General features: G+C 35.0%; 3 protein-coding genes and 2 pseudogenes across 3 annotated transcripts; all 5 read right to left on the bottom strand.

Moving 5' to 3' along the window:
- Window positions 1-14,295: 14,295 nt before the first annotated feature.
- Window positions 14,296-15,251, bottom strand: LOC142855770 (taste receptor type 2 member 117-like; annotated as a pseudogene).
- Window positions 15,252-27,561: 12,310 nt separating this feature from the next.
- LOC142855769 (taste receptor type 2 member 125-like) lies at window positions 27,562-28,500 on the bottom strand. The gene has a single exon (XM_075982180.1). The coding sequence runs from the start codon at window positions 28,498-28,500 to the stop codon at window positions 27,562-27,564; it is 939 nt and encodes a 312-aa protein (XP_075838295.1).
- Window positions 28,501-39,028: 10,528 nt separating this feature from the next.
- LOC142855768 (taste receptor type 2 member 125-like) lies at window positions 39,029-39,967 on the bottom strand. The gene has a single exon (XM_075982179.1). The coding sequence runs from the start codon at window positions 39,965-39,967 to the stop codon at window positions 39,029-39,031; it is 939 nt and encodes a 312-aa protein (XP_075838294.1).
- A 6,960-nt stretch (window positions 39,968-46,927) lies between these two features.
- Window positions 46,928-47,866, bottom strand: LOC142855767 (taste receptor type 2 member 125-like; annotated as a pseudogene).
- Window positions 47,867-65,985: 18,119 nt separating this feature from the next.
- On the bottom strand, window positions 65,986-66,924 carry LOC142855766 (taste receptor type 2 member 125-like). The gene has a single exon (XM_075982178.1). It carries the CDS (start codon window positions 66,922-66,924, stop codon window positions 65,986-65,988), a length of 939 nt encoding a protein of 312 aa, XP_075838293.1.
- Between the last annotated feature and the right edge of the window lie 5,165 nt (window positions 66,925-72,089).

Below are 72,089 nucleotides of genomic sequence, written 5' to 3'. Positions count from 1 at the left end.
AAATGATTACAGATAAGCAATAAAGACATATTCGGACAAAACAAATCTCTAAAAGGTCACCCTGTATTTAATAAATGTGTGTAGACTTGAGAGAGGAAGGAAAAAAAGAATAACAGAAATAGATTAAAAGAAAATTTAAACTGAGGTCCTTAAAGAAGAAATAAAGTAACAAAAATTGTAATAAGTCATATAAAAATGTAAAATACACAGAGAGTCTAGACTACATATACTATTGTGTTTTCTTTAATTTTTTACTGTTAATTAGCTAAATACATAAACATATTTGATTGTGGTGGCTGCTAAGTTAAACCAAAATATGTATTTTAAAGGTAACTTGACTTCAAAATTTGGGTTCAAGGCCTTATTGCCTTGGAAAAGTCCTTCTTTATTTGTTTCCACAGAAGATGAAAGGCTGTGGATTCTTCTCAGGTTAACACAGTTTGATCAAGAAAGACAACCCTGAAGGTCTTTAATTGGAATAATGGTCCAGGTTTTCCAACATCCATAGCAGCTTCAAGGCTACTGGCTGAAATGGACAAACTGATGTGGGTTTCCCCTCTGTATGATATGAATATGTTTTATTACCACTGGTTAATATACCTAGGTGAGAAAATTAAACTGAATGTATGGGGAAAAAGGCAGAATCAGGCAGATGCCATTTAGCTGCCCAAGAAGCAAGATGTTAGGTAACAAACACATAAAACCTAAGTCAGGACTTTTTCTCAAGGATTCCTATTACCAATTCCCCCAATCAGCAGGAAGTAGCATAGAAAACTATGTACAAATTCCCAAAATATTGTTTATAAAGGCTTGTTTTTACTTAAAGGGGGTAGGTTATAGCTGGATAATAGTCATAACCAAACTCTTTCTAAAGAAAAAAGGGGGATATGATATAGAAATGATAATGGTAAATTACTGAATCTACTTTGATTCAAAAAACCACTGTTAATCTCAAATTACTTTACATTGATGTGTATTTTGGTTTATTGATACACATTTGAGGTCAATTTCATTATACTATATGCATATTTCTATTTTTGTTTTAAGTACTTTGTTTATGCAGTTTATTTAAAATTTTAATTTACAGTTAATAAATACAAATTAATAGTCATCTGTGATAGTCAAACTTACAGTCATATTAGTTAGGTTTTTAAGTATACAAATATATTTCACATAGATAGGCAATCTTCAAACACTTCAAAGACCTACAGATTACAGCATTTAAAATGTTTTAAAAAACTTAGACTTTTCTGACAGTGAGACACAGCTGCTCCTTGCAGCAGCAATTACTTTAAGTGGATGATGGGCATCCAAAAACCTACTTATGGAGTTTGCTTTCAATGTGGCAAGACTATCTATTTGTAAAAGAAACTGTTCTTTCCTGGATTGTTTGACAATATGTTGTATAAACTGAACTTGCAGGACTCATATAAAAATGATTGATGAACTTGCCAAAGAAGGTAAGACAGTCTTTCAGAAGAATCTTATAGATATTCTGCAGGAGAAAAAAAAATGAGTGACAAATTTGCCATAATATGTGAGACAGTCCTTCTGTTTTCTTGCTTCACTGAGAAATCTGCCAGAGACTCTAAGCCTATAAGCTGAAGATGAATGCTCTAACATTATAGAACAACTTTGGGTGATTGTCCAGGAAACAAGATAAATCAGTCATTTCTAGAATTTTAAAAGTTGCTTACAATTCACTCTTATTACTTAAGTAATATTGGTTCCATCTCGAGTCTTTGATGTTGTTGAAGACTAGATAGTTATAATTATAGTTTCCTCAGTTATGATAACAGATAAGTTATAGATAAAACTTTAGATTCACAAAGATAGGATAGATGATAGAATATCTAGTTTAATTTTCCAAATACAAATAGACTAAGTATTATAACTGTAATTCTTGACTGATAGCTGTTTTGTGATATGAAATTTACAATTTTAAAGTTAAAGACATCCTCTATAATTAGATAGAAATGGGGAGATGTGGGATGCCCTTCTGTATGCTGTGGATACGTCTTAATGCCATTGGTTAATAAAGAAGCTAATTTGGCCAATAAGCAAGGCAGGAAAGAGCCAGGCAAGAAATACAAATGAGTTACAGGGAAAAAGAAATGGAGCTGGGAGATGCCATCCAAATTCACTGAGAACAACATAAGTCATGGGGCATGTGACAATATATAGATTAATAGAGATGGGTTAACTTAAATAAATGTAAGTGCTAAGTAGTAGTAAGCCTAAGCCATCAGTCAAACAGTTTGCAATTCCTATTAAGGCTTGGAGTGGTTATTCAGGGAACTGGCAGGCAGGAAAGAAACCTCCAGTTATATTTCAACTATTATTCAAGTTAACTAATCTCTTTCTTGCAAGATAATTTGTCATTTATAATTATGTCAAAAGTTCTCCTCACTCCACTATAACTTAAAATATCATGATAAAACAGATAGTAATAAATTCATTACAATTATATGTTTTCATATGTCATTTTAATGAACATGGATTAATCACATACTACTTGAAAATGTAATATTTACTAGGATTGGAAAGATTAAGTTCTTATGATATCATAGCATAAAACATTCATGGAAAGAATATGAATCCACTGTAAAGAGAAATAGAAAAGAAGTCCCACCTCTATCCAAGAAGCTATTTGCAATTTCATACATGAAGGTAAAGGGAAAATCTCATTTTCTCCAGTGGAATGCCCCTAGTTGTATCAACCACACTCCAAGGCAAGCCTCATGCTCAGGAATATTTGTCCAACACAAAATGAAATCCACCTTTTTTTGTGTGTGTGGATGCTGTTTTGTTTTATCTTGGCATGTTTTGGTCTTACTTTTTTTGTTATTGTAGTTCTTTTAAGTTTCGCTTTTGTTTGTTTTTTTCTGTTTGTTTATGTTGGATTGTTTTAATTTGGTTTTGAGAGAGAAATAACAAATGAAAAAACTTGAAGTTTTGTGGACAGGGAGGTGGGAATATCTTCTAAAATTAAGTGAGGAGAAAATGTGATCAAAATACAATGTTTGAAAGAATCTTAAATAAAAATGAAGTTAATATGAATTTTAAGGAAGCTAAACAATTTCAGACAGATTTCAACTTCTAAAAGTGTTTCCTTAATTCAAAAAATTTAAAGGAACAATATTTTTATATATAGCATGTTTTATATAGAGAAACTTGTAAAAATAACAAAGTCAAGACAACATCATGTTTATTCTCAGTCATCAAATGGTTTAACCTTCTCTGAGATTTTCATCTATTTAAATTGAATCTGGTATGAGTCATTACAGATGATGTCTATCATATATCAAGTCTATTCTAAATATTTTGTTATTGTTCCAGAATACCACACACATGTCTTATTATAATAATTTCTTTTATAAAAGAAGTAAGATAAGAAATCAACATGATATAATAACTACATAATAACTACCTCAAATGCATATTTTCTTTAAAATTTAAGATTTAAGAGTCTTGTAATGTTGTAAGGTCTGATAATTATATATGAACCTAAAATTATAGACAAGTGTGCCATAGCTTAAAATGCTTAATATACTGAGGTAAGATAATGCTTTTATATATTGCATAAACATGTATCATGCATACTTCAAATTGAAAAAAATGAGAAAGAACATGAATATACTTGCCTTTCTACTTCAGAAAAAAATTCCTGTATAAAAATTTACATTTTATATGACTAGAGAGTTTTTTGCATGAAAATAGGCAAATGCTATTGCAACAATTTTTAGTTTCATAAACTTAAGAAACACCTGCTCACATGCAAAATTTTTAATGTAACTGGCATAATTAAAATCCAGTGTAAATATCTTTAGAAATTAGTCAAATAACAGCATTTTCGATATACAATGGCCGGAGTTCTAAGGAGACAGAAATACCTTTAGTTTGGTTTCTGTAAAAATTATACCACACCTTGTGCCTGTTAGAGATCAAAGAATGAAAACAATTTCATTATTTCAGACACTGGCTTGCCTCTTTCATAACTAACAGAGTGCTTCTCTGGCTGCCAACTTCTAAACTAGAATAAATCCATGGGTTAAAGGATGAATAATTCTAGTACATAGGTTCATTTAGATGCCATGAGGCCTCCTGGCAGATACTCTTCAGATAAGACTCAAGACAGACACATTTAAGAAGATAGAACCCACAATTTTAAGATATTTCTATGGACCTTGGTGCTTCAATCTGATCATGGGATCTAGATGTTTCTCCTAGCTATAGAACACTGATCAAGGACATTGTATTTGTCAACTCTATAAAGATGCATTTGGTCACAGTTTCTTTGTTTGTGTGTTTGTTTGTTTTTCTATGTTATGTTTTCAGAGAAAGGGTGTCTCTGTGTAACACTGGCTGTCCTGGAACTCACTCTGTAAACCAGGCAGGCCTCAAACTCACAGAGATTTACCTGTCAAAGGTATGTGTTATCAATGCTCAGATTGATCACAGTTTCAAATCTGTGTCTTAATTTCTACAAAACAGCTCTGTAATTAATTTTTTCACCCTAAAGCAGAAAAGCTTGTTAGCACATTGCTGGAAAAGCTCAATTTGCATAGAAAACATCATCCTCAAACAGCTCTGAAGTTCTATGCACAGATTACCTCATGGGTGGAATTTTCAGCAACAGGTGTTGTAAGAAAAGTTGATTTCTCATTTGCTAGCTTGCAAATGAAGAGATATTCTTTTCCATGGTTTTGTAAATTGTAACCTTGTCTAGTATCTGCTTATCGAGTGTGGATTTCATTTAGCATTTGAAATCTGAAATGTGGAACATGTAGAAAATGTCAAACTCTGCTTTCTGAAATTGACTTAAATGGTTTATTTTCACTAAATATGTGGAGAGGATTATAGGAAAATACCTGTTGAGTTTTCTTACAGTATCTTTCTAAATTTGTTCAGAACCTTCCATAATTAAGATAATAAGCCATAAGTACAAATAAGCACATCCTACCTCCTGGACCTCTTGCATATTTGGCTTCCTATAAGTTCTATGAAAATACAGACATGAATTGTTCCCTTGTATTTTTCATAATGGTCCTCAGAGAATTATTTCTTAATTGTGATTGGGTTTCTTACACCATAATACATATCTCTCACACTTATTTTGCTCAAATTAGAAATGTTTTTATTACCATATTTCAAACACCATTCTAAATTGTCTTGTCTACTGAATAACTTTAATTGTATTTGCCAATATTATCAATATTCAGTACTTACTCTATTGAATAAATTTGCTACTCATTTCTGTTTTCATCAATGGAGAGGGTCTATTAACCACATTACAAAACAGGCCCTATATCTGGGCTTAATTGGCCAACACAAAACAGGCTTCATGTTTTATGTGTGGTTTTTTGTTTTTTATTTTATTTTATCTGGTATTTTTGTCTTATTGGATTTTTTTGTCTATCCATTTAATGTCTTTTATTTTAAAAGAAAGAACATAAATTTTGAGTTTAGGGAGTTAGAGATTACCTGGAAGTAGTTGGGGAGGAAAATATGATCAAATATATTGTATAAAAACATTGAAGTAAAGAAATACATAAAAAAATCTGTAGACTTAATCCTAAAAAAAAAAAAGAATGTACACTTAATGAGGTAACACAGACCCATACAAACAAATGCTTTTTTTTTCTGTCATATGTGGGTCATAGCTTCATTTTTTAAGATTTCTGTGATTGCCAGGTGTGATGGTGCATGTATTTAATTCCAGCACTTGAGAGGCAGAAGCCAGCAGATTTCTGGTCAGCCTGATCTACATTGTGACAGAGTGAGTTCCCAGAAACCTAGCGCTATACAGAGAAGCCCTTTCTCAAATAAACAAAAAAGGAAAAGGCATTGTCTGTTCAAATTGAAATGAGTGCCTGCAGAGACCACATATCATTAAGATCATGAGAGGTTCCCTGCATGTGAAAAGTCCAAGGCCCTCCCCCTACCTCCAGGCCTAGAAAGCTGTGCATCCAAATAGACTAGGGTCCCAAAAAGCCAGTATGTGCAGTAAAACCAATTTTCAGTGCCTTTATCAATGGCTACTCAGTCAGTCCCCATTGTCAGCCACAATCAGAGAGTCCAGTTTGATCACATGCTCATTCAGTCCCGGTCCAGTATTTGGTGAGCTTCTATTAGAACAGGCACACTGCCTTAGTGGGTGGACCTACCCCTTGCAGTCCTGAGTTCCTTGCTCATCTTCTCCCTCCTTCTGCCCTTCAACTGGACCTTGGGAGCTCAGTCCTCACTCTGATGAGGGTCTCTGTCTCTATCTCCATCCATCGCTGGACGAAGATTCCATGGTGAAAATTATCTGCTATCAACTGTGATTGGGAATGTCTTTCTTTTTTATTCTTTTTAATTAATTAATTTATTTTACATTACAACTGCACTTTTCTCTCCTTACTCTTCTCCCATTCTCTCTCATGGATATCTACAGAGCATGGCATATCATGGTACATTAAGAATCAGGACCTCTACTTATAATAAGGCTTGGGAAGGTAACCCAGTATTAAGAATAGGTTCTCCAAAAACAGTAAAAGTGTTAGGGACAGTCCCTGCTCCTACTGTTAGGAGTCACACAAGTAGACCAAGATACACAACTGTCACATATATTTAGAGGGTGTATGTAGGTCCCATGCAGGCTCCTGGTTGTTGGTTCAGATTCTGTGAGGTCCTATGTGCCCAGGTTAGTTGCTTCTATTGGTTTTTTGGTGATATCATTGACTCCTCTGGCTCATGCAATCTCTTATCCCTCTCTTCACCAGGGTTCCCTGAGCTTGGCCTAGTATCAGTGAGTTCTGCATCTGTTTCCATCAATTACTGGATGGAACCTCTCTGACGAAAATTTTGGTAGGCATCAATCTATGAGTATTAATAGAATATCATTAGGTATCATTATGTTGACATATTTTTCTCCAGCTATGTTTGGTTTTATCATAGGTCTCTGCACCATGCAGGCTTTGGGTCTTGGTACTCCAGGCAGTGTCAAGGGTGGACTCACTTTCATGGTATGAGTATCAGACTGGACAAGTCATTGGTTGTCCACTCTCACATTCTCTACACCATCATTATTACCCCAGCATATCCCACAGGCAGGAAATCTGTAGGTGGAAGATTATGTGGTTGGGTTTGTTTCAGAATCCCTCCACTGAAGTCTTTCCAGATCATAGAAGATGGCCAACTCAGGTTATTTATTCACTGTTACTAGAAATCTTAGCTGAAGTCATCATTGTAGATTTCTGAGATTTTCCCTTGCAGCAGGTTTCTACCTGACCCCAAAATGCCCCCCTTTCCAGTCATCTCTTTCAGTTATCCCTACTTTATTCACTTCCAACCAAGCCCTTCATGTTTCCCTCTCCACTCATTCCAAGTCCACATACAAAATTGGAGAAGATATAAGAAGATTGAATGATCTGCCATGCTCATGGATTGGTAGGATTAACATAGTAAAAATATCCATCTTACCAAAAGCTATGTAAAGATTTAATGTAATCCCCATAAAATTCCAACACAATTCTTTACAAATGTTGGAAGGGTAATATTCAGCTTCATTGAAAAAAAATAAACAAGGATAGTTAAAACAATTCTGTATAATAAAAGAACTTCTGGAGGTATCACCATGCGTGATTTCAAGCTCTACTACAGAGCTATATTAATAAAACATTTAATTAGCATAAAAACAGGGAGGAGAGTCAAGAGAATTGAACTGAGAACCCAGACATAAAGCCACATAAATATGGACACCTGATTTTTGATGAAAAGGCCAAAATTAAAGAATGAAAAATGAAAGCATCTATAACAAATGGTTCTTCTATAACTACATTCCAGCACATCGAAGAATGCAAATAGGTTCATATCTATCAAACTGAAAAATCTCAAGTATAAGTGGATCACAGAGCTCAACATAAATCCAGTTACACTGAACTTGTTAGAAGAAAAAGTGGGAAAGAGCCTGAACACATTGGCCAGGAGACAACTTCCTGGATAGTACACCGTTAGGACAGACACTAAGATCATAAGTAATAGATGGGACCTCATTAAACTGAAAAACTTGTGTAAGGTAATTGACACTCTTAGGGACAGAATGACAGCCTTTAGAATGAGAAATTATTTTCAAAAACCCCACATCAGAGGGCTGATTTTCAAAATATATAAAGAACTCAAAATGTTAGACATCACAAAACCACAAATAATACAATTAAAAAATGGTGTATATATCTAAACAGAATTCTCAACAGAAGAATCTCAAATGGCTGAGAAACACTTAAAGAATAGTTCACCATCCTTATCCATCAGGGAAATTGTACACCCTTCAGAATGACTAAGACAAACAAATGACAGTTTATGCTGGAGAGAATATGGAGCAATGTTGTGGGACAAGTGTCTGTATTGATTGGTTAGTAGTCAGGCAGGAAGTATAGGTGGAACAACCAGACAGGAAGTAGAGATGGGTCAATGAGAACAGGAGAATTCTAGGAAGAAGGAAGTCCTAGTCTGCAGTCCTGACCCACCATAGAAGAAGCAGAATGTGACTGCCTCACTGAATAAGGAACCGAGCCATGTGGCTAGCATAGATGAGAATAATGGGCTAATATAAGTTATAAGAGTTAATAAGAAGCCTGGACTAATGGGCCAAATAGTTTATAACTAACATAGACCTCTGTGTGATTTCTTTGGGAACTTAACTATTGTGGGAACCAGGCACTACAGAAACTTCTGACAACATAGCAAGAGGAATGCTCCTCCACTGCTGGTAGGAGTGCAAATTTATATAGCCAGTTTGGATGTCAATATGGCAGTTTCTTTGAAAATTGGTAATTAGTCTACCTCAAGACCCAGATATATCATTCTTGGGCAAATTTCCAAAAGATGCTCAGTCATACCATAAGGACACTTATGTTCATAGCAGCTTGATTCACAATAGCCAGAACTTGGAAGCAACCTAAATTTCCCTAACTCATTGAATAAATAAAGAAAATGTGGTGCATTTACACAAAGGAGTATTACTCAGTTATGAGAAACAATGACATTATGAAATTTGCAGGCAAATGGATGAAACTAGAAAAAACTCACCCCAAGTGAGGTAACCTAGATCCAGAAAGACAAAAATGGTATGTACTCACTAATAAGTGACTATTATCTATAAAGAATAGCCCTGTCATAATCCACAGATGTAAAGATGTTAGGTAACAAGGAAGGCTCTAGGTGGGATGCTTGGATATCCCTGAGAATAGATGGCAATGTCTTATTATGTTTTGTTTGAATTTGTATGAGAGTTCCCTCTACTGAAGGTTGTTACTCTCACTTTCCACCAGAATCCTCAAGTTTATATCTTGTAACAGCCACATGAAAAGTAGCTTTATACATGTGAGAACTCAGAAGGAAGGAGTTGGGGGGTACTGTTGGGGATGTAGATTAGAAGTAAAGATTTGTATAAAGTGCATGCTCAAGGCCCTAGGATTGGGAAAAATAAAAGTAATAAAGGATATATATATATATATGACTGCTTAAATATCTCAATCTCTTTGTTTTGTGCCTGAATATAGGAGATGCCTAGTTGCCTAGTTTTTATTTTATAGCTTCTATTTCTCATTGAAATGTCTTAAAAGGTACAATAAATAGGTATTAACTTTAATATTTTAGATTAATGAGTAAATTTGCAAAGCTAACAAAGTATATTACAAAGGTAAAAGAGCAATTTGACAATATTTCTTTATGAAAAATTTTCTGAACAGAGTTTTATAGTCATAATATAATTCAAAATCTTATGTGGTGAATATGTAACTGAATGGAACACAGGGTATCTGACTACTTTGCATTGTTTGTGTATGATATTTTGAAACTAAATATTTGAAACTATTTTATAAATTTACTTAATTTTATTGCTTATGTTTCTGCCACACAAAACATATTAAAAGCATCTGAGCAGAATAGAAGCTGATATTTGTCGTTCATTGATCACTAATATTTTGTGAGTGCTGCTCTTTTGATATTCTACTGTTTAACTGTGGCATGATACAGGTACATAATAGCATAAAGAGTTAGAAAACAACAATATCATCATGGTGAGGTGTTGAAGGAGCTGCGGGCCGTGTTCCTGCCACCTGGCTCCTGGGTGCCAGCTAGCTTATGCCCCGAAATAATTACACGAAAACTGTATTCTTTTAAACACTGCCTGGCCCATTTCTTTGAGCCTCTTATTGGCTAGGTCTTACGTATTGATCTAACCCATTTTTAATATTCTGTGTAGCACCACGAGCTGGCTTACCAGGAAAGATCTTAACCTGAGTCTGTCTGGAGTGGGAGAATCATGGCGACTGACTGACTCGGCTTCTTTCTCCCAGCATTCTGTCTGTCTATTTCACCTACCTAATTTTCTGTCCTATAAGGGCCAAGGCAGTCTCTTTATTTAACCAATGAGATTAACACAAAACAGAAGGTTCTCCCCCATCATTTCCCCTTTTTCCCTTTAAATAAAAAAGAAAGGCTTTCACTTTAACATAGTAAAATTACATATAACAAAATAGTTATCAAGCAAGAATTACAGATACAATATTTATATCTATTTTATCTTTTATCATAACTAAGGAAAACTATAACTAACCATTCTTCAACTCCATCAAAGACTACAGAAGGATATAATATTACCTAAGTAAACAAGAAGTAAGAAACTTCAAACTCTAGAAATGACAGAGACATCTCACTGCCTGGACAGTCACCCAAAGTTCTTCTGTACCGTTGGGGCATCCATCTGCAGCCTTCAGGCCCAGAGTATCCAGCAGACATTTTCATGAAGCAAGAAATTCCAAAGACAGTTCAGTCACTATCTGATGTGTCCTGCAGAATGTCTCGCCGACTCTTTCATGAATCAGGAACCACGAAAGACCATCTGACCTTTCAGCAATCCCCTTTCTGGGAGTTCTCTGTGTCCAATTTATGCATCAGTCCAGGCAAGAGCAGTTTCTTGCCCAAATGGCTATCAAGCTCCATAAGGAGCCTCTTCGATGCCCGTCTTCCTCTCGAAGTAGATTGGTGCTGTCAGGAGCAGACGTGTCTCATTGTCATGAAAAGTCCTAAGTTATTAAATCATTTAAAATGCCATATTCTGTAGTCTTTGAAAGATATGAAGAATGTCTAACTGAAATATATCTCTATATATTCAGAAAATCTAACTCACATGACTACATGCATGACTATTATTTATGATTATCCATCAACAATCTATATTTTCTAATTATACATTACATTTTAAAAATGAACTACACAATCACAATACCTTAATCAAGATCAGAAATACATATACATATAACAAAATTGACCTTAAAATCCATACCAATGCAAATTATTCATATCTATATCATATCCCCCTTTAAATGTAAAGGAACTTTTATAAGCAATATTTGGGAACATGGGCACAATGTTTTCTCTCCTAACTGCTTCCTGCTGAATGGGGGCACTGTTATTCAGATCTTTCATGGTGTAACCTGTGTGTCAGGTTCATCTCAGTCTGCTGTTGAGTGAAGTAATTTTTTGAAGGTGTTTATGGTGACCTTTCAGGAGGGTGTGGTCTATCATATCATATTGGGATAGAAGCAATCCATAGGGTCTCATCCTCTGTGAAAATAAAAGAAGACCCTTTCCAAAGCATCATATTCTTAGACCCAAATTCTGAAGTCATAACCTCATGATATCCATTCTGGTTCCATTTGGCAGCCCATATAATGAAATTTCTCTCTGTACTTAGCTCCTTCACAGTCAAAAATTTTAAAGAAAATACAATGTACATAATCCAGACTCTCTGTGAATTTTCCATTTTATGTGGCTTATTTTTCTTTATTTCTTTTAGTCTATCTATCTGTACTCTGTCTCTTTAAAGACTTTACCCCCCTTTTTTATAAGGGCATTAACTTTATTCTCTCTATATATATTTTTTTCTCTCTCCTCTCTCAAGCCTACGTACACTCATCCAACATTGTGATCCATTTAGTGGTCTGAATCTGTCCTATTGTGAATCTGTAATTTTTTTTTTTTTTTTTTTTTTTTTTTTTTTTTTTTTTTTACTATACAGGAGCAGTTCTTAAAATGCTAAGCACTTCTTAAAAACTGTTTGCACCATGTAGGGGTAATTCAGTACTGCCTGTTTACTGCCAGTCTTAACCTTAACTGTGCTGTTGTTATGGTAATTACGATCGTTTGTTCCTGAGGTCAGCACAGTTCAGCATGGAGCAGCCACTCCTGCCTCAGATACATTGGGTGCCCCTAAGCTGCACACAGTTCCAGGCACACAGCAAGTCCACATTGGAGCCACACTCAGCAGTTTAACTCCGAGACTGAGCGTGTGGCACAGAAACTCTTTTCATCCAAGTAACAGCCAAATCTGACACACAGAGCACTGCACAGTCTGAAAACACGTCTCTGTATGGTGGCAGGAATCTGCCATGCTCTTCTGCCTGCCTAAGCCTGATTCTGCCATCTGCCCAGGTGCAGGCGGGTAGCGCTGAGCCATTGGCATGGTCTCAGAGCACTCTCCTTCCAATCCCAAGCGGGAACACAAACATCCAGTACCATAAAAGCCATTGAAATGCTTTAAAGCCAGAGTTTGCACTGGTGGCATAGTCCCAGGAAGCCGCGCTTTAAAATGACGCAGCTTTTTTTTTTTTTTTCTGCTGCTGTTGCCAAATCAAGAAATCTCTCTATGGCACACCACCAACAAACAGTAAAAATCTTTGTTAAACTGTTTTTTCTCTGTTTAAAATTAAGCTCTCTCAGGTTTTACGTGGAGTTCATTACCACGCTGGGTGCCACACTGTACTGATGAGCTGCGGGCTACATTCCTGGCTAGCTTTATCAGAAATAATTACACGGAAACTGTATTCTTTTAAACACTGCTTGGCCCATTAGTTTTAACCTCTTATTTGCTAGGTCTTACATATTGATCTAACCCATTTTTAATATTCTGTGTAGCACCACGAGCTGGCTTACCAGGAATGATCTTAACTTGCGTCTATCTGGAGTGGGAGAATCATGGTGACTGACTGACTTTACTTCTTTCTCCCAACATTCTTTCTGTCTACTCCACCTACCTAATTTTCTGTCCTATCAGGGCCAAGGCAGTCTCTTTATTTAACTAGTGAAATTAACACAAAATAGAAGACTCTTCCCCATCAGTGAGGATTTTTTTGTTGTGTTTTGTTTGTTTGTTTGTTTGTTTGTTTGTTTGTTTTTGAGACAGGGTTTCTTTGTATAACAGCTTTAGCTGTCCTGGAGCTAGCTCTTGTAGACCAGGTTAGCCTCATACTGACAGAGATCTAATGGCCTCTGCCTCCCAAGTGCTGGGATTAAAAGCATGCACCACCACTGCCCAGCTTTGACATGGTGTTTTATAAAACTATCATATATCTTGGTTTGTTGTGATAATGCATTAAATATGTATATTCAAGTAACACTATATGTACTGAGCAAGTTCAGCTTGTGTACATATATACACACACACACACACACATACATATATACACAAAAACATTATGCATGTTACAACACTTAATGAAAAAGAGGGCATGAATTTGAATGAGAGCAAGAAGGGTTATATGAAAGATGAGGGAAGGAAGAAATGGAAGGGAAATGATACAGTTTTATTATAATCTAAAATTATTTAAAATTACAAGACAAAGTATATGATGTTCCTTCAATAATATAGGAAATTATACAATAATATTTGCAAGTGGAAATTCCATTATTAATAAAAATAATGGGAGCATTTTCATAATTGTGGATGCTGACACTAGCAATAAAAATACAATAATTTTAATAAAACAGCCTTATAATTCTAAATAATTAGTAAAATGTAATTTATAATTATAGCTTAATATGGAACAAAGCATCTTTATTGCTCTTTAATTATTAGTCTACATATGATTCATTTATCCTCAGAACTTTTATCTATGTATTCTATATTACCAAATTATATTTATGTGACTATAATTTTAAACTTTTTGGTGATTAATATTAACACATATATAATATGAGCTAATAATTTAAAAATCTCTGAAATAAATGACTGATACAAAAATTATATATTGCTATGGTTATATTTCAGTGACTCATATTCATGTCCTTTTAAGATAAATATATTAAAAAATACTTTTTATATAATGTTCTAAATTTCTAATATTTTTCCATAGTTCCTATTGCAAAATAGCTTTTATAAAATTTATGAAGTCAAACAAAGGAAACCAAAAATGGATAAGATAGAAATTTTTGTTGGTTAATCTTCTTCTAGAATGTAAAACATAATATTCAAAGTTTTAGGGACCTGGGGTCCCCATATTGTTGGGTCTGCATATCAGCCACCAGAATACAGAGAGAAAGTCTTGTCTCAGTTTTATATCTCCCAGAATCAGGACATAAGAATGGACTGAAGGAAAAGCTAGGAAAAACACTTGACAAAACGAAGTGAAAAGATCTTTCTTCGGTAACTCATATTTCCAAAGTTGTATTAAAAGAAACAAAACAAAAATGGTGTATAGCAGGAGAAAGGCAATCACCATTCGCAAGGCTTTGATGTGGGCTGTAGTTCTGGCATCTCTGCATCCTTGGACATTCTGCATCTTCTTGTGATGTGTCCACAGGGAGAAGATGAGCAGGAGGAAAGATAATAGGGACAAACCAAAGGGGACAAACAGGAAAATAGTGTCAAGAATTAACATGTGCTTACTTAATTCTTCAGGGTAATGAGAACTGAAGCTCATGTTTCCTTGAGATTCATTTATCCACACATCAATATTCAAGTTGACCAGAAAAATATGTAAAGACAAGAGGACCAGGGACACCAGCCATATTACTGAAACTGTCTTTTTCACTCTCCACTTTAAATGAAGAAAAAACAAGTTAGAAAAATTGGCTATTTTGAGAAAATAAAAGACACAGAGGCATGTAGCAAGCCAGATGCTGAAATGGTTGGTTATAATCCACAGATGGTGAATGACTGTTGTTGCCCTTGCAGTCATTAAATCTGGGTTCAGTACCGTGATAAATAAAGCTGTGTACGATAACCAGAGCAGACAAATTCTGGAGGTCGCCAAAGCAATGAGGATTTGATTAACTAATGAGATCTTCTTTCTCTTGACCAAGTTCATGCAGTTCAGCAGTACTAAGAATCCATTTCCTAAATTTCCAATTATTACTTCCATGGTTAAGATTATCACAAATGTGTTTTGAAAGATATCATATATTGTTTGCCAAAAATTCCCCATTTTTCATATATGTTTAGTTTTGTTGACTCATTCATTTGAAATGCTAAATCTATTTGAAGATTTTTGAGAACTTCTGAGTTTATTCTCATAACATATTTACTCTTAACTCTTCCACACACACTAGCAGAGGTGCAAACATGGAAGTTTGCCAGTGACAGAGTCTGAAGCTCTTCCCGGAAAATGTGTCTCCTCACACAGATCAGGCAAGTCAGACCAGAACTGCTTTCCGCACACACAGCTCCAGCAGAATCTGTCGTATTTTCTAGTCAATGAAACAGAAAATATTGAAATCTGAAAGGGTAATGTATAAATTAAAAATTAAAAACATTAAACTTTTGTTTTTTCTATATTTACCTTAGTCTACATATTTGTTCTAATTGAATTAGGATCAAGAAGCTTTAAAAATGTCTTAGTATATAAAAGATCACAAACACTAGAAATATGTCTATGGAAATTATTTTGAGCTAGAAGGCATATACACAGTTCAAAAGTGCAGATCATTACAGAGACCTAGCCTCATGATGTCCATAATTCTCATATTTTTATCTAGAAAATAATGTGGATATTTTTATTCTTCAAATATAAGTACTGAGAAAATATTTTCTCATCAGTTCACTTTTCATAAGGTAGAAATAGATAGATACATTTGCACAAATACCCATAAATGTGTATTTAAGATCCAAATCACTTATTTATTTTTCAATAATTTATTCATTTTGTCAATATTATTGTATATTACTTAATATTGAGTTTTGTAAAAGTTTTCCAGGCCATTTTCCATCATAATTGATCAAGAATTAAAGTCAAATATAGAGCAAATTCAGGATAACTATACCCATGCATGTAAAGTAGAAAACACTTAATCTTTTGTGAATAGTCACAGAGGAGGGTTAGCTCATACACACAGCAAGATGCCTCTTTATTCAGTCTCTTTGTTGTCCTGCAAGGCTGAGGACACAGCATAAAAAAATTAAAATTATAGCCACCTACACTCAATTCTCTAAAATACCTACTTTGTCAATATCACTAATTGTCACCAAGGCACATGAAGAATATCATACAGCCTGATAGAAATGAAGAATGACTATCACAGTATAGTTCATCACACATCAATAACTTAAGAATTATAAAAGGCTCATTTAAATTCAAGAATAATTGCTAAATATAGCAGGGAAACATAAATCATAATCCTAAGGGATGGCAAATAAAGACAAGTACTGTTTAAATGAGTAGAGATAATAATTTCAGTCAATAAAGCAGTACTGAGCAAATAAAATGAACCTTATTTATTTGAAAACTTTCACAATTATCCAGTTGTTTAGTGGTGAGACCTATGAATAAGGCCTGATAATCCAGAATGGGACATTTAAGAGAAAACATTTTAAGAACATAAAAACACACATACCTTCAATGTAGAGTCACAAAAATCTCTGTGACCTAGGCACTTCCTGGTAGCAAACTGAACTCAAGTATGAAGAGAAACAAATAGAAACAGGATAAGGGTGGGGCTTTGTGGGATTGGTGCTGATAGTGAGATTTCGTGAGCTTTCACAAAAGATCCAGCACTTGGTTCTTCAGCAAGAATTATACCCCCTTGCAAGGAGCTTTTCAGAGTCTCAGCATGCAGCTTCCATTCTGGATTGGAAAAGATTTTGGTTCTGAATATAAAACAAACAGCTCCTGGGGAAAATCTTTTCAGATAATGATTTCATGGCATGTTGCATGATTCTAACATTTCATATACTTTGGGAGAGGGGAAAAATCAGTGTCCTGAGGGGAATGCAACCCATCCATTGCAAAGTCAGTGTTATACGTCCGTTTTGTCAAAACTTTGTATATTTTATTCTAATTCTTTATTTATGAGCAGGTTTATTCACTGACTACACCAAATTGAATGTTGTCAAAATGAGATAAATCGAATACTCTTGGGGGGACACTCAATCACACTGCGAACACTGATTTAGCAATTACATTAATTAAACAAAATTAACGTTGGTTGAGTTTCCAGCTAGTTGACAGCAAACAATCATAAAGCTTCAGAGGACATCTGGAAGAGATAGAGAGAGGTGCACTAGAAGTAGTAGGGAGGGCTTCTGAGTAGTGCTTGTTTGTGTGAGCAGTACAGGGAGATGCCAACAAGAAGAAAGGGTTAGTTAGTTAGTTAGTTAGTTAGTTAGTTAGTTAGTTATTACTTAGCCTCTGTGCTAGAAGTTTATCACCCCAGATTTTGAATCTAGAGTTTTATTTTAAGCAGAACAATAGAGATGTAGCTAAAACTAATTTTAGTGGCATGGGCAGAGACAGTTCCTGCCAGAACAGAATTCCTAGCAGGCTGCCAGAGAAGCAGGCCGGGAACTGCCGGAGTCATAATTGCTGGCTGAAAAGGCAATAAATTGAGGCACAGCCACTGTACTAAAGTTAAAACAGCAAACCATTATTTTGTTTTCTATTTCTATGTACATAAAAAAATTATGTCTATTTTAGTAATTCTAGTATATATTTCTATAAAATTAAAAATTTCATATTAAAATCTAGATTAAGTTATGAATGAACAATTTTCTGATTTTGAGGAAATGAAGAAAATACATTACCACCAGGTGGTGATGCCACATGATTTTAATCCCAGGAATTGGGAGGCAGAGGCAGGTGGATCTCTGTGTGTTCAAGGCCAGCCTAGTCTACAGTACAAGTGCCAGAACAGGTTTCAAAGCTACCCAGAGAAACCCTCAAAGAAAAGAAAACATATTACCAGAACTTCATTTTTCCCTTTAACATTAGTATTATCAATTTAAAATAGACTTTTGACAATAGAATTTAAAGGTTCATATTTCATGTGACATAAATAATCAGAAAAATAGATCTAAATACTCAACTTTGTTCAACTTTTTTGTGTTTCAGTGTTGTGTGTACATACATGATTTCAGGGTTGACCATTAGTATTTGATAAAAAGTTAGTTGCCTCAACCCTGGGACAGAATAATTCTCCATCTCTTAACAGTCATTAGATACTCAAAGTTCTTTATCTAGGTGTTGACCATGTGAGAGTTCCTTCTGTCATTCTTCAAGCCTTGCTCAGATAACCATATTGTTGAAATTTCATGCATACAGTTTCCATAACATATATAGGAGACACAATCTCACAGCAGACTTGCTGGCCCTCTGGCACTTAAAATCTTTCTGCCCCATCTTCTTTGTAGTGTTTAATCTTAGGTTTAGAAACTGTCTTGTAAATGTTCTCTTTGTACAGATGCATTGGCCATTTCTTTAAAGAATATAAAATTAAATTAAAGTGCTAAAAACCAAAGAATCGTCAATAATTAAAATCAGTCTCATTTCACAAGCAACTCATCAGAGACAAGGATTTTGGTGAATGTTTAAACCAAGATGCAGGGCATATTGGTGTTAATACCTCGTGAATAAAGTGGCCATTTTTTTGGTATAGAGTTTTCACTGTAGCTGATTCCCCTTCTGTTAAAAATTTGAGATTTATCTCCCACAGCTCAGCACTATTTCAGCTATATGTGAAGACAGCCACACACTCAAAAAACCTGCTTTCCATTACCAGGTTTTTGTTCCTCTCCCCTATGTAAACATAGAGATCTGCCTTCTGCAATTATCTTTATTGACAGGTATTTGGTCAGTGTTTTTGAGTCTAGGCAAAAGCATTCCATTTAAGACGTGTCCACATATCCAAGAACAAAGAACTGATATACAAGGACATAAACTGATGGCTTTAGTTCAGGAGATTTACTCTTATATCTTACTCTCAGGAAAAATAATTAACCATCTACTCACAAACCTTAACTGGTGTCTCTGACAGGCATCAAGCTTAAGAGTTTGCTAACATTGAAGCTTGCTAAAATTTGACAAAAATTCTAATTGACCAAGGGCCATAAACTTCCCTTGTCTGTTTCCCTGGTCACTTGTGCCTGCAACGTTTTTGGGTCTTTATATCTTGGTAAGAAAAAGATAGAAGAAGCATGAACAAACAAAAGCACAAAAAGAAGTTAGAGACAAAGCATCCCAGAATTTACCAGAGATAGGAAAAAGAAAAAGAATATAGCAGAGAATTGAAATTGGAGTTAGAGTTGAGACCGAAAATTAGAGCTAACACACAAGAAAAGGAAGACCAAATCACAACATCATTAGTGTCAGATCATTTTCTCCCCAGCCAAGGACACCTTTGTATCTGAGAAAGAAATAAAATAATCAGAGAATCAAACAAGATAAAGAATCTCTTTAAACTCATGGCCTGGTAATCTTGCACAGTAATTGATTTATAAAGCCAGTCATCACTAAAGAACATGTGTGCCTCTGCATGAGATACAGGCAGACAGTAATATGTACAAATTAACATGTGTCCTTACATTCCTTGAGTGTATCTAATTATCTTTGTCAAGATTTTACATGATGGTTACGGGCTTCAAACCCTCAGACCCTGAATTTTCTATGACCCCTTGCCTGCTGGAGTAAAGAACTTGTTTTCTTATGCTGGCAGCTGCTCTGAGCATGAGACCCTTGTGAGTTCCTGATAACATGGAAGTGGCCTTGCAGCTAAAAAAATCCCGACAACTAAGGCATAGCCATTAGTCATGGAACTCTGTGGTGAGCATCCTACTGTTGAATAAAGAGTTCAATGATGTGGAACTGTTGGTTCTACTTTGAGGAAACCCCGGACAGTGGGAAAAAGAGGACAAAAAGGAGTCTGACACAAAACTGATCCCTATTTCTGTCTTAGAGGCAGCTGATATCGGTCTGGTTGCCCCTTAGATTCTCATGCACTCGGCTCAGGGTGAAGTAGATACTAACAGAACCATATAGCAGAACACTTTCTTATCTTTTCTGGCCTCAATTTCTATATGTCTTTTTCAATTCTACACTGGACTTGCTTCTCAGGCAAAAATTGCCACTTTAAACCTAGATACTGGCTCAAGTTTCACAGCCCCAGTCAGTTGCACTTTGAACTACAGAACTGTTATTTACTCACTATTCTGTAATTTTATAATATGATCATAAATAAGTTTATATAAAACATACTAAAACTTTTGCATCAAATTATTATTTTAGAAATTAGCTGGATGTTGACTAAGCTTCAGAAAGTTGAATATTGCTTTTGCTCATAAAATAATCAATACAAAATATCACCATAATAGTATTGATAATCATGTGTGTATGTTTGCACATATTTAAGCTTCATATAATTTTCTGTATCGAGATTATTCTGAGTTGGATAACCCAAATCCAGAAAGACAAACATTATAGGTTCTCATTCATATTTTGATCCTAGCATTGAATAGTCACATTTATGTGTTTAATTCAGAATCCAAGAAACTATAAACAGACCTCTAGTGAGGAAAGGAAAAAATATCTTATGGGGGTGGGTAATAGGAGAGCCAATGTGGAATGAATGAAAAAAGAAAAATAATTGGGATTGAGTTTTAAGTCAGAAGAAGAATGGGGAAGTAGAGAAGTGGAGCAGATAAAAGGATGGGACAAAAACCACTAGGGATGTTTAAAAAAGCTATATACAGACATATTTTCTAAATTTCTTACACACACACAATCATATATACTCATATAAAGTAATTAATCATTGCTACCCTACACAGGTGATAATGTTCCTCTCAGGAGCTTTCGACTGACACAAAAAAATACAAGCACTGGATGTGGGATACTTCTCCTTGAGTAGTTGCTCACAGGTGTCCTGAAGATGCCCAAAACATTACAGATTATTACTGTTCTTCTTGGTTGTCCACTAAAGCTTTATGGTGAGACTCGGTTGCTGATAACATTGTACTCATTGGTCATAGATATGGAAATATCAACTTGGTATTGCCTTAAGTTTCCTCCCTGCTGAATAGCTGTCATAGTACCAGAAGGTGATTCACATACAGCTGAAGTGATTCACATGTTGTTTGATGAGGGAGAAATAGGGAGATGCCTTACCAAGTCTTTCCCAGTCAACAGTCTTAGCTAGCTGGGAACCCTGAAAGTACAATAATGGCTGATGTGGTCAGAGACGCACAAGAATGTGCTAAGGACACACATGTTTTGAGGTTAACAAATTATTTTATGATTGGATTTAAGACCTCCTCCCTAGGAGGAAATACAAGTCTGGTACTACAAATCTGGCCAAGAACCCATAGATGGGGAGTTTATAGACTCCAAGTGTGAACCCATAATACCTGGGTGCCCTCTTAATTCATATCTGAATTCATGCCTGTAAAGTACTGCAATACGCAGACCTCATTAGAGAAATTTCTTTGGATAGCAAATAACTTAAATAGTCACCGCTGGTCAAAGAGCCAACAGTAACTAGGGAATACTCATCAAAGCATAGGGTATCTGTTTCACTCCCTTCCCAAAGATCAGAGACCCCTTACATAAGAGGGCTTTAAAAGACAATTAGAATTAGAAGTTGTGGAGGACTAAAGCAAAACTATCCTCTGGACATAACAGAACTGCTGCACTCATAAACTCACATTGGCTTAGGTTGGCTGAACAAGACCTGTGCCAGATTAGGTCAGTAAACAGTCTAGCAACGAATGATAAGATCACGAGTAATGAGTCCCAACCACTAACTGTGCAACTATGAATAGTTAATAGCTTATGGGAAAGGGAGAGAGACTTCCTAAGGGTGTGACTCCAGGAAGGTCAACAATGCTCTAGAGGATGACCCCAAACTCAGATGTATATATACAGCACAAATTGTTATTAGTGGATTATTAAAAGGGCTAAAATAACTCTCACTTGTTGATATGACTAAGATGGATTTACTTAGCAAATAAAATGAGAAAGGTCTTCGTGAGAAACTTGGTGCTGTGTCTTGTCATCATTTACTACAGAATTAAACCTGTAATATTTATATAAGGAGGGCATTAATACCATAAATCAGGTCAGTATGAAATAGAAAACTATGAAGTTTCATGAGGTAAATTCAGTAATAACTGCGCTATTATAAAATTCATGGTTTATCTTTTTTTTTTTTTTTTTTGGATTTTTCGAGACAGGGTTTCTCCGTAGCTTTTTGGTTCCTGTCCTGGAACTAGCTCTTGTAGACCAGGCTGGCCTTGAACTCACAGAGATCCGCCTGCCTCTGCCTCCTGAATACTGGGATTAAAGGCATGCATCACCACCGCCCTGCTTCATGGTTTATCTTTTAAAGCCACTTTTTTTTTCAAAATTTTAGGCATGAATGATCTGACTTTTATTTCCTATAGCAAGAAAAAGAAACAAATGTACCAAGTGGCTAGAAGCATCACTAGAACACACTCCTTTCTCTCAACCTTAGGTAAGAAAAATAGGATAATGAATATTTTAAGTAAATAGACTATCATGACCAAAGATAATACCTTGACCCTTTGAATAAACCTGGAATAAAATGCCTTATCATTACCCGGACAATAGGAATAGGATTTCCTCCATGCCCAGTCCTTCAACCTGAAAAAATTTCAGTCAGGTATCAATGTAACCTACCCAAATAAAACCAACTCAAAAGAAGAGTAAAGTAAAAAGTGTGTTTATACATTTATTCTCTCTATGGTGATATACTTTATAAGGGCACTTTACACTGCTATATCATATAGTTTAACAAATACATTCTTAATCCTCTCCTTTGTTACCACCTTTGCTATTCTGCAGGGAATCTCACTACTACTCTGTGTGTGTGTTTGTGTGTGCATGTGCACCAGTGTATGTGTGCCAGTAGTATTATAAATATTGTAGGCTAGAGAGTATGACTACAAAATTGTATAGATAAAGCATACATATATAATATTGTATCTATAAAATATAGGACCTATATGAGATGAAGAATATCTTTGGTTTTGTGTCTGGCTTATTTCACTTGATATATAATCTTTATTCGAATCCACTTTCCTGCAAGTGGCATATTTTAGTACCTTTATATTTCTGATTAAAATTCACACACACACACACACACTCATTTTTCTTTCATCTTTTTACAGACATCTAGGTTTATTCTACCATCTGGCTATTATGCTCAACATTGAAATAAGCAGAGACATATGATTGCATTTGTTGTACAAACATTTAGTTTTTAATGTAACCACTGTAGATCACTGTAATATATCCAACTTTTGAAAAATAAATTCCAAAAAAATTCTTCCATTCCTTGGGTTGTCATGTTATTATACAGTAGCAAACTTAAGACTGGGAAAGAAGAAGCAGGAAAACACATTGACCAAAGCAATTATTTCTTAATGTTCTTACCTCAACACTTATGTACTAATGGATTCTGAAACACTTTATCTTTTAAAATCTGCGGAAAATGTCAAGTAGGAAAGTATCACAGTATTCTAAAGATTGGGGTCAGTGGAAGATGTTCTATAAAATACTCTTATTCCCAAAGTACCGAAAATAAATCCATGAATTTATTTCATGTCCTTGACTAAACAAGAGTCTTTTCTTGTAAGTTGGATTGATTTGGCAGTAGGCAAATGAACATATATATTTTCCATTGTTGTGAATTTTGTTTGTTTAGTATTTGCATAACTCAAATTTCTCAAGCTTATACCTGTCAGCTAGTAAATTTTAAAACTTAATTTATGCAGCATGTAAAAAATGTCTGCAGCTGTAAGTTAACTTGAGACCACCAAGAATGAGCTGAATGTCTCTACATTACCAAGAATTAATTTTGCCATAAATATTGGATCCAGGTAGAAAAGTTTGGAGGAACTTCTCTGCAATGTTTTTCTTTCAAAACTTTCTTTTTTGTTTGTTCATTTATATTTTGTTGTGTGTTTTTGTGTTTATTTTATTATCTGGAAGACATGAAGTAAGATAATCATTTATGCAATTAGCTGCTGAAAAGTAGCCTTGGATAGCTTTATTACTCATAGACATAGAAATATACACATACTATATACTATTAAGAGACACAAATCAATTCTGCTAAACTTTCTACAACTACCTTGGAGAACTTATTAAGTCTTAACCTCTTTCCTTTGGTGTACAAGCCTTCTAGTTTACAAAATTGATAAAAAAATAACTTCTGATGTGACTATGTGTTTAATTATTTGTTATTTACTAAATATATCCAGGAATTTTAAATATAACCATGAAATCTATTATGATTTATTGGAATATTAGGAATGATTAATCTACCTTCAAAAATGAACATTATCTACAGAAGAAAAGAGTATGTGTCAACATATTTCTGCTTTAAGTTTGTGCCCATCAATACATTTAATGACTTTTTTAATAACATATAATGTTTGATGATTTTTCTAGGTACTTTCAGATTTGTGAATCTATTGTGAAAACATCCAGTTTTATATGAAATAACCTAATTATCCTTTGCTAGCACATAGAAGTGCTGTTAACTGCTTCCTGCTTTTGGGGGGACAATGTATTTTCTTTTGGAGGGTTCACAGAGACCTTTCAGGGGATCTTGGTCCATCAAATCACATTAGTCTAGACAGAATCCACAGATTGTCATCCTCTGTGGAAACAAAAGCAGAACCTCTTTTCTAAAGCAATATATACTTAGATCCAAATTTTGAAGTCAAGATACCTTAAAAATATATGTATATTGATTTAGCTCAACAACCTGTACAATATCTATCTGTACTTAGCTCATTCACAGTCAAAAATTTCAAAGAAAACAATAATATACATAATTCAGTCTCTGCATATAGTCCATCTTTATGTGGCTTATTTTTCTTACTCTATTACTTTTTTGACAAATTTAATATTTATTTTCTTTCTTTATTTCATTAATCTATGTTGTATATTCTTTATATTACTTTTACTGTCTCTTTACTGTTTTTCTTCTCTCTCCCAAGTCTACATACATTCATTCAACAATATGACCCATTTAGTTTTTCCATCTAAATATGACTTTATTGTATACCTGTAATTATTTTTTGACCAGGATGCTTTTTGAAATTTTAAATGTAAAACAAGTATAGCTAGTACCAAGTCCGTGGCTCTGTCCAGTCCAACATGGTGGAGGCATGTTTGCTGTGTCTGAGAGCCAAGCAAGATGCCCCAGCTCCAGGGTAGCAGCTAGTCTATGTCAGCATTAAGTCATTGTACCATGCTGCTCACAAATACCATTCAAAGGCTTGGTCTACTGAAACAGCTAGAGTTTGTGTTGGAAGCATGAACCAGGGAGCTGCCATTTCTTAAGCTGAGTCAGTAAGCCTTCTCTTTAATGAGCCTCCAACAAACAGAACCCATCTGAAAACAAAATGCAACTACCAAGAAGCTGTGCCAAGCTCTGTTTGTGTGTGTGTGTGTCTAGAATTTCTTTTCAAAATCTCTCAGATTTCATGTGGACATAGGTGTCACATTGGCACCAATCTGTAGATGGAGGGTGCTGGTTCATTTCCCTGCTGCCCAGAACCAAAATACCACAAATAAACTATATTATTACAATACTGCGTGGGCTATCAGCTCACACTTCTTATTAACTAGCTTTTATATCTTAAAATAACCAATTTCTATTAATTTGTATATCGCCACATGGTTGTGGCCTACCAGTAAGTTTCTGTCCCACATCTGTCTCCTATGGCGACTATGTGACTCCTCTCTGACTCTGCCTACTCTCTCCTCCTCTATCTGCTTGGAATGCATGTTTTGCCCTATTTGATGCTACAATAGACCCAAACAGCTTCTTTATTAATAAATGGTATTCACAACATAAAGAAGGGAATCCTACATTAAACCTTATCTCAAACAAACAAACAAAAAATAAAAAAAAGGAGCTCAGTGGTTGGGAGCACTGTCTGCTTTTCTAGAGGACTTGGGTTCAACTCCTGGTGCCCACATGGCAGCTCAGAGGTTTCTTTGACTACAGTTCCAGGGGATCTGACACCCTCACACAGATATAAATGCAGAAAAAGCACTAATACCCATGAAATAAGTATAAATTAAAAAATACATACTTGAGAACTATAACAGATTTTATGAGAAAAATAGAAATTGATTCATTATAAGGATAATTTTAAAGAATTTTTATGTCATAAATAAAGCTAGTATTTCACTTGCCAGTGAAGCAGTAAGAAATATTCTGCCTGGTTCCATGATCTGTCAGTTAGCTCTTTGAACACTGAAATTATTATTTCTGCAATACCAAGTCATTAGCATAATTTTATCACATTTCATTATGAAGCCAACATTACAAGATGAAAATTGTCATAATTAAAAGGAAGAAGAAATATGATTATAATTACTTGTAGATTATATGAACAAGAAAGAGTGAGCTTGACATTGAACATTCACATGACACTTTCATAAAGCACCTAGCAGTTGGTCCAAAAAAAATGAAATCTCCATATATGCAATACTAGGTCCTAAATTTTTGCTATATTAGGTCTCAATTTCTCCATATGAAAACTGACTTTGCACTGCTGAGCTTTGTAATATGCATAAATACTTGAGTTGGTGCCACATATATGACATCATCTGTCTATCAAGTGCCTATTAAATAATCAGTTTTATATTTTATAGTGTCTAGTTTCCATTAAAATGGTGACTTATTTCGATATGTACATTATATTCCCAATAATGTTATGATCCATTTTTTTCATTATGAAACTAACACCCATAGTGTAATTGACTAAAATGCCACCATGATTCTGATAAAACCTAAGAAACATATTATTTGTAAGTCCATATAGAAAATTTTATGACAAATTCAGCAATTTTCCTATATTAGAAATTATTTTATGTATTAATTCATCAATTTTATTTTAATTGTTCACAAGTGTATATATTTACTTGTTCTTTTATTATTGCATCATTATTTATATGTATTTGTATGTGAGTTTGCTTGTCCACACATGTCTGTGTGTTTAGAGGCATTCACTGGATGTCTACTTCTATTAATTAAACCTTATATTCTGGATATAGTGACTCACATTTAAAACTGGAGTTTGCTGTTTCAGCTAGACTGATCAGCCAGTTATCATCAGTGTCTGTCTGCTTGATCCCTAAGTGCCAGGCTATGTCTAACTTTTGATTGCACCTCAAGTCTTCAGGACTAAACAATAAAATATAAAATACATAATGAGCTCTTTCTAAAGACAGTAGCTGTATTTCTGTAGTATAAAATGGTCATTTAAAAAATCAAATAATTTGATACCACTGAAATTATATTACTTAGCATACGCTTACATGTATATGTTTCATATTCTTATTCTTCTCAAAGTTGTTTTTAGTTTGTATAGCACTTATATTTTAGAGAATGCAAATATATTTTTGTAACATGTACATTGAAAATAAAGAATAATTTCTTATAAAATAATCCTCATTAAAATTATGCAAAATTATCCCATCTATTGTGTCAGAGACACAAGAGTCCACATCCTTGGATCTTGCACCTTAACACGGACAGTACCAGAAGAGAGGTCTGCCTCAGCTTACTGTTTCCCATAATCAGGACAAACGAATGAAGTGATGGAAAAGCAATTATACCAACAGGGCAAAAATATTTGAAAAGTATTTCTTCTCCAAACTCATAGCTCCAAAGATGTACAAAAAGAGAGAAAGTAAAAATTACATACAGCAGGAGGAAGGCAAACACAGTTTTCAAAGCTTTGATGTGAGCTGTGCCGCTGACGTCTCGGGAGCTTTTGGCAATGTGCTTTATCTTCTTCAGATGCTTCCACAGGGAGAAGATAAGCAGAAAAAACATTGTCATGGACACAGTAAAAGGTGTTAATATTACCATACTATTTGTTAATACAAGAAGTTTGGGAATGTGTGTAAAATGTTTTAGTTTGTCGGTGTAAGATACATTTGTTTGGAACTTATTCATCCACATATCTATGTGGATGTTTGACACTAAAATATTTAAAAACAAGAGAAGCAGAGACATCAACAATGCCACTGAAACCACCTTTGTAAATCTCCGCCTTAGGTAGAGGAAAATAGAGTTAGAAAAATTGGCTACCTTGAGAAAATAAAGGATGCTGAGAATGGTGGCCAGCCAGATGCTAAAATGTTGAGAAATTACCCAGATAAGATTAGCCAGTCTTACTGTTTTCATAGTCACTTCTGCATCTGGGTACAATGAAAATATGGATACCACAATGTACAGTGACCACAGCGCAGTGATCCTGGAGATGGCCAGAGCAGTGAGGATCTGATCCACTGAAGAGATCTTTCTTCTCTTGACCCAGTCCATGATGTTCACCAGTGCTATGAATCCATTCCCCAAAATCCCAGTTATGAATTCCACATTGAGCATTGTTGCAGATAGCACTTGTATGGCAGCACTCATTATCTATAAGAGAATGTTCTGATTCTTAAAGTCACTGAAGAATAGACGTTAATGCAATTATTTTGAATGCCTTGCCTCTACAATTTTTAAAACTGTACAGCGTATACACCTATTTTAGGTTTCGTATGCAATAATGAACAAACAAAACAAACAGGCTCTGTTAGCTTCATGAAAGCATTGCATATTCTAAGTCAAGTTGAGCTCCATCCAGATGCTTTGTTTCATAGCAGCCCAGAGTCTTTTTAAATAATGATAAAGGACATGTTAACATGCAAATTTATATGCATTTATTTGCATTATCTATATTAATTTGCATTTCATATTCTAATCTTATAACTTGCAGTCTGAGGAAGCACCATTGAAAAAACTCTAAGTCATGTAGGAAGAAACTATAATTCAAACCAGCATAAAGTATCTCTTAAATAATGGTGATATCTCAACACTTCAAATTAGGACTCTAGAGAGACATATGCTCATATTGTCCAAACTATAAGTCATCTCATAACTTGATGTGGATGATTAGTCCTTTAATATTTAATAACAAGAGTAACTACTACACCAATTATTCTGACAAACACACATCACACATTTATTTATAAGTAATTTTACACTTCAGTATCATAGACTTTACACTTATTCGGCATTTCTTATTCTGGTAGATCATTCTTTACATCAAGATATTCATGATGTTAAAAACTAGTTCCAAGTGAACAAAACGTAATAAATATAGTGATTTGGTAAACTTAGGTAAATTTTTCCTTTGCATATGAAAAATAGTACATATCTATCTGAACCTCTGAAGCAGTCACTAGATTGAGGGGGCTCAGGCAAACAGTAAGCGTGCTCCTCACCCTTTGCCTGTTCTTCACTTAATAGAGCAAATTTCTTGGGAGCATCAATGTCCATAATTTGTCTTTCTTTACATCCCGCCATTATTTGCTTTATGGTCAACTAAAAACATCTGCCAAACTCTCTGCTTGAGATATAAAATAAACAACATGAGGCCATAAAAGCTGAAGAGAACACAAGAAAATAATGAAACAATTCAGGAACATCTACTAAACAAAAGATGCATCATTGACTTCATGTGATGTCAGAAAGGATCTAGGGTATTATTGTGTATAAATTTTGCACCCTTTGTGGTCTCTGAAGGAACAATGAGCAAAGGAAATCAACATGAACTGTCTGGAAAGTAAGGTAGGCCAATATGAAACGTATTTTGGAAATTTCAGAAACATAATTGTAGTATCTTCTTAGAAACTGATAATTCTCTTGATTTAGGGGAAGAGAAAAGGCAAAAGAGAAAAAAATATATAAGAACTGTGGATGTGTGATTGTAGAGAAGTAGCAAAGTGACAAACTTGTGAATCCAGGCGACTGAGAGTAGTATTGCTCTTCCTGTTCCTGTACTTTACACAGGGTTGAACAACAGCTCCTTGTCTGGTTGATCTTCCAGACAAGGTGAGAACAATATAAACACTTCATCCTAAAAGCGCAATGGAAAATTACTTCATCAGTGATTACAGGATCAATACTCAATTCCTTGTAAATTCTAATTTATACATATTTAGAAAGTACCACATTTCATCTTAATGTTTCATTCACATTTCATATGCTGACAATATTGAGTTTATATAATCTAAAGATTTTATATCTCTCTCCATAAAGTACTACAGCTGTATAATCTCAAACTCACACACTTTAATTACCTAAATGGGGCAATATAAATACATGGTTATCAGTATTCATTCAATAGGAACCCAAATGACCTACTTCAATGGTGGTATGAATAGGACACCACTTCCTAAAAATTTTCAGTTATTTTTTTTTTGATAAGAGTAGTTGATGAGAATGGGCTGTGACCTGCTCTGCATTACTCCCAGTAAACACAGATGTTTTGGGGTGTGCCTTACCCTAATTTACTTGACTGGGCAATGTATTGCTTTATTCTATTTCTGGGAATGGTGAAGCAGAATGACTGAAACTTTTTTTCAAGCAAGCAACCACTTTTATTCTCAGCAATGTATCATAAATGAAAACTGATTGCATTAAGAAAGTGTTACCACTTTTGAACTAATCATGTGAAATCAGAAAAATATGGACGGATGGATAGATATATCAGAATTATCTCAGGAAAGTGGGCCTATGAGCTTATCAAACATAGTTGATTAAGGACTGATGTAACTTTAATAATTGAAGAAGAAAGAAAGCCAAAACTCTGGGCCATTTCTTGGCATCAAGGCAATACAGAGGACCAGAAGGTTGGAATACTGAACTGAATTCAGCAACAGGGACACAACGCATGCTGACGTGGCTCATGGGAGAAGATGACCACGCTCTGTTGTGTTAGTGTGTGCCACAATTTCCTCTTCAATGGAAAAGATTTCTCTTTGAAATGTCAGGGAGAGAAATTGGGGTTCAACCAGAAGAACTGAAAAGCAAAAAAGTCAGCCACTGGCTCTTACTTTGTCATCAGCCTAAAAATGGTGATCCTGTCTCCAGGAATCTCAGAATGAGGCTGTGTCTGAGAGATGTTGCTCCCATTTATAATCCTCTCTAGGGCTTGGATTAAAGATGTACACCACTGTGATCAAAGCCATACACTGCCTGGTTTCTACAGCAATCTGGTATGGCTACTGGGATAAAAGTGTGCATTATTGCTGCATGGTCTATAAAGCTGGCCAGTATGACTATTTTACTTTTCTGATCTTCAGGCAAGTTTTATTTATTAAAATACAAATGAAATGCTGATACACTGTATGAGAGTTAAAGTCACTGAAGGTTTTTTCTAGCTATAAGAGCTAGAAAACTTGTGACAGTTTTATCCTCATAAATCCAGCTACTATTACAGACCATGGGTACAATTGAGTCACACAAGGAATACACAAATTGGCAATGAACTATGCAAATCCCCATATTCTAAAACAGCCTGTTCCTTTAGTCGATACCTTGTGTGATCTAGATTATCCCTCTGATTAGACTAGACTGGAAATATTTTTTTTAAGCATCAGAACTTACTTTTCTAAATGATAATCCCATCCCTTATGTATAAAAGACTTGGATTCACGCTTATAGGTATTTAGGTAGTGATTGTTTCATGAAGGCTTTAACCTAATTAATGCATCAATCCTCTGATAGACTCCTAATTGAATATATAAGTAGAAAGTGGGAGATACTATCGAAGGTAGATCCTGATTAATTGGAAGAAGTGAAATGATGGGAACCTGCATGCATAAATCGTATCTCCAGTCCCTTTCTGTCTCTTTCTACTTCTTGATTGATAAAAAGAAAGGAACCCCTCCTGTCATACTGATCTCCTGATAGTCTGCCTTACCTTGGGACCAAAGCAACCATATAGAGCCAGACAAGCATATATAACCTTCTGAATCCAGGAGCCAGAAGAAATCTTTGTTTAAGTTGTCTATGGCTCAGTGGCCATCACTGAAGAAGAGGGATTAAAAATCATAAATCTAAAAGGCACTGAATAACTATAAGTAAATGTCTGCATCCAGCAGGGCAACTCCTCATATTAAATCACAGCATATTCAAAATTTATGTAAGCTCACACCAAACCAATCTCATCAGAGAGACTCCAGTTAGACAATTTTACTGTAGAGTAATGGAAATTGTTAACTTCTAGTGGAGAAAGAAATAGTTTCTTTAGGAGTAAAGCCCATGATAACGTGGTCATGCTCCAGGGGAAGACCACACATTGATGATGCACAATTAATTAAAAACTCAAAGACAGATATTGGAATTCAATCTGAAGACCAGAAAAGCAAAGCAGTTATCCACTGACTGGCTGTTATCTCAACCTCAGGCTGAAAATGGTGATTCTGTCTTTAGTAACCCTCAGAATGAGACTGAGACTGAAAGCTGTATCCTCTTGTATTATAATCCCCTCTAGTTCTGAGATTAAGGGCATATGCCACTACTGCCTGGTTTCTATCAAGCTAGAGTGGCTACTGGGATTAAAGTTGTGTATCATTGCTGCCTTGTCTGTAAGGCTGGCCAATGTGGCTGTTTTAGTTTTCTGATCCTCAGGCAAGCTTTATTTATTAAAATACAAATGAAATGACACTACACTTCTCCCTTTTGTCTAAAATAAAAGGAAGGCTATAACTAATATAAGAAAAACTATATACAATAAGTACAATAACTATATATTATACAGGCAATCAATAAATATATCAGCAATTCAAATGATTGGACAAATTCAGAGTAAATACTCCATATCTCTCTATTTTGGTGAGTCCAAGTCTTGTACCTAATTTACTTTCTATAATAACTTGCTCTTTGCATTAGATAAACAAAGAAAACTTTGACTATCTAGTCTTCAACACCCTCAGAAACAAAAGAAGAAAATAATATTACCTGAGTAATCAGGATATGTAAGCAAGTGACTTTCAAAAAAAATGCGATATAGATAGAAACAGCTGGTTGCCTGAGTAGTCACCCAGATTTCCTCTGCAACATATTGGAATCCATCTTTTCAGACTACAGGCCTACCATATCCAACAGACGTTTTTTTGAAGCAGGGTATTCTGATGGCTGTCCCTCCTTGTCTTGACGATATTTAGCAGTCACTTTCTTTTGGGTCTTGCTTGTCTAATTAGGACAGCATATTGTCAGCAGTTGAGGAAGGAATATTTTCTTACCCAGTGGCTTAATTTTGCCTCAAAAGAACGTATACTCCTTATGGAGTTTCTTTGACACCCATTATGTTCTGTGAAGTAGATTGGTGCCTTCCAGGAGCAGACATGTCTCATTGTCATAAAAAAGCAGAACCTAAGTTATTAAACATCGTAAATGCTATGTTCTTTAGATCTCTGAAGTATCCTAAGATGACCTATCTTAAGTGACTACAAGTTCACTTATAACAGGTGACTATTTGATAACCTACATCTCCTTATGATCCTAAACAAAGGTAATAATAATTTCCAAGGACTAAAACTTTGCATTACATACTATACCTGAAAAAAAATATGATTTAAATTTTGAGGCTAAGGCATTTTTAAAATATGTAGGTTGGATTAATCCAGCAGCATTTATAATCAAATGTCTTTTAGTAGCTGTTGCTCCTTCCTTACCAGTAAAACAGTTCAAAATCAATACAATGACATAAAGTATCCAGATTCACTGTGTACTTTCCATCTTTAATCTTTACATAGAAGCTAAGCCAGAGCGGATGGGAGATGGGAATGCTAGTTCTTCTTCCAAACCCAGGAAGCAAAGTTTGTGTTCCAATTTCTAGAACAAAAATGCCAATTCAAGCTCTGGCCTGGGCTGGTGGCTAAAATGCCTCATGCAAATGGCATTTTTGTAAATTGGTACCCCAAAAGTTGGGCACCAAATGGTGCCTGATCCTGCCTTCTGGAAGCCTCAGAATGAAACTGAAACTAAAAGCTATCTCCTTTTGTTTTATAACCCTCTCTAGTTTTGGGATATAAGGAATGCACCACTGTCATCTGGTTTCTAATTCAAGCTAGTGTAGCTACTGGGATTAAAGGTATGTGTCATTGCTGTCTAATCTGTAAGGCTGGCCAATGTGGCTTTTTTGCTCTTCTGACACTCTGGCAAGTTTTATTTATTAAAATACAAATGAAATGCCACTACACACACAAAAATGTTTTGGCAGTAAAAATGTTTCTTTATTGGTTTAGGATGGAAAAAAGACACAAAGGTGGATGGGTAGTTAAGGGGGTTGAGTCTGGGAAAAACTAGATTATGGTATACGAATATAATCAGAATACTTTGTATGAAATTTAAATCTCTTAGTAAAAAATGGAAACTAAAGCTAGATGAAAATATGGCATCCAGTATTATATATATATATATATATGTATATATAGCTTAAATTATATATATAAAAGAACCAATCTTTTACTGTGACAGTGTCAACATGTACACAGTGTGCAGTTGGTATAGGAGGTCCTTCTGTCTATGTGTTGCTTTCATTGGCTGAATAAAGAAACTGCCTAGGCCTTTTGATAGGGCAGAACTTAGAGAAGGACAGAACTGAATTCTGGGAGGAAGAAGGCAGAGTCAGAGAGCTGCCATGGAGCCTCCAGGTCAGACATACTGAATCTTTCTCCGTAAGCCATCACCTCATGGTGATACACAGATTATTAGAAATAGATTGAATCAGGATGTGAGAGTTAGCCAATAAGAGGCTAGAGATAATGGGCCAGGCACTAATTTATTTAATACAGTTTCTGTGTGGTTATTTCCGGGGTTAAGCTAGCTGAGTGCCTGGGACCAAAAGCACTCTGCTCCTCTTACTACAGATTGGCACTCCAACGTGATGGACTAAATCCACTTAAAACCTTGAGAGAGCTTAATTCTAGACATGCAGAAAAAAACAGAGTTTGCTATTCGCTGGGGCATGCCCCAGAGAGATTTCCTGACTCAACAATAACAGAAAAAAAGCTTCACCAGTTTAAAATGAGGCTTCCTGGGCTGTGCCCTCAGTAAAAACACGAGCTATTAAGCATTTCAATGACATTTGTAGGCCCTAGTGTTTCTTCTGTGCCCACTCAGGGTTTGGAGGGAAGTATCTGAGATCATGCCTGTGACTCAGTTCTTCCTGCCTGGGCAGTCAGTGGGATCAGGCTTGGGCAGGCAGGAGAGCATGGCAGATTCCCACTGCCATACACAGAGATGTTTCCAGGCTGCCCAGTGCTCTGTGTGGCAGATTTGACTGTAAGTAAGATAAAAATAGTGTATGTGCTCCACGCTCATTCTCAGAGTTAAAGTGCTGAGTGTGGCTCTTACCTGATGGCCCTAGAACTAGCAGAAATGGTATGTTCACCATTTTGAAATTGGAGAAAGGTGGAGCTAACACCCAGAGCAGCTGCAACCAAGCTGCTTAGCATTTTAAAAGCTCTTCAAGACAGTAAAGAATTAAAAGCAATCTAATAGGACAGATTCAGACATAAAAAAAACCTCTAAATGGGTCATACTGTTAGATAAACATACATAGGCTTGAGAGAGAGAAGAAAAAGAGTAGAGAAAGTCATAAATTAAAGTTAATGCTTTAAAAAAGGGTAATCTTTAAAGAGACAAAATATAGATAATCATAGATTAAAGGAAGTAAAAAATGATAAGCCATGTAAAAATGGAAAATTCACAGAGAGTCTGGATTCTGTATATTATTGTGTTTTCTTTAAATTTTTTATTTGCATTTTTAATTTAAAGAAGTGATTTCACTAGGAAAACTACTTTTTTAGGGCTAAATATTTTTTTGTTTATCTTATCATTTAGTTGTTGCAAAAAAAATTTCCCATTTCCCAGCCCCTCCTGACACACATCTCCCCCTCCTCCCACTCCCCCCCCTTCAACTCCCCCCACTCCATTCCCCCTCCCTCTCGAGAATGAAGAGCAGTCCATATTCCCTGCCCTGCGGGAAGTCCAAGGTCCTCCCACTTCTATCCAGGACCAGGAGGGTGAGCATCCAAACAGGCTAGGCTCCCACAAAGCCAGTTCATGTATTAGGATCGAAACCTAGTGCCATTGTCCTTGGCTTCTCATCAGCCTTCGTTGTCCACCACGTTCAGAAAATCCGGTTTCATCCCATGTTTATTCAGTCCCAGTCCCGCTGGCCTTGGTGAGCTCCCAATAGATCAGTTCCACTGTCACAGTGGGTGGGTGTACCCCTCGTGGTCCTGACTTCCTTGCTCATGTTCTCCCTCCTTCTGCTCCTCATTTGGATCTTAAGAGCTCAATCCGGTGCTCCAATTTGGGTCTCTGTCTCTATCTCTATCCATTGCCAGATGAAGGTTCTAAGGTGATATGCAAGATATTCATCAGTATGGTTATAGGATAGGGTCGTTTCAGGTTCCCTCTCCTCAGTTGCTCAAGGTACTAGCTGGGACATCTCCCTGGACACCTGAGAGCCCCTCTAGAGTCCAAAAGGATCTAACTACAGAGACATACCTCATTGTGTGGGCTGCTAAGCTAAACTAGGATGTATATTATGAAGGTATTATGACTAGCTATTGCAGGGAGAATGCTTGTGTAGGATATTGTACACGTCACTTTAAAAACATATTTTAATAAATTCCTAGAGAACTTCAAACATTGTCTTTGAATCATAGTCATCCCATCTCCCAGGTCTTCCAAAAACCATTCTCTACTCAATACCCAATTTTTTAATCTTTTTACATTATTTTATTTTAATTTTTTTTTACTCATTTTACATAACAACCACGGTTACCTCTCTCTCCCCTCTTTCCACTCCTCTCTAACTCCCTCTTAACCCATCCCCCACCCACTCCTCAGAAAGGGAAAGGCTTTCCATGGGAATCAACAATCCTGGGACATTAAGTTGAGGAAGGACAAACCTTACCTCCCTGCATGAAGATTGAGAAAGCCATTTCAATGTTTAGGACTGGCCTGAACAAAATTACCTCTTGCCAGGATAGGTGTGCGGGAATTGAAGAAATATAAGTAAAGAATATAAAGACACAAAAAATAACAAGACAGAAAACATAAAATAATACCAAGAGGGTATTACAGTGATTACTGAAATCCTGAAATCCACACACATTTATTTTTTAACAGCCAAACATAAGCCAAGGGAAGGGGAAGTAACAAAAGGCTTTATCAACATTATAAAAGGAATAACTCTCACAGTCAATCGCTTTATCACTCTGAGACATCAATCATTAACATTCTGTTGTCTAGATAGCAAAGGTCTCTAGATCAAGTCACTTATGCTGAAGACCACCCCTTCCAAGGTGACCTCATAGTTACAAAAGAAGAATCAGAAATATGTTTGCATGTCCTGACCATCTGTCTGAATAGTGTGGACTTTTCTTAATTTCAAAAGAACCAAGCAATCACATCTTTAGTTGTCATGTACAACTATGCTTGTCAATCTTCAAACTCTGTGACCATCAGACAAGGTGGAAATGGACCTTCATTTTTCAGCCTCCACATCCAACCATAGGGAATGGGCTTAAAAAGCTAGCTCATGAATAGGAATAGATCCTTGTCTCACTGCTAGGGGCTGCTCAAACAGAACCCATCTAGGCTCATTAATATAAATAAATAAATAAACAATAGTATACATTTGAGAATTGTAACATATTTTATGAGAAAAAAATCTAAATTGATTCACTGTGAAGATAATTTTAAAGAATTTATGTTAGATGAAGCTAGTATTTTACCTCATACTGAAGCACTAAGGAATATTCTGTCTGGTTCCATGATCTAACAGTTAGTACTCTGGACTCTGAAATTACTCCTACTTCTGCAATAGCAAGTCATTAAAATTATTTCATTACATTTCAATATGAGGCCAACAACAAAAATAAAATTGTCATAATTAAAAGGAAGAAAAAATATAATGATTATAATTAACTGCAGATTATAGGAACAAGAAACAGTGAGGTTGACATAGGAAATTCAAGTGACACATCTATAAAACGTCTGGCTTAAAGTTCAGAAAACAAATGTAACCCCCATATTTCTATATATGAGTTACTAGGTTCTAAACCTTTGCTACATTATAAGATCTCAGTTTCTCCATATGAAAACTGACATTGCACTGGTGAACTCTGTATATGCATAAATCCTTAGGTTTCGGTCACATATATGACACCATCTGTCTAGTAAGTGCCTTTATAACACGTCAATATTTAATTTTATGTTGTCTAGTTTTCATTAAAATGGTGACTTGCTTCCAATTATAAATATATATTCCCAATATTCTTATACAAGATCCATTGTTTTTTATTGTGAAACTAACACCCATAGAGTAACTGATTAAAATGTCAACGTGAATCTGAGAATATCTAAAAAACATTTGATTTGTAAGACTATACAGAAAACTTTATAAGAACTTAAGCAACTTTTCTAGATTTCAAATAATTTTATAGCTATAAAATTCATCGATTTTATTTTTACTGTTTTATAGGTGTGTTGATTTACTTGTAATTTTATTTTATTATATCATTATTTATATGTATGTGTGTCATGCATATGTATGTGGGTGTCCTTGTTTGCACATGTCTTTGTGTTTAGAGGTGTACACAGGATGTCTACTTCTAAAATTAAACATTATTTTCTTAATATAGGATCTCTCATTTAAAACTGGAGTTTGCTGTTTCAGCTAGACTGCTCAGTAAGATATCTCAGGACCTGCCTTATTCGATTTCTAGGTGCTGGGCTGTGCCTGACCTTTAGTTGTGTACTACGGAGTTGACCTCAGATTTTTCTGCTTAAACAGCTAAAATGAAAAGCATTATGAATGAACTATTTTCATAGACAATATTTGTATTTCTATATAATTAATTAATCATTTTAAAATCTCAAATATTTTACAGCCATTGAAATTTTATTACTAAAATATTCTTACATATAGATGTTTCATATTCTCATTCTTCTCAAAATTGTTTACTGTTTCTATAGCACTTACTTCTTACAGAACGCAAATATATTTACAACATACACATTGAAATGAAGAGTAATTTCTTATGAAGCAATCATTATTGAAATTATGCAAAATTATTTCCCCACTAGTATGTCAGAGACACAAGGGTACACATCTTTGGATCTTGCACCATAACACGGACAGTACCAGAAGAGAGGTCTGCCTCAGCTTGCTGTTTCCCATAATCAGGACACACGAATGAAGTGATGGAAAAGAAATTATACCAACAGCGTAAAAATATTGGAAAATTTTTTTCTCTTTAAAGTCATAGCTCCAAAGTTGTACAAAAAGAGAGAAAGTAAAAATTACATACAGCAGGAGGAAGGCAAACACAGTTTTCAAGGCTGTGATGTGAGCTGTGGTGCTGGCATCTCGGGAGCTTTTGGCAATGTGCTTTATCTTCTTCAGATGTTTCCACAGGGAGAAGATGAGCAGAAAAAACATTGTTGTGGATACAGTGAAAGGTATTAATGTGAACATGATATTTGTTAATACAAGAAGCCTAGGTATTTCTGTAAAATTCTTTAATTTACAGCTGTAAGATACATTTGTTTTCAAATGATCCATCCAAATATGTATGTGTATGTTGGTAACTAAAATATTTACAAACAAGAGGAACAGAGAAACCAGCAATGTCACTGAAACCACCTTTGTAAGTCTCCACCTTAGGTAGAGAAAAATAGAGTAAGAAAAATTGGCTATCTTGAGAAAATAAAAGATGCTGAGAATGGTGGCCAGCCAGATGCTAAAATGGTTAGAAATTACCCAGATAAGATTATTAATTCTTACTCTTTTCATAGTCACTTCTGCATCATGGTACATTGAAAATATTGATACAATTATGTACGCTGTCCACAGCACAATGGTCCTGGAGATGGCCAGAGCAGTGAGGATCTGATCCACTGAAGAGATTTTTCTTCTTCTGACCCAGTCCATGATGTTCACCAGTACTATGAAGCCATTCCCCAAATTCCCAGTTATGAACTCCACATTGAGCATTGTTGCAAATATCACCAATGCAGCAGAACTCATTGTCTGAAGAGAATGTTTTGTTTCTTAAATTTTCTGAAGAATAGATGTTAATGCAATCATTTTGAATGTTATGCCTCAACAAATTTTAAAAATACACAGCATATACACTCATTTTAGGTTTTGTACATAATAATAAACAAACAGGCTCAGTTGGCTTCTTGAAAGCACTGCATTTTCTAAGTCAGGTTGAGCTCCTTCCAGATGCTTTGCTCCATAGCAGTCCCAGAGCCTTTTTAACTGATCATAAAGGACATGCTGAAGTTTCATATGCTAACATGCAAATTCATATAAATTTATTTGCATTATCTACATGGATTTATCTCTCATGTTTTAATCTGATAAGTTTAGTCTTTAAAAAGACCATTCAAAAACTCTATATCATGCACAAGGAAACTGTAATCCAAACAAGCATAATTATTTCTTAATTAATTTACTATGTGTTTAATTATTCATCATTTGCCAAATATACCCAGGAATTTTAAATATAACCATGAAATCTATTATGATTTAAAGTAATTTATTTGGAATGAGGAATCTACCTTTAAAAATGAACATTGTCTACAGAAGAATTGTGTATGTGTTGACATATTTCTGTTTTAATTTTGTGCTTATCAATATAATTTAATTATTTTCTCAATAACATGATATTTGACACTTTTTATAGGTCCTTTTAAGTTTTTAAAGCTATTGTGAAAACATCCAGTTTTATATGAAATATCCTAAGGAGCCTTTGTTAGTGCATAGCAGTGCTGTTAACTTAGGGATTCTATTTGATAAACTCACATTCTACTTACTTTTGGACTGCAATGTGCAATCACAAGCAAATTTACTACAAGACAAACATATCATTCTTGTCATTTTATTTAAATTTTAATACTTTTGTCTTTTTCCATTGGACTGTCAAATTTCTTTAATCCAAAGATTTCATCAATTTTGTCATCTCTATACAGGTTTATGCCTTCTACCACCAAGCATAATGTCCTGTATATATCTAACACACACACACACACACACACACACACACACACACACACAAACACACCTTTTATTGAGTTGTTCTTATTTCTGCATTTAGTTAGTACAGGGTCTAATCAGGAAGTAGCTCACACACAAATTTCAACAAGAAACTATGTGGCAAATTAGTGGCCTGCAGATTGGATTCTCAACAAAACATTTAACTACATTTTTTGTGGCTCATTTTGGAAAGCTGTGCTGTTTTCAAGAGAGTATTGTTCTAACGTAGAAAGGGGTGTGTGGGAGTGTGTATGGGTGTATGTGTGTGTGGGTGTAGGTTCCTTGTTTATGCTAAGTTTTTGAGTATACATATATAAGTGCTGTGTTGCAACATTGTGACTCCTCCATCTTCCAATCCAAGTCCACACATGAATGTTCTGCTTTACAAATTCATGACCTCATCTTAATCATTATTGTTACATATAAGCATACACATATATTTATATATTATATTATATCATATATTGCTTTAAAATATAATGTGCAATATTATGTATTACATATATGATGTATATTATCTACTAAGGGATCTGGATATAGTAGGGTATCTTCTAATGTTATAAAGTGGTAAAGAATGAAATTAGCATAGAAAGATAAAATGGGAAGGGGAATGAGAAGACAAGTTAAAGTATGATATTTATTGGGATATATACATGAAGGTCTTTTGAAATGCCCTTTGAAAAACGACTAAAGTAAATGGTTTGTGTGTGTGTGTGTATGAATTTAAGTTTACTTGCCATAGTATGACCCAACTACACATTATATTCATCGTATCAAATAAAATCTCTAGTGCCAGATATGAGTTACTTTTTTGCGTTGTTGGCCAAAGAGTTGCTATAGAACTCCTTAAACACTACAGGCTATTGTTAATGCCCTTCACTACCCTGAAGAAATTGACAAAAAGATTTCTGGGGGAATGTCTTCAGTCAATGGCCTTTGAGATGCTAGACCACTGAGCATGTCCTTGTGTACTATAAAACAGATGTACAAACATGTGTATCTCTCTTAGCTGCTGGACTCAGTTCCTATTCCTCACTCATGCAGAGGACTGTTGATCTAGCAGTCTACGCCTAAATAAAGGACCCTTTATTATACTCAAAAAAGGCAACTGGATGGGATATTGGTAGATTAGTGTGATCTTACTCACATAAATAATAATAGTGTGTAATAGGACAAATACATGTGAGCTATTATTTGTAGACAATTTATTTGGTATAGATTCTTGTGTATTGATAGAAACTAAAATTATATTTTTCTATTGAAAATGCTCCTATTTCTGTTTACAATATTTGTACACCTATGCAAAGTTATTTTGTCATATTGCATGCATGTATGTTTCTACCTCTGCTTAAGATATTTTGTATATTTATAGGATTTTAGGGTATTTTTACCATATTGCATTATATATTTCTACATCCGATCAAGATATTATACACTGTTTTTGTTTAAGGTCATTGTCCTCATTTGCTTCACAATTTTTTAAAGAGTGTTTAGCATTCTAATATAAAGCCTTCCTCTTTAAGCTATATAGGTATTGAGAATTATAAGTCAAAGTCATCCATGTTTGTCATACTTATAGATTCTTTCTTTTCTTTTTTTATTAAAAATTTCCATCTCCTCTCATTTCCCTCCCCCTCCCTCTCCTCCTCACTCTCCCCGTCCCTCTCCAGTCCAAAGAGCAGTCCAAGGTCCTCCCCCCTCCATCCAGATCTAGGAAGGCGAGCATCCAAACAGACTAGGCTCCCACAAAGCCAGTACATGCAGTAGAATCAAAACCCAGTGCCATTGTCCTTGGTTTCTCAGTCAGCCCTCATTGTCAGCCACATTCAGAGAATCTGGTTTGATCACATGCTTTATCAGTCACAGTCCAGCTGGACTTGGTGAGCTCTCATTAGATCAGCCCCACAGTCTCAGTGGGTGGGCACACCCGTCACGGTAATGACTTCTTTGCTCATGTTCTCTCTCCTTCTGCTCCTCATTTGGACCTTGGGAGCTCAGTCCAGTGCTCCAATGTGGGTCTCTGTCTCTATCTCCATCCATCGCCAGATGAAGGTTCTATGGTGATTTGCAAGATATTCATCACTGTGGCTACAGGATAGGGCCATAAGTGGATTCTAGCCATAAATAAAGGACATTGAGCCTATAATTCATGATCCTAGAGAAGCTAAATAAGAAGGTGAACCTAAAGAAAAACATATAGTTATCCTCCTGGATATTGGAAGTAGACAAAATTGCCAGGCAAAAATTGGGAGCTTAGGGGTGGGGGTGGAGTGGGGCTAAGGGGAGATGGGGAGAGAGAAGGGAGAAGGGGAAGATGGGGAGAGCTTGGGGGAATGGGATGGTTGGGATGGAGGAAGGGTGGATATGGGAGCAGGGAAGTATATATATTAATTAAAGGAGCCATTTTAGGGTTTGCAAGAGTCTTGACTCTAGAGGGGTTCCCAGGTATTTAAGGAGATGTCCCCAGCTTGTTCCTTGGGTAGCTGAGGAGAGGGTGCCTGAACTAATCAGATTCTTTAGATACATAGAAACTGTATTCTCCATAGATAAGTAATTTTCAACCACTTCAAAGAAACGTAAAATATGTCTTTTAAATTACATAGGGTTCTGTTGATGTGAGACATGACGGCTCCTGGGAGCACCGATCTATTCCCAAAAGAATATTGGGCACCAAAGACAATGCAGTTGGAGCTTGTTTTCTTCCTGGCAAAACTAGCCTTTGGGAAGAGAACTGCCCGTGCATCAACCACTGACAAAATGCATTGTTTCTGTACTGGACCAGCAAGATAACAAGAAAAGAAGACCATCAAATATTATCAAAAAAGGGTAAAAGTTTTTTGAAATTTTTCTTGCCTCTGAAAATGGTCTGACAGTTATTCTAGGCCTTAGTTAAAATTTCTTGCCCCAACATTGCAAATGAAACTTTGGGTAATTGGCCAGGAAGCCAGTTGTCTCTGTCATTTTTTGAACATTTTGGGAGTTGCTTGCTTGCCCTTCCTGTTTACTCAAGTAATATTATTTTTCTTCTCAGGTTTTTGATGGGGTTGAAGACTAGATACTTATAGTTACTCTCCTCTCATGACTAAACCAAGCCATTTCTAATATAAGACTGGAACAAGATATGTCATAAACACAAGAAGAACTCTTTTTTTCTAATAAATGAGCATAATAATAAAATGACTATTAATAGAATTGTGCTTTATCCATAGATCAATGCATCACTAAACATTCATTAGAGAAGTTCTTGCAGTTGATGGCAATTCACACAGAAACTCACAACCAAACAAAAGGTAGAGAGTGAAAGTCTTTGTGGTTTGTATTCTTATTGGGATACCTGTAACACATCCTTCTCTTCAAGATTCGGGTATACATGTAGAAGAGAAGGTGGACAGATTGTAAGAACCAAAGGTGGTGAAAGACTCTAAGGAAACAGAATTTTCCAGACCCCAAAGGGCCAGTGTACATACAAATTCACAGAGACCATGACAGATTTCAAGACCAATACCAGTTCAAACCAGAAAAAAATACGACAGTATGGAGAAGGGAAAATGGACTTAAAGTTCCACACCTAACCAAGAGACTATCTACAACTGATAACTTTTGGGGGTGGGAAATCAATTTTCTTTAATGGAGTGATGCTGCATATATCAACCACATCCTAGGGAAGGCCACACACACAGGAATAGCTGGCCAATACATATGTGAATTCTATAATTTGTTTGTTTGATTGATTCATTGCTTGATTTTGTTTGGGGATTTTGTGGTTTTTGCTTTTATTTTTTATAAAGAGAGAGAAAGAATATTCATTTGCATGGATGGTAAAAGAAGATATGGCAGAAGTTTGGAAAAAGGAAGGAATATGACAAAAATACATGTACAAAAATGTATACATATGTTATATATGATTTACATGTATATACATTTAGCCAGAATATTTAGACATCTTTAAAAGATTTCTCATGTCAGTTAACTTGACATTTTTCTTTTTGGCTACAACTTAATCTTTTTATGGACTTCTAGTTTTAGTTTGCACCTGATTGTTTCAATTCTCACATATTCGAAGGTCAAACAATATGCTTTATTCAATATGGTATTATTGATTAGATTAACATAGCATTGTTTATGTGCCACTATTAACATATGTGAGTACTTTAATTCAATAGGCAAAAAATATGAAATCCTCTTATAAATAACAATGTTTTTAATCTCAGTAATCAGGAGGCAGAAACAGGCTGATCCCTCGAGTTTGAGGTTAGACTTGTCTTCAGAGTGAGTTCAAGAAAAACTAGGGCTATACACAGAAACCCTGCCTTAAACAAACAAACAAAAATGACAAAAGAAAAATGGAGCTCGGCGTTGGGAACACTGTCTGCCCTTCCAGAGGACTGGGTTCTATTCCCAGCACCCACATGGCAGCTCCCAACAGTCTGTGACTACAGTTCCAGGGTCTGATACCCTTACACAGACATAAATACAGACAAAGCACTAATGCATTTGAAATTAAAAAAATAAATAAAATAAACACAATACACATTTCATAACTGCAGTATATTTTATGAGAAAAAAGGGAAAATGATTTGCTGTAAAGATGATTTAAAAATATATATATGATAGGTGAAGTTAGTATTTCACCTCCCAGTGAAGCACTAAGAAATATTTTGCCCGGTTCTACGATCTAACAGTTAGCACTCTGGACTCTGAAATTACTCCCACTTCTGCAATACCAAGTCATTAAAACAACTTCATTACATTTTATTATGAGGCCAGCACCAAAAGAAGAAAATTGCCATAACTAAAAGGAAAAAGAAACATAATGGTTAAAATTACATGCAGATTATATGAACAAGGAAAATTCATGTGAAACTTCCATAAAGCTTCTGGCTGCCAGTTCAGAAAACACATGCCATCCCCACACCTTTATATATGTATACTGGGTCCTAAACTTTGCCACATTAGATCTCAATTTTTCCATGTGAAAACTGACATTGCACTGGTGAACTCTGTAGTATGCACAAATATTTAAGTTGCAGCCACACCATCTCACTAGTTAGTGCCTATAATACACATCAATTTTCTATTTTATAATGTCTAGTTTTCATTAGAATGGTGACTTCCAAATGTAAATATATATTCCCAATAATGTTATACATGACCCATTGATTTTCATTGTGAAAGTAACACCCAGAGAATCATTTGAACAAAATGCCACCATGATTCTCAGAAGATATAAAAACTATGATTTGTAATTCTACATAGAAAAGCCTATGAGAAAAGAGCAATTTTTCTAATTTTGAAATAATTTGATGCATAAAAATTTATCAATTTTACTTTTATACTTTCACAGGCATGTATATTTACTTGCTATTATATTATTATATAATTATTTATATGTATGAGTGTCATGCAAATGTATATATGTGTGTTTAGAGGTGTAAACTAGATATCTGCTTCTATGAATTAAACCTTATTTTTTGATATAGGGTCTATTATTTAAAACTGCAGTTTGTTGTTTCAGCTAGACTGATGAGCCAGAGATCCTCAGGATCTGCCTGTGTTTGATCCCTAAATGCTGGGCTATGTCTAGCCTTTAGTTGGGTGCTAGGGAACAGACCTCAAGTCTTCATTCTTAAACAGTAAAAGTAAATTAAAAAAGTTTCATAATGAACTAATTCTATAGACAGGAGTTATATTTCTATATTATAAATTAATCATTTTAAAGTATAAAATAATGTATTGAATAAGCTATTGAAATTCTATTATTTAAAATATTCTAACATGTAGATGTTTCATATTCTCATTCTTCTCAAAGCAGTTTTCAGTTTGTATAGCACTTACTTCTTACATGATTCAAGTATATTTACAATATGTACATTAAATTGAAGAATAATTTCTTATGAAGTAACCCTCATTGAAATTATGCAAAATTATCCCCCAGATACTACTGTGTCAGATACTCACAGGTACACCTCCTGGGATCTTACACCTCAACACTGACAATACAAGAAGAAAGGTTTGCCTCAGTTTACTGTTTCCCATAATCACAACACACAAATGAAGTTATGGAAAAGCAATTAATACCAACAGGGTAGAAATATTTGAAAGAAATGTTTTCTTCAAACCCATGACTCTAAAGTTGTACAGAAAAAGAGAACATAAAAATTACATACAGCAGGAAGAAGGCGACCACAATCTTCAAGGCTTTGATGTGAGCTGTGGTGCTGGTGTCTCAGGAGCTTTTGGCAATGTGCTTTATCTTCTTCAAATGTTTCCACAGAGAGAAGATGAGCAGAGAAAACATTGTCATGGACACAGTGAATGATTTTAATAGGAACATAGTATTTGTTAATACAAGATGCCTTGTAATGTGTGCATTGTTTTAAATTTGTAGCTGTAAGATACATTTGTATTGAACTTATCCATCCATGTATCTATTAGTATGTTTGAAACTAAAATATTTAGAAACAAGATGAATAGAGAAACCATTAATGTCACTGGAACCACCTTTGTAAGTCTCCACCTTTGGTAGAGGAAAATAGAATAAGAAAAATTGGCTACCTTGAGAAAATAAAGGCTGCTGACAATAGTGGCCATCCAGATGCTAAAATGGTTTGAAATTATCCAGATAATATTTGTAAGTCTTACTGTTTTCATAGTCACTTTTAAGGGTGAGCAAATTGAAAATGTTGATTTCATTAGGTACAGTGACCACAGCACACTGATTCTGGAGATGACTAGAGCAGTCAGGATCTGATCCACTGAAGAGATCTTTCTTCTTTTGCCCCAGTCCATGATGTTCACCACTGTTATGAATCCATTCCAAAAATTCGCAGTTATGAACTCCTCACTGAGTATAGTTGCTGATTTCACTTGTGCAGCATCTCTCATTGTCCTGATGTTCTGTGTCATAAAGTCACTGAAGAATTGGTGTTAATGCAATCTTTTTAAATGTTATGTATCTACAATTTTTCAAATATACAATATATACATTCATTTTAGTTATCAGATGCCATAATAAAAAAAACAAACAAACAGAATCAGTTGGCTTCATAAAACCAATGAATTTTCTAAATTAGATTTGAGCTCCAGCCATATGTTTTGTTCAATAGCAGACTAGAGTCTTTTAACTGATGATAAATGACATGCTGCAGTTTCATATGCTAGCTTTCAAATTCATGTATATTTATTTGCATTATTACATGGATTTACCTTTCGTGTTTTAATCTGATAACTTGAGGTATGGAAAAGTACCATGCAAAAACTCTAAGTCATGCAGGAGAGGAAAATGAAATCTAAACCAACACAAGTTATTTCTTAAGTAAAGACAATATATCAACACTTCAAATTAGGATTCCAGAGACATATTTGCATATTGTCCAAACTAAAAGTTAACTTGATATAGATCATTAGTCCTTGCATAATTGGTAATGTGTATAACTACTTCATCTATTATTCTGTCAAACACATACACAAACATGTCTCATATTTATTTCTATGTAAATAATTTTCCCCTTCAATATGAAAGACTTTACACTTAGTCAACATTTCTTATTTTTGTAGCCCATTCTTTGTATCAAGATAGTTAGGATGTTTTAATATAGTCCCAAGTGAAAAAATGGTACTAAATATAGTGATTCAATGAACTTAGTTAGGTTAAGTTTTTCTTTGGCATATGAAAATTTGTATAAATCTATCTGAAATACTGAATTAGTCACTAGGGTGAGGTGGCTCAGGCACACAGTAAGAGTGCTCCTCACCCTATATCGGTCCTATACTCTATAGGGCTAATTCCTGTGTTATTGACTTTGAGATTTTTGTCTTTCTTTACATACCACCATTATTGGCTTTATTATAAACTAACAACTGATTCCAAACTCTCTAATTGAAATAAAAAAATAAACAGCATAATGCCCCTGCTTTGTAGTAGCTGAAGAGAACACAAAGAAATGAAATAATTCAAGAACATCTACCAATCCAAAGATGAATCATCAACTTCATGTGATGTCAGAAAAGAATCTAGGGTGTTGCTGTTGTGATCTCTGAAGGAACAATGAACAAAAAAAATCAACATCAACTGTATGGAAGGTAAGGTAGACCAGTATGAGACATAGTATTGAAATTTCAGAAGCATAATTATAGTATCATCTTAGAGACTAATAAGTCCCCTGGCTTGGCTTCTTCCATGTAAGAAAGAGGGAAGGCAAAATAGACAGAAATATAAGTAACTATAGATGTGTGATTGTACAGTCTTAGCAAAGTGACAAAATCATGAATCCAAGGGCTGTGAGTAGTATTGTTCCACCTATTCCTGTACCTTATATTGGGTAAACACACCTTATGTTCTGCCTGAACAACAGCTCCTTGAGGAAGGTGATCTTCGATATGAGGTGAGACTGATGTCAACACTTCATCCTAAACTCAGAGCTGAAAATTAGTTCTTCAGAGATTATTATTTCCTCATTTCCTTGTAATTTCTAATTTACACATATTTAGAAAGTACTGCATTTCATCTTAATGTTGCCATTCATATTTCATATGTTAGCAATACTGAGTTCACATAAATGAAAGCTTTTAGATCTTGTTCTACTTAGAGCATTATAGCTGTAATTATAATCTCAAATACATATTTTAGTACCTAAATGTGGCAATATAAATACACAGTTATCAACATTCATTCAATATATACTATATGACCTAACTTAATTGGTGTATGAAAAGGAAACCACTTCCTAAAAATTATCAATTATTTTTATTTGATGAGAGTAGTTGAGAATGAGCTGTGGCCTGCTCTGCATTACTCCTGATAGAACAGAAGTTAGAGTGTACCTTACCCTAATTTACTTGACTGTGCGATATATTGGTTTATTCTATTTCCGATAATATTGAAGAAGGATGACTGAAACTTTTGTGTTAGCAAGCAACCACTTTTATTCAGCAATGTATCATAAAATGAAGACGAATTGCATTAATAAAAAGTTACCACTTCTGAACTTTTCAGACGAAATCGGGAAGCTGTGGATAGATGGATATGTCAGAATTAACTCAGGGAAAGTGAGCCTGTGAACTTATCAAACATATTTGTTTAAGGACAGATGTGACTTCAATAAATTAAACATCAAATCCCTCAGTCAATTCTTGGCATCAAGGCAATGCAGAGAACCAGAAGGTGGAAATAATGAACTGAATACCGGAACAGGGACACTGTGCATGCTCTGATATGGCTCATGGAGAAGAGATGACAACTCCCTGCTGGGTTAGTGCAGGCATACTTCCTCTTCAGCAGAAAAGTACTCTGTCTGAGAATTAAATTAGGTTAAGGCTTCTAATTACAAGAGCAAGAAAACTTGTAACAGTTATATTCTTATAATTCCAGCTACTACTAGAGATCATAGATATAATTGGGTCACGTGGGAAGTAGACTAATTGACACTAGCCAATGCAGATCCTCTTATCCCACAAACAGCTTCTATTTCTTCAGTCAATACCATGTGAGATCTAGATTATCTCTCTGATTGGACTAGCCTGAAAATATTTTTATAAGAATCAGAATTTACTTTTTAATATGATGTTCCAAACCATTATGCATGAAAGACTTGGATTCAAGTTTATATGCTTATGGGTAGTGATTGTTTTGGGAAGGCCCTAACCTATCAGTTCTCTGATATAATCATAATTGAATATATAATTAAAAAGTGGGAGACACTATAGAAGTAGGCCCTGCTTGATTGGAAGAAGTGTGATGATGAGAGCGTGCATGCATATATCTTGTCCCCAGTCCCTTTCTGCCTCTTTCTACTTCTTGATTGTTAAGAAGAAAGGAGGCCCTCCTCTCATACATTATTGATACCCTGATAGTCCACCTTTACTTGGGACTGAAACAACCATATAGAGCCAGATAACTGTTGACAAGCCTCTGAATCTGTGAGCCCAAAGAAATCTTTAAGTTAACTATGTCTCAGAGGCCATTGGTGTGGAAAGTCCTTCTGTATATGTGTTGCTTGAATAAAGCTGCTTTGGCTTATGGCAGGTCAAAATAGAGTGAAATAGGAACTCACTCTAATTAGAAATAGAGGAAGAAGGAAAACAGAGTCAGAAAGCTGCCATGTAGCTGCCTAAGAAGACAGAGTCTGGAACTTTACCCAGTCAGCCACAGCCTTGTGTAGATACACTGAATAATAGAAGTGGGTTCATTTAAGAAGTAAGAGTTAGTTAGTAAGAAGACTAAGCTGATAGACAAAGCAGTGTTTTACTTAACATAGTTTCTGTGTTTTTACTTGGTCTCTGCAGCCTGGAAACAAATGAGTGGTCTCTGTCAACAGGCCATCATTGTGAAAGATGGAGTAGAAAAACCATAAGTGCAAGAGGCAGTGGACAACTACAAGTAAATGTTTTGATCCAACAGGGCACTACTCATAAACTCACAGCACTACTCATATAAACTAACAGCACATTCAAAACCTGTGTAAACTTAAGCCAGACCAAATCCCATCACATCACTGAGAGGCCAGTGAGGCACACAACCCTACTCCTAGCCATACAGTCATGGAAACTGTTAGCTTCTAAGGGAGAGAGAAATTGTTTTCTCTAGGAGCATAGTCCCTGATAACATGATCAAGAATGTTTGGGCAGCACAATGTTTCTTTATTGGTTTAGGAGAGAAAATAGGACATAAAGGAGGGTGGGTAGGTAACAGGGTTTAGTGTGGAAAGAATTATATTATGTGATATGAATTTATCAGAACACCTTGTATGAAATTTAAAACTCTCAAGGAATTAATAATAAATGAAAACTAAAAAGGGATGAAAATATGTAATCTAAAATAATATATATATATACATTGAGCAATATCTTCTTGCCTGTTGCTAAAATAATTTTATAGTTTTATTTACAATTCCCTTTGATATTTAAATTCTCTTCACACTTTTCATGTATATGTTTCAGAGCTCACTTCTAGTATTACTTTTCCTAGAATTGAAGAACTAATCTTTTATTCTGACAATGTCAACATGTATACAGTGTGCAGGTACACAAAGAAGCCTTCAGGTCCACTGCAGCTGGAATTATAGGCAATTGTGAACTGTCTGATATGAGTGCTAAAAATAAAATTTGACTCCTTTGCATAAGCAGTACCTGGTGTTAACTACTGAGCCATCTCTCCAACCCTTGACTATTAATTGTAACAAATAATTGTTCACATGTCTGACATTTTCTTCCGAATCAGGTTTGGATTATGTCAGGTTTTCTTTTTAAATTAGACAAAGTTTCTGTCAATTTCATCATATTCTTGAAGAAATCAACTTTTCCATTGGGCATTATGCAGAAATTTTGCTTTATTAATAAATATTACTAATGAATATTATAAACAATTAAAATTTCATGTGTATTTTATAAAATATTTAATTTTATTTCAAATCTTAAAAGCAATCAAATTTAGGCAATAAGATCACATTTTCGATGACTAAGGTTTGTACATTTTTTTTCTTAATTTATTATTTCATTTCTTTAGCATTGAACCTATCCTAAATTTTTCTCTCTCCCTTTGTTTGTCTAAGTTTCTGTAGCATGATTCTATTCATGGTAGTTTGCAAATCAAGCTTTGTTTCCTCATAGTTCAAGAGGATATACATGAAAATCAAGAGGCCAGTAGATTTGGATGCTGGTAAACCTTCTCTTAGCAGGTCTCTTAGAAGGACCTGTTTCCATTAGCTTTATGCTATGTACACAGATTCTTGAAGCCTCTCCTCTTCTCAAGAGAACATATCTTTACTGATTAGACTCTTGACTTATAACTTCATTTAGATTTACCGATATTCTTTAAATGGTTAACTTCAAATACAGCCACACTGAGGGTTAAGAGTTCAGCATTTGGAAACAAATCAGTCTGTGACAGTCTTTATAAAGCAGCCCATTACTAGCTATTGCAGTGAGAATGTATGTGTAAGAAATTGTGCAAATCACTTTAAACATGTATTTTAATGAATTCTTAGAGAATTTCATACACTGCATTTCAGTCACATTCACCTGGTCTCCTATGTCCTCCAAGACCCACTCTCTACTTCATACCCCTTTGTCTACTTTATAGTTAGTTTTTTATTTTAAAATTTGTCTGCATTTTATATACCCCAGTTCCCTCTTCCTCTTCCCAACCATTGTCCCTCCCTCACTCCCAACTTTCCCCCATTCACTTCTCCTAATGGGTAAGGCTTCCCACTGGAGTCAACAATGTCTGGCAGCTTAAGCTGATGCTCCTACCATGCCCCTTGCATCAAGGTTGAGCAAGGCATCCCTCCATAGGGGATGGACTATAGAATACCAGCTCAAACGTCAGGAATAGATCCTTTTACCTTTTAGAGGCCTCTCAGTAAGAACCAATATAGTCCCATTAGTTATGCTTATATACTCATAAATGTATGGCCATCAATGAAGCACATTCAATTGACCAGGGAACGCAGCTTAATGAAAATTACATCCATGTATTCCAATGAGATCAATCACCCAAAGCTTAACCAATAATTAAAAAGTCATAGTAATTAATGGAATAGCTAAGGACAGGTTTTGGGATAAGAGTTTAAGGATATGGTGGCATAATTTTTGAGCATTTATTTTTTCAATTGAAAAAATATTTTTCACATAATATATTCTGATCAATGTTAGCCTGACCCAACCCCTCCCAGATTCTTCCCACTGCCTCCCCATCAACACAACTCCATGCTGAACATTTAATAATAAAATACAATTTTTTTCTAGGAGACGATTTTGAGAAAACTTTCCTATGTTTGAATTTTTAACTTTTCCTTTTAGAATTATTTATAATTTCTTAGTACGTTCATATTTTTACTTTGCTTCTTTAATTTGTAGGTTTCACGCATTCAAAGGTATAATACACCATATGCATATTAATAAGTATATCACTGTTTATGGATGATTGACATGTATCATTGTTTTCACTAGGAATGAGAGAAGCATTGTGGGAGAAAGAGAATTACCCTTGCTTAGTATGAATCCCTTACCTGTTCAGTACAGGGTGGTCAGCACTAAGACTCACAAAAACCAAAGTGTTCTCAGTAGGTTGTATTTCTATATACCTGTACACACATACACACAAGTATAATCAAAGACAAAGAGACTATCAAGATGAAGCAAGACGGATGAGCTCAAGAAAAGTCAGGAGTGAGGGACTGGATGAAGGTAAAGGATAGATAAACTAATGCAATTTTTCAATTAGAAGTATTTAAAAAATTTTTAAAAATATGATAGCATTTTATGAAATAAGACATATTGATACTCATAATGGATTTTATCAAATCAGGAGTAAATAATTCAGTGTGAAGAAAATTTCAACCATTTTATTTGAATGTTAAAAATGTCGTTATACTTGCTAGTGACAAAGCTAATAAATATTCCATATACTGAGGTGCCAGTTATTAGCACAGTCATAGAACATTAGAAAGTTCTCTGCCACTTTATCAAATAGTCAACAAAAAAATCTAAAATCATAAATAGACAAACAAACATTATATGTAGATCATGAGTTTTATTGGTTTTTCGAGTCAGGGTTCCTCTGTATCACAGCCTTGGCTGTCCTGGAACTCACTCTGTACACCAGGCTGGCTTCAAACTCACTGAGATCCACCTGCCTCTGACTCCTGAGTGCTGGGATTAAAGGTGTGTGCCACCACCACCTGGCATGATTTTCTAACTACAAAAAACAAGTGACTGTGATTAACATGTAAACTTCATGTAACATTTTATCAAAGCATTCTGACTTCCCATTCAGTAACCACAATCACTGTATATTATTTCATACCTTATCCAAGTGGCAAAACTGTGCATCTGAGGAGTACAGCTTCTTTACATGAAAATTATTATGTGAATGGCAAATATATACAAAATATCAATTATCTGACATAATAATGGCAAGCTATGTTGTGTGGTTATCTACAAACATTTTCACCTTCTGTTTTGCGAGGAGCACCTATTTTCATTAAGAAAAAGACAAACCCTGATGCATGGGAGAAATGGGATATGTCTTCAGATGCAAATCACTTATTCATAGTAGTTCTTCATTATGAAACAACTCTAGAGAAGAATAAAGTTAAAAGTGTGTTTATGACATTTACTTTTTCAATATGGTGTTAGGTTTTTATAAACATATTTTATACAGCTATATCATATAGTTTCACATAAATGTTCTCAATTCTCATTTGTTGTTCTCTAGGTAATCTCACTATTAGTGTGTGTGTGTGTGTGTGTGTGTGTGTGTGTGTGTGTGTGTGTGTGTGATATTTTAAATATTATAGGTGGAAAGTCTGACTATAAAATTATAATGATAAAATATGCATGAGTAATATTGTATCTATAAATACAGGGCCCATATGAAATGAAAAATAAGATGTTTGTATTTGAATCTTTCATTTCACTTGACATAAAGTCGTTATTGGAATCCACTTTCCTGCAAGTGATATATTTTTATAACTTTATATTTCTGCTTAAAATTTATATAACTGTATCTATATACACATACCTATATGTTGATTATACTTTTAAATGTTGGTAGACATCTGTGTTTATTATATCACCTGGCTATTAATTCACCATTGAAATAAGCATAGACATATGATTATTTTTGTTGTACAGCCATTTAGATTTTAATGCAATCACTACAGCTCACTGTAATATATTATATAATGATCTTGACAAAGATTTCCAAAAACAAATTCTTTCATTACTTGAGTGGTCATGTCATTTTTATTACAATCTTAAGGCTAGGAAAAAATAGATAGTATAACATATTCACCAAAGTCATTATTTGTTCATTTTCTTACCTCAATGCTTATGTACCCATGGATTTTGAAAGTCCTTATCTTTTAAATTCTGTGAAAACTTTCAATTGGAAAACTACCACAGCATGCTGAAGATTGGAGTCAGTGGAAGATTTTCTGTAAAACACTGATTCCCAAAGTAAACAAAACAAATCTATGAATCCATTTCATGTCCTTAACTAAACAACAGTCTTTTCTTGTATGTCTTGGAATTAATTTGGCAGTAGGCAAATGAATATATATATATATATATATATATATATATACATATATATATATATATATATATATTTGTGAATTTTGCTTGACTTAGTGTTTGCATAATTCAAGTTTCTCAGGCTAGTATAATTTAACTCAATTTATGGAACATGTAAAAATATCTGCAGCCATAAATGAACTTGATACCACTGTGAAAGAGTTGAATGGTTCAGTGTCACCAAGAATTAATCTTGCCAGAAATATTGGATCCAATTCCCAATTTTTGCCCAGCAATCCTGTCTACTTCTAATATCCAGGAGGATAACTATATGTTTTTCTTTGGGTTCACCTTCTTATTTAGCTTCTCTAGGATCAATGTCCTTTTTTAATGCTAGAAACCAATTGTGAGTGAGTACATCCCATGTTCATCTTTTGGGGTCTGGGTTACCTCACTCAGGATAGTGTTTTTTATTTCCATCCATTTGCATGCAAAATTCAAAATGTCATTTTTTTTACCGCTGAGGGGGGAGGGGAGTGGGGGATGGGGAGTGCGGGGAGGGAGAGGGAAAAGGGAGGAGGGGAGGAAGCAGAAATTTTTAATAAAAAAAATGCAATCCACACAAAAAAAATATTGGATCCAAGTAGAAAAGGTTGGAAGAAATTCTCTGGAAAGTTTTTCGTTCAAAACCTTCTCTCTCTCTCTCTCTCTCGCTCTCTCTCTCTCTCTCTCTCTCTCTCTTTATTAGTAAACTAATAATTTATTCAGTCAGCTGTTGAAAACCAGCCTTTTAGTATTTTCTTGTTCACAAGTCATAGATTAAGACGAATGCTATGGACACCAATAAAGCCATCCACTGAAACACAATTAATAAAAGCTCAGTGGTGTGGGAAGTACTTCTATCTATGTGTTGCTTTTATTGGTTAATGAATAAAGAAGTTGTTTTAGCCTGTGATAAGACAGAATAGAACTAAACAAGAAAACTAAACTGAATACTGGGAGGAAGTAGGTGGAGTCAGTGAGATGTCAAGTAGCCACTAGAGAAGAAAGAGACAAACTGCAAGCAGGAACCTTGCCACAAGCCTCATAGTAAAATATAAAATAAGGGAAATGGGTTAATTAAAGATTTAAGAGCTAACCATTAAAGTATAGCTAATAGGCCAAGCAGTGTTGTAATTAATATAGTTCCTGAGAGGTTATTTTATGTTTGGGCAAATGGCAAAGAACAAGCAGCCTCTAACAACATCTCAGGGTCAGAAAGTGGGGTTCAGCCAGAATATCTAGAAAACAAAACAGCCAGCCATTGGCTCTTACCTCAACTTCAATCCGAGGATCCTCCCTCTAGGAATCTCAGAATGAGACTGCATGTTGAGAGCTGTTTCCTCCAGTTTTATAATCCTTTCTAGATCTGGGATTAAAGGTGTGCACCACTGTGATTAAAGACATACACCTCCCATTTTCTTTGGCAACTAGTGTGGCTACTGGGATTAAAGGTGTGTGTTACCATTACCTTGTTTTTAAGGTTGACTAGTGGGACTATTTTAGTCTCAAATATTCAGGTAAGCTTTATTTATTAAAATAAAATTGAAATGCCACTGCATTTGCCCTTTTTGTCTGAAATTTAAAAAGGCTATAACTAATATAAGAAAACTATATACAATAAGTACAATGACTATATACAATATATACAGGCAATAAATACATCAACAAAGTCTAGTTCATTTACATTTGACAAATTCAGAGAAAATATTTTATATCTATCCTATATTAGTGAGTCCAAAGTCTTGTACCTAATTTACTTTCTATCATAAATGCTTTCTGTGTCTAGTAAGGTAAAACTATAGCTATTTAATCTTCAACTCCCTAAGAGACCCAAGAAGAAAATAACATTAACTGAGTAGGAGGAAGTTCAAGCAAGCAACTTCTAAACATATGAGTAATGACGAAACAGCTGGCTGCTGGACGACTCAAGTTTCCTCTGCAACGATGGGTGCATCCATATTTGGACAATAGGCCTAGCGTATTCGACTAACTTTTCTGTGAAGCAGGATATTTTGTGTCTTACTTGTCTAATTAGGACAGCATAGTGTCAGCAGTAGACCTAGGGGCATTTTCTTGACCAGTGGTTTACTTTTGCCACAAATAAACTCCATATAGAGTTTCTTCAATGCCCATTATGTTCTCTGAAGTAGATTGGTGCTGCCAGGAGCAGACATGTACCATTGTCATAAAAGAGAAGAACCTAGGCTATTAAAACATCTTAAATGCCATATTCTGTAGTTCTCTGAAGTGTTTGAAAATGACCTATCTATTTAAACTATATCTTTGCTGGACCTTGAAAACATACCTAATTTGACTACAAGTTCAATTATATTAGGTGATTAACTACTAACCTATATTTCTTTATTATCCTAAACAGTTGATAATAATAATTTTCAAGGACTAGAAAGTTGCATTGCATTGTTCAATGTGCTGTATAGGTATAAAACCTTGAATAAGATAAGTATGTACAATATTTGTTAACAAAATTAGTCTCAAATTTGTATCAACATAGAAAATTTGTATACAATATGTAAAAGTAAAACCAATGTAAAACATTTAAAACTAATGGCTGCTTTTAAAAAGTAGATTCAATAATCTACCTTTTTATCTTACCATATTTATATCTCCTTTTTCTTTTCCTTTCTTTTTCCTTGTCTTTCTTTCCTTATTTTCTTTCTTTCCTTCTTTCTTTCTTTTCTTTCTTTCTTTCTTTCTCCTTTCCATTCTTTCTTCCTTCCTTCTTTCCTTTCTTTATTTATGTTTTTGGTTTTTCAAAACAGGGTTTCTAAATAACTATGAAGTCAGTCCTGGAACTTGCTCTGTAGACCAGATTGACCATGGACTCACAAAGTTTCATCTGCTTCTGCCTCCTAAATGCCTAAATGCTAGGATTAAAGGCATGTGCTATTATTACCTGCCCCCCCCCAAAAAAAAATCCACAAGAACTTTGAATCTGATTTCCTTTGTTTAGCTTTTTTTCTGACCATTATGCATAGGAACATTAAACAACAAACATCCATAATCCATTTTTTTGGGAATGCGGGTACAGTTTTCTAGGCTACTTCCTGCTGATTGGGAGCACTGATAATCGTATGGGCACACAAAGAAAATGTAGGATTGTGGTCAAGTCTGTGAGACTGGATTCATTTCAGCCATCAGTCTTGAAGCTTTTCTGGATGTAGAACTAAGAGGAAACTGAAACAAATGTCCTCTGAAATGTTGGATCATCTGGAACATCTGATTTTACTGGAGATTTTTCAGGGGGTTCTCCTTGATTAAGCATTGTTTTTCTTAACTCAGAATGCATCCACAGCCTCTCACTTCCTGTGGGGAAAAAAAAGCAAAACCTGTTTTCCAAAGCATATCTTAAACTTAAATTTTGAAGTCAAAGCATTTTGAACAAACCTTATTTTTCTTAACCCAGAATGAATCTACAGCCTCTCAATTCCTGTGGAACAAAAGCAAAACCTCTTCTCCAAAGAAACATACACTTTGGCTTAAATTTTGAAGCCAAAGCATTTTCAAAATATTTGATTACAAATGTTACTGAATTAATTTAACATATATGTCTTTTAGCAATTGTTGCTCCTTTCTTGGTGGTCAAACAATTCAAAGACAACACAATAGCATACAGTATCCAGATTCTCTGTGTATTTTCCATCTTTCATGAAAGCTAAGCTGGGGCAAGTGAGAGCTGAGAGCATTGGTTTTTCTCCTGAACCCAGGTTTGGGTTCTGGTTCCTAGAGCTGAAATTCCAATCCCAGCCCTGGCTTGCCTGAGCTGGTGGCTCAAAAACGTCAGGAAAAAGGATTTTTCATAAATTCTTGGCACAAAAAGTTGGGCACCAAAGGTAGCATGATTGATAAAAACTCAGAAAGAGATTTTTGGGTTTAATCTAAAGATCCATAAAGCAAAACAGCCAGTTACTGATTCTTACCCCAACCTCACTCTGAAATGGCGATCTGGCTTCTCGGAATCTCAGAACGAGACCGTGTGTTGAGAGCTGTTTCCTCGCATTCTGTAATATTCTCTAGGGATTGAAATAAAGGTGTGCATCACTGTGATTAAAGGCATGCGTAGAATCACCGGGATTCTATGGTAACTAGTGCAGCTACTGGGATTAAATGTGCCTGTAATTGTGGCTACTGGGTTTAAAGGTTTGTGTTACCATTACCTGCTCTGTAAGGCTGACCTGTGACTCTTTATTCTCAGATCTTCAGAAAAGCTTTATATATTAAAATAAAATTGAAATGACACTATAATCCATATGTTTTACTTAGTTTTTGAAAAAAATTCTAAGCAACTATGAGGCACAAATTAATACTGTGAAACTTTCTACAGCAACCATGGAGAACTTACCAAGAATTAAATTCTTTCCGTTTTTGCAGCAGCTCTTCAGACTATAATATTGAAGATAATCTTTTGCTATGAACATAGTTGAGCATATGCTTTTGTTGTAGCAGCATTGTTTGTAATAGCCAGAACCTAGAAACAACCTAGATGCCCTTCAATGGAAGAATGGATAAAGAAAGTGTGGAATATATACATATTAGAGTACTACTCAGCAGTAAAAATCAAGGACTTCTTGAATTTTGCATGCAAACGGATGGAAATAGAAAACTCTATCCTGAGTGAGGTAAACCAGACCCAAAAAGAGGAGCATGGGATATACTCATTCATATTTGGTTTCTAGCCATAAATAAAGGACATTGAGTCTATAATTAGTGATCCTAGAGAAGCTAAATAAGGAGAACCCAAAGAAAAACATATAGTCATCCTCCTGGATATTAACCTTCATCAGGCGATGAAAGGAGTCAGAGACAGAGAACCACACTGGAGCACCGGAATGAAATCTCAAGGTCCAAATCAGGAGCAGAAGGAGAGAGAGCACGAGCAAGGAACTCAGGACCGCGAGGGGTGCACCCACACACTGAGACAATGGGGATGTTCTATCGGGAACACACCAAGGCCAGCTGGCCTGGGTCTGAAAAAGCCTGGGATAAAACCAGGCTCCCTGAACATAGCGGACAATGAAGACTACTGAGAACTCAAGAACATGGCAATGGATTTTTGATCCTACTGCACGTACTGGCTGTGTGGGAGCCTAGGCAGTTGGATGCTCACATTACTAGACCTGGATGGAGGTGGGTGGTCCTTGGACTTCCCACAGGTCAGGGAACCCTGATTGCTCTTTGGGCTGATGAGGGAGGGGGACTTGATTGGGGGAGGGGGAGGGAAATGGGAGGCGGTGGCGGGGAAGAGACAGAAATCTTTAATAGATAAATAAATTAATTAAATAAACAAAAAATAAAATAATCTTTTGATTTGAGTATATGTTTAATTATTCATAATTTACCAAATATATCCAAGATTTTTACATATAACTGTGAAATCTATTATGATTTATTGAATTTATTGGGAATGAGGATTCTACCTTCAGAAATAAGACTGTCTACAGAAGAAAAGAATAATGTATCAACATATTTTTCTTTTACTTTTGTGTTCATCAATATAATTTAATAACTTTCTCAATAATGTATGATATATGATGCATTTTTACGTCTCTTCAATTTTGTAGCTATTGTGAAAACATTTAGTTGGTATATGAATTACCTTAAATAGCCATTGCTAGTGTATAACAGTGCAGTTGTTAAGGATTTAATTTAATAAAATTATACACTACTTATTTTTGCATCGCAATGTGAGATCACAAGCAAATTTACTATAAGATAAATATATCATTCTTGTCATTTTATTAAAATTTTAATATTTATCCTTTTCCATTGGACTGTCAAATTCATCAATTTTGTCATCTATATACAGGTTTATGCCTTCTACCACTAAGCATAATGTCCTGTATATATCTAACAAACATTTTATTGACTGTTCTCCCTCCATTTAGTTGCTTCAGTGTCTAATCAGGAAGTGGCCACCACACAAATTTCAATAGGAAACAATGTAGCAAATTAATGGCATGCAGAGTGGATTTTCAACAAACATGTAGCTATCTTTTGTATGGCTCACTTTGATAAGTTGTATTGTATTCAAGAGACTATTGTTCTAAGTCAGAAATGCTTTTACACATGTATGTGTGTACATGTGTGTGTATGAGAGAGTGTGTGTGTATTTGTGTGTGGGTTCCTTATTTACTCTAAGTTTTAGATAATATCATACATGAATACTGTATTTGAAACATTGAAACTTCTCCTTCTTCCCATGGAAGTTCTTCCATGGAAGACCTGCCTTGCAAATTCCTGATCTCATCTTAATTGTTATTGTTACATATGTGAACACACATATATGTATATATTACATATAATGTGTAATATTGTACAGTGTTATAAAATATAATATGTAATATTATGTTAGTGTAAATGATATATATTATCTAATAAAATAACTGATATAGTAGGGTATTTTCCATGTTATAAGTTGGTAAAGAGGGAAGTTAGAATGGGAAGATTAAATGGGAAGAAAAATGGGAAGACAAGTTAAAGTATTATATTGATTGGGGTATTTATATTTTGAACTGCCTTTAGAAAACTTACTTACAAGTATAGACGGTGTATGTGTGTGTGTGTGTGTGTGTGTGTGTGTGTGTGTGTGTGTGTGTGTGTAATTTAAATGGAATTACCATATCATGACCCAATTAAACCTCATATGTATTATTCCAAATAAAATCCCTAGTGCCAGAAATGAGTTGCATCATTTTTGAGTTGTTGGCCAAACAGTTACTATAGAACTCACTGAATACTACAGGCTATTGTTAATGCTACTGACTATACTGCAGACTTGACAAAAGGACCATATTACAGATGGCACCAACCACTTATAACATAGTGTGGAGAGATCTAACTGCTATTTAGTCTTTAGGCTAGTGATCATCTATAGAAGTTAAGTAATCATCAATTTTACCCTAATCTGAACTCTGTGAGAAGTAATGACATCCTTACTGCATAATATGCCCACTTGTGTAATGGTGACATGAATTAAGTCATACAGTAACCAACCACTATTTTATTAAACTTATGACAAAATTTATGACATGGATTCCATGCTTGATATTGTAAATAAGACCAAGAATCTGGGAGCAGAAAAGTCATAAGCACAAGGAAAAACTATTTTTTTCTGATAAATGAGCATAACAATAAAATGATAACTAATAGCATATTGCTTTACCCATAGATCAGTGTATCAATAAGCCATCATCAGAGAAGTTCTTGCAGTTGATAGCAATTAACACAGAAACCCACAACCAAATAAGAAGAGAGTGAAAGACTTTGGGGTTTATATCCTCATTGGAATACCTGTAACACATCCCTCTCTGCAAGATTCAGGAATCTATGTAGTAGAGGAGGTGAACAGATTGTAAGAGCCAAAGATGGTTAATGACTCTATAGGGACAGTATTTTCCAGACACAAAAGGACCTGTGCACAAACAAATTCACAGAGACTATGATAGCATGAACAAGACCAATACCAGTACAAAGTAGAAAAAATATGTCAGTATGGAGAAGGGAAAATGGACTTAAAGTTCCACACCTAACCAAGAGGCTATCTACAACTTATAACTTTTGGGAGAGGGAAATCAGTTTTCTATAATGGAGTGATGCCAAATATATTAACCACATCCTAGGTAGGCACACACTCAGAAATATTTGGCCAACACATATGTGGATTCCATAATTTCTTTGCTTCTTTGATTGATTAGTTGATTTTGTTTGGAGATTTAGTGGTTTTTGTTTTTATTTGTTATAAAGACAAAAAGAATATTTAGTTGGCTGGATGATGCAGGGAGATCTGGGAGAAGTTTGGAGAAGGAAGAAATATGAAAATGTATACATTTATATATAATATATAAATATATTGCCTTTAAACATTTTTTTACAAGATTTCTTATGTTAGTTAACTTGACATTTTCTCTTTGGTTGTAACTTACTCTTTTTAGACACTTTCTAGATTTATTTTGTGTCTGATAGTTTCAAGTACCAAACCTACAACAGGCAAACAAGATACCTTATTTAATATAGTATTATGGATGGACTAGATTAATACCATTGTTCATGTGCTACTCTTAACATATGTCAGTACTTTAATTCAATAAACAAGAAATAGGAAATCCGCTTATAAATTACAATGCCTTTCAGCTCAGTAATCAGGAGGCAGAGGCAGGCTGATCTCTGAGTTTGAGGCTAGTCTGGTCTACAGAGTAAGTTCCAGGAGAGCTGGGGCTACACACTGAAACCCTGCTTCAAACAAACAAGCAAAAGAGAAAAAAATAAAAGAGAGGAGCTCAATGGTTGGGGCCCTGTCTGCCCTTTTATAGGACTTTATTTCAATTTCCAGGACTTATATGGCAGCTCACAGCTGTCTGTGAGTACAGTTCTAGAGGATCTGATACCCCCACACAGACATAAATGCAGGAAAAGAACTAATGCAACTAAATAAATATAAACAAATAAATAATAAACAATAATACACATATGAGAACTGTAACAAATTTTATGAGAAAAAATAGAAATTAATTCCCTGTGAAAATAATTTTAAAGAATTTATGTCATAGGTGAAGCTAGTATTCACCTGCAAGGGAAGCATTAAGAAGTATTCTGTCTGGTTCTATGATCTAACAGTTAGTATTCTGGACTCTGAAATTATTCCTACTTTTGCAATACCAAAACATTAAAATTATTTCATTACATTTTAATATGAGACCAACAACAAAAGATGAAAATTGTCATAATTAAAAGGAAGAAAAATATATTGATAATAATTCCATGCAGATTATATGAACAAGAAACAGTGAGATTGACATAGGAAATTCAAGTGACACTTCTATAAAGCATCTGGATGGAAGTTCAGAAAACAAATGTAATCCCCATATCTTTCTATATGAATTACTAGTCTAAACTTTTGCTACATTATAAGATCTCAATTGCTCCATATGAAAACTGACATTGCACTGGTGAACTCTGAAGTACGCATAAATCCCTAGGTTGCAGCCACATATATGACACCATCTCTCTATAAGTGCCTATATAACACGTCAGTTTTTAATTTTATAATGTCTAATTTTCATTAAAATAGTGACTTACTTCGAATTATAAATATATATTCCCAATAATGCTATACATGATCAACTGTTTTCATTGTGAAACTAACACCCATAGAGAAATTGAGTAAAATGTCACCATGATTCTAAGAATATCTAAAAAATCATTTGAAGTGTAAGACTACACAGAAAAATTCATGAGAAATTAAGCAATTTTTCTCAATAAGAAATTATTTTATTTCTATAAAATCCATTAATGTTATTTTACTGTTTATAGGTGTGCACATTTACTTGTAATTTTATCATTATTATAACATATTTATATGTATGTGTGTCATGCATATGTGGGTGTGCTTGTCTGCACATGTCTATGTGTTTAGAGCTGTACATTGAATGTCTATTTCTATGAATTAAACTTTATATTCTTGATACAGGGTCTCTATAAACCATAGTTTTTTGTTTCATCTAGACTGATCAGTCAGATATCCTCAGCATCTGTCTGTATTTGATTTCTAAGTGCTGTGCTGTGCCTGACTTTTAGTTGTGTGCTTTTTAGTTGTGTGTAGCTCCCTAGGAGCTAATCTCAGGTCTTCATGTTTAAAGAGTTAAAATAAATAGCATTATATAATGAAATATTTCTGTTGACAATAATTGTATTTCTATATCATTAATTAATCATTTTAAAATCTTGAATAATTTACAGCCATTGAAGTTTTATTCGTAAAATATTCTTACATGTAGATGTTTTATATTCTCATTCTTCTCAAAATTGTTTACTGTTTCTATAGCACTTCTTACAGAACGTAAGTATATTTACAACACATACATTGAAAATGAAGAGTACTTTCTTATGAAGAAATCCTCATTGATAATATGCAAGATTATCCCCCTAGTATGTTAGAGACACAAAAGTACAAATTCTTGGATCTTACACCTTAACACTGACAGTACCAGGAGAAAGGTCTGTCTCAGCTTACTGTTTCCCATAATCAGGACACATGAATGGAATGATGGAAAAGCAATTATACCAACAGGGTAAAAATATGTTAAAAAATTTTTCTCTTTAAAGTCATAACTCCAAAGTTGTACAAAAAGAGAGAATGTAAAAATTACATACAGCAGGAGAAAGGCAACCACAGTTTTCAAGGCTTTGATGTGAGCTGTGGTGTTAGCATCTCTTGAACTTTTAACAATGTGCTTTATCTTCTTCAGATGTTTCCACAGGGAGAAGATGAGCAGAAAAAACGTTGTCATGGACACAGTGAAAGGTATTACTGTGAACATAGTATTTGTTAATACAAGAAGTCTGGGAATGACGGTAAAATTTTTTAGTTTGTCGCTGTAAGATACATTTGTATTGAACTGAGTCATCCATGTATCTATTAGTATGTTTGTTACTAAAATATTTACAAACAAGAGGAACAGAGAAACCAGCAATGCTACTGTAATCACCTTTGTAAGTCTCCACCTCAGGTAGAGGAAAATAGAGTAAGAAAAATTGGCTACTTTGAGAAAATAAAGAATGCTGAGAATGGTTGCTAGCCAGATGCTACAATGGTTAGAAATTACCCAGATAAGATTAGTCAGTATTATTGTTTTCATAAGCACTTCTACATCTGGGTACATTGATAATATTGTCATCATTAGGTACATTGACCACAACACAGTGATCCTGGAGATAGCCAGAGCAGTGAGGATCTGATCCACTGAAGAGATCTTTCTTCTCTTGACCCAGTCCATGATGTTCACCAGTGCTATGAATCCATTCCCCAAATTCCCAGTTATGAACTCCACATTGAACATTGTGGCAAATATCACTTGTACAGCAGCACTCATTGTCTGAAGAGAATGTTTTGTTTCTTAAATTCCCTGAAAAAATGATGTTAATGCAGTCATTTTGAATGCCGTGTCTCAGGAATTTTTAAAAATATACAGCATATACACTCACTTCAGGCTTCATATGTAATAATAAGCAAAGAAACCAACAGGTTCAGTTGGCTTCTTAAAGTACTGAATTTTCTAAGTCAGGTTGAGCTCCATCCAGACGTTTATCCCATAGCAGTCCAAAGTCTTTTTTTTCCTGACAATAAAGGACATGCTGAAATTTTATATGCTAACATGCAAATTCATACACATCTATTTGAATTATCTAAATATATTTACATTTCATATTTTAATCTGATAACTTGTGGTCTGAAAAAGGAGCATTCAAAATCTCTATATCATGAAGGAGGAAACTAATCGAAACAAGCATAAGAGCTTTTTTAAGTAACAATGATATTTCAACATTTCAAATTAGGACTACAGAGAGACATATGCTCATATTGGCCTAACTATAAGTTGTCTAATAACTTGATGTAGATCAGTAGTCCTCAAATATTTAAAATGAGAATAACTACTTCATCAATTATTCTGGCAAGAATGCACATGTGCACACACAAATGCACACATATCTCACATTTTTCTATCTAAATTATTTCCACTTTAATATGGAAATACAGACTTTGCACTAAACATTGCTTATTCTTATAACTAATTTTTCATATCAAGATAGCCATGATGTTTAAAAAATGGTTCCAATTGGATACTAAATATAGTGATTCAATAAACTTAGGGAAATTTTCCTTTGCATATGAAAACTAGTACAAATCTATCTGAACCTCTGAAGCAGTCACTAGGGTGAGGGGGCTCAAGCTCACAGTAAACATGCTCCTCACCTTCTGCCTGTTCTTCACCCCATAGGGCAATTTTTTGTGAGCATCAATAACTTTGAGATTTTTGTCTTTCTTTACCTCCTCCCCCCATTATAGGCTCTATAATCAACTAACAACAGATGCCACACTCTCTGCCTGAGATAGAAAATAAATAGCATAATACCACTGTTCTCTCCAAGCTGAAGACAACACAAGGAAATGAAACAATTTAAGAACCAATCAAAGCAGAATGGATGCATTATCAACTTCATGTGATGTCAGAAAGGATCTAGGGTATTGTTGTGTGTAAAGTTCACACACTTTATGGTCTCTGAAGGAACGATAAACAAAGAAAATCAGCTTGAACTGTTTGGAAAGTAAGGTAGGCCAGTATGAAAAATATTTTAGAAATTTCAGGAGCATATTGTGGTATCATCTTAGAGACTGAAATGTCCCCTGAAGCCTGTGAGTTCTGGGAGAGGGAGGAGCTGCGAGTGGTATGGCTGTGCTCGTTCATGTACTTTACGCTAGGTTGAACACACCTTATGTTCTACCTGAACAGCCCCTTGGGAAAGGTTATCTTTGAGACAAGGTGAGAATGACATTAACACTTCATACCAAAAGCAAAGTAGCAAATTCATTCTTTAGAGATTATTGGGTCTTTAACATTTCCTTGTGAATTCTAATTTATACATATTTAGAAAGTACCATATTTCATCTTAATGCTGCCATTCACAATTCATATGCTGACAATATTGAGTTCACACAATTAAAAGCTTTCAGATATCTCTCTTCTTAGAGCATTACAGCTACAATCATAATCTCAAACACACATTTTCAGTACCTGGATAGGGCAATATAAACACACAGTTATCATCTTTCAATCTATAGGAACCCATACAACCTAATTTAATGGGGATATGAAAAGAATCTTACTTCCTAAAAATTTTTAATTATATTTTCTTCAGTGATGAGAATGGGCTGTGACCTGCTCTGCATTTCTTACAATTGAAAAGAGTTTTGGGGTGTGCCTTATCCTAATTTACTTGACTATACAATGTATCAGTTTACTCTATTTCTGGTAATACTGAAGCAGGATGACTGAAACTGTTGTGTAAGTCAGCAACCGCTCTTCTTTTTTCAGCCATGTATTATTAAATGAGAACTAAATGCATTGATAAAAAGTTACAATTTTGAACTTATCAAAAGAAATCAGAAAGATGTGAATAGATGGATATGTCAAAATAATCTCAGAGAAAATGAGCCTGTGAATTTATCAAACACAGTTGATTAAGGACTAACATAACCTCAGTAAATTAAAGAAGAAAGGACAAAACTCTTGGTCATTTCTTAGCATCAAGGCAATAGAGAAGACCAGAGGGTTGTAGTACTGAACTGAATTCAGGAACAGGGACACCATGCATGCTCTGACGTGGCTCATGGAGAAGAGATGACCACCGCCTGCTGGGTTAACTCAGGCCTCACTTCCTCTTCAACAGAAAAGTACTCTGTCTGAGAATTAAATTAGGTGAAGGCTTCTTCTAATTACAAGAGTTAGAGAACTTATGACAGTTTTATCCTTATGAACCCAGCTGCTATTACAGATCATGGGTACAAGTGAGTCATACAAGGAATACACAAATTGGCAGTAGCATGTGCAAGTTCTCTTATTCCACCAACAGCCTCGGTTTCTTTAGTCAATATCTTGTGCGATCTAGGTTATCCCGCTGATGGACTAGACTAGAAATATTGTTTTAAGCATCACAACTTACTTTTCTTTTCTTTTTTCTTCTTTTTTTTATTATTGAAAAAAATTCTGCCTCCTCCCTGTCTCCCATTTCCCCACACACACACTTCTCTCCCTCTCCCGCCACTCCTCTCTCCCTCCCCCACTCTTTTCCCCCTCCATCTCCAGTCCTAAGAGCAGTCAGGGTTCCCTGCCCTGTGGGAAGTCCAAGGTCCTCCCCGCTCCATCCAGGTCTAGGAAGGTGAGCATCCAAACATTAAATTTATATCAATAAAACACAACTTACTTTTCTAAATGATGTTCAAAGCCCTTATGTATGAAAGATTTGGATTCAAGCTTTTAGGCTTATGGGTAGTGATTGTTTCAGGAAAGCTCTTATAATTTCATAATTCAATATATAATTAAAAAGTGGAAGACACTATGTAAGTGGGTCCTGATTGATTAGAAGAAGTGTGATGATGTGAGCCAAACTGAGCATCTGAAGAACCATGCTTCTTTACTTGAAAATTATATGTGAGTGGAAACAATATACAAAATATCAATTATCTGACAAAATAATAACATCCTATGTTATGTGGTTACCTACCAAACCTTCTACCATCTGTTCTATGATGTCTTGTTTGCATTAAAAAGACTCCAGATACCAGAGAAAATAAGTTCAACACATACTTTATTGTTTACTAGATGAATGATATAACATAAAACATGAAATCAATATGTAAACACAACCCATCAGTCTAAGTTGGAAAAATAAGACAGAAACAAAATATTGATAAGCTTATAGACTTACAAGATTGTATGTTACTTAAGACTCTTCAGTCCTGAGCACTGGCTAAAAGACAATGGTTCTATTAATCTCAGTTCTTCATCAGAATTGCAGTGTTTACCTGTTTCATTCACTGTATGCAATTTTTCACTCTCTTGCTATTTCTACCAAAAAAAATCAATATGAAAATCACACAGATCAAAAATGTTAATTTTCTTACTACTTATGTAATATAGTAGTTATACTAAATTTTGTTCCAAAAATAATCAGTTGATCGTCATAATTAAGTCCTGGATCCTGATGGTATAAAGTAAACAAAAACATCCACAACTTTGTACGATATTCAGTGAATAAACTGTCACTTGACAGACTTTCCCATTCTTGAACATTGCTGGTGGGAATGCAAACTTGTACAGTCACTGTAGAAATCAATACAGAATTTTCTAAGAAAATTGAGATTCAATCTGCCTCGAGACCCAAGGATACAACTTTTGGGATATACCCAAAGGATGCTACCCAAAGGACACTTGTTCAACTATGCTCATTGTGGCTTTATTCAATAGAGGAAGAAACTGGAAACAACCTAGATATCCTTCAACTGGTGAATGGATAAAGAGAATATGGTACATTTACACAATGATGTATTTTATTACTCAGCTGTTTTTTAAAAAGACATTATGAATTTTTTCAGGAAAATGAATGCAACTAGAAAATCATCCTTAGTGAGGTAACGCAGACCCAGAAAGACAATTATGGTATGTGCTCACTTATAAGTGGATATTAGCTCTTAAGTAATAACCAAATTATAATCCACAGACTCAGAAAGGTCAGGTAAAGAGGAAGGCTATGATAGAATCATGAAATTCCCTGGGATGTGGAATTACAAAAGATTCTGCATATGGACTGGAGGTAGGTTGGATCAGGAGCTAGAGGAATCAGGGCAGAGAGGGGGAAGGCATGGATAGATAGTGTTTGAGGATGGATAGGATTGGAGGACACTTGGGAGTGGTATGGAAATCAAGTTCTGTAGAAACTTTATGTAATCTAAGAGGGTGATTCTAGAAAGAGACCTGGAGATCCCCATTGGGTCAATGGTTTAGGAGATCTAGGAACACTACAGAAGAGGTGTAGGGCAAGGAGACTGTGGGAGTCAGAGATGTAAGACACTAAGAGAACATGGCCCATCAAATCAACTAAGCAGGGCTCACATGGGCTCACAGAGATTGAAATGGCAAGCATGAGGCCTGTGTGCATCTGCAACAGGCCTACTGAGTATGTTATATAGCCATTAGTTTGGTGTTTGTGTGAGACTACCTACAGAAGGAGCTGGTGCATCTCTGAGTCTTCCCTGCATTTGAGACACCTTTTCTCTTATTGAGGTACCTTATCCAGCCTTGATATGAGGCTTTCATATATTCTTATTGTATTTTGTCTTATCTTGTTTGGCAGACATCTCTTGGAGGCCTGCTATTTTGTAAAGTGGAAATGGAAGGAGAATGGATATGGGGTAAAGAATGGGGTAGGAGATGCTGTGGGAGCGCATTCCACTCCTTCAGCCAAAAGCCTTTAAGATACCAGCCCACTTGGGTGTGATCTCTGATACTCTAAAAGCAGATATATAGTGTGTGCCCACTCTCTTGATTTCAGTTCCCACTTCTGGCTGCTAGACTCTGTTCCTGTTCATGCAGAGGGCAGTTATCTAAGACAGTGATCTGTAAGTTTTCTTTTATTATTTGTAATTCTGAACTGATGTGGGACTACTTTGTGACTTCCATCATCAAGGGGAAGCAAGGAA

This window comes from Microtus pennsylvanicus, chromosome 8, assembly GCF_037038515.1.
Source record: "Microtus pennsylvanicus isolate mMicPen1 chromosome 8, mMicPen1.hap1, whole genome shotgun sequence".
In the NCBI taxonomy this organism is placed as follows: Eukaryota; Metazoa; Chordata; class Mammalia; order Rodentia; family Cricetidae; genus Microtus; species Microtus pennsylvanicus.
Note: the sequence above shows the minus strand (reverse complement) of the source record. Positions and strands in the feature narration are given on the sequence as shown.

Bases quoted from the DNA above. Each gene is read 5' to 3' on its own strand.
- LOC142855769 (XM_075982180.1), bottom strand. From the start codon at position 28,500: ATGAGTGCTGCCATACAAGTGCTATCTGCAACAATGCTCAATGTGGAA.
- LOC142855768 (XM_075982179.1), bottom strand. From the start codon at position 39,967: ATGAGTTCTGCTGCATTGGTGATATTTGCAACAATGCTCAATGTGGAG.
- LOC142855766 (XM_075982178.1), bottom strand. From the start codon at position 66,924: ATGAGTGCTGCTGTACAAGTGATATTTGCCACAATGTTCAATGTGGAG.